This window comes from Helianthus annuus, chromosome 13, assembly GCF_002127325.2.
Source record: "Helianthus annuus cultivar XRQ/B chromosome 13, HanXRQr2.0-SUNRISE, whole genome shotgun sequence".
Taxonomy (NCBI): Eukaryota; Viridiplantae; Streptophyta; class Magnoliopsida; order Asterales; family Asteraceae; genus Helianthus; species Helianthus annuus.
The window spans coordinates 119,291,028-119,361,922 of record NC_035445.2 but is presented as its reverse complement, the minus strand read 5'-3'; the positions used below and the strand labels follow the sequence as shown (position 1 = coordinate 119,361,922).

Sequence of the window (70,895 nt, the reverse complement as noted above, 5' to 3'; positions counted from 1 at the left end):
ATTTACGTTTCGACGTAAATTTTTTTTTTTGAAAATAAATCAAATCAAATATAATATAATCCCTACTTCTCCACATTTCCCAAGTTGAGAGGGGAAGTCAATTTCAAGGTTATTGAGAGAGGAAGTCAATTTCAAGGTTATTGAGAAAACTGTAATTAGTGCTAAAGATCAACATGATAGTCATAGCTATGGCCAATGTGATAATCCAATATGACTTTAGTGTACAAGGATAATACTCAAGGTTAGGATTTTGGGATTTTTCTAATTGTTAGGTTTGTGGTGGGTCATTAGTTGGGCTAGTGTTTGAACCAAAAAGGAATGCCTAAACCGAGTCAAAATAAAAAAAATAAATATTTCCTAAAGGTATCAAACTATCTAGTAACCATGGGATTGCACTTTGTTAAAATCATGAAAAAAAATAATAATAATCTAAATGACAAGAATAATATTGGAAATATGAAATGGGGTTGGTCATGAGCGTGAAAGGGGTGTGGCAAAAACTCGAGCATTTTCTATATGGCATTATGTTGTAACCATGATGATCGAAATGACAAGAATAATATTGGAAATATGAAATGGGGTTGGTCATGAGCGTGAAAGGGGTGTGGCAAAAACTTGAGCATTTTCTATATGGCATTATGTTGTAACCATGATGAAGCCATAACACATGATCTTGTGCGTGGCACTCTTGGTCATAGTTGCGTGTATAACTAGAAACAAGATGTGAACATATCTGAAGGTTTGTTATGTATACCAAATTAATTGCATAGACTACAAAAATGATTTATTAGCTACTTAGAGCTCATTGATATTACTTTTGCACCATTAGGTGAATAGCTAATGAAAACTCAGTGTGCATCAAAAACGTCCTTTGAGAGTCATTCCTTCACCTAATAGTTTCCTATAGAATTGTTAACTTATTTGGCTTGATGCCCTATGTATTGTGCGATGACAATATGTACGAATCACACTTAAATGTGTTACGAATATGATATATGTATAATATTGTTAAGATAAAACTACTTGGATAATACATGAATATGAATATGAATATAAAAGATGCATTATTATATGATATGATATGATGGAACATTGTGCATGTCATGATATGGCATGATTGTTGATATGTGTAACATCCTAACACGCTTTAACTGAAAAGACGCAGCGGAAATACGTACCATAAAATTTCTTTCATTATGAATGTCTTAACATACTTGAAGTTCATTTTTAAGGTGACACATTTACAATGAATACAACAATCAACTCATTTACAAAATAAAAACATAAACTATGTTTACTAAATTAGTTATCCAAGCATTCCCGTACAATCTAACTTGTGACTCGGTCTTCGATCTCCATGCCTCGGTGATCCTTCGTGACTCGTGCAACCTACACTTACCATACAATTTCAAACGTTAGTACACCTTATGAATATAACAATATTCATACACGTTCACTTTCCGTTCAGTAATCCTTTGCATTTAGGCATTTCCGTCTGAGTATCCACTCCCTTGTGAGACTTCAACATTGTACCTGCATTATTCTACATTCTCAAGGTACACTGTCATTCATGTCAATACTCAATCATATTGAAAACATACGAGCATAAGAACTTACCTACTGGCATACAGATATACATACACACTTGCATGCATACATAAAACAAATCATAACTACTCACGTGTATACCCTCACTCACACGTACATATACTTACATAAATACATAAATACATTCATTCATACCTACTAACTCGTACATACCACTTACCTAATTCCCCACGAATTACTGTCGTATCTTAAATACAAACCTTCGTATAATATAGCTTGTATGAACAAACTTATATTCATACTCACTCTTATTCCTGATTATTTATTACTTTAAGCGTATTGGAATAAAGTTAAATCTTTGCATGCATATCCAATACTTAGTTCATTACCCCGCATACTCGCTCCCACATCCCTATCTTACTCTCCCATCATAAACGCTATTTAAGTGTCATTTGGGTATGTTTCGGGTCTTAAGAATGAGTCCCATGCTCACCCGTAACTTACCTAGCCGTTTGATAGGGTTGAGGAACATTATAAATGCTTAACGTGGCTTGGAATGGGTTCACGGGGTTCGAAATCGAAGGAAAAACAAGGAACTTCATAAACTACACATTTGCATCAGCCCTCCACCGTAAGCTACGGTGGCTACCGTAGCTTACGGTGGCCCCCAAAAGTCCTACGGCAGCCTTAAACTGCCTTACGGCAGAAATAAAGCCCCAGCTCCCATCGTAGCTTACGGTGGGCACCGTAAGCTACGGTGAAGCCCAGATCAGCCTTCCATTTTAAAACTAAAATTTGCATAACTTGCTCGTTTTGCATCCGTTTCACTTGAAACTTGTTCCTAAACATCCGTAAAACAATTCCTTACATATTAGACTAAGAATCCTTACCCCGGGTCCTTAATCATTACCAATTTTATTACCATTACCTCACTTACTCTTATTTATTCGACCCGTTTGGTCCCACAAACTACCTTCGACTATCTAGATCAATACTTATCTTAATACCTTCAATCATTTCACACCATACATGACTTCCCTTCATTTATAAACAAGAAAGTTCTTATGTATACTAAGAAGTGAGTTGGATGTCACTTACCTTGAGCGTCCAAGTTCAACCATAGGTCCCATGCTTTCTTTTGACCAGTTTGCCTCCGTACTTGAGCCCGTAGACATGCTATCTATCCTTACATAAACATACATTAATACCCTTGTTAGTAAACAAGGCCACACATAGCATTAATCACGATAATTCTATGTTTAACAATTGACTTTCATTAGTGGATTTCTTGCAACTCATAGCATAGATTAACAACGAGATCCTTTTTACTCGCATAATATAAACACGCCATTACATATCTCGCTATGAATATATCGTGCATCACTTGATTTCCTAAACCGTACATTTATGATAAGAGATCCACATCACAACATTCCTACCATTGTTGACTTTCCATAAAGTCAACCATCAAGTATTTCAATTTCCAACTTAGACACACATTCATTCACAAATTAACATGTTAGAACATAGTCATTATGCCATCTATGCTTCATACTCATTTTGTAGGACATATTTGGCCGTATAATCAAATAGTTACACATATACATACCATTCTGTTCATAACAACATCTTCATAGTTAACGCCAATATCATTTAAGTTTAATCTTTTCTAGGATTCTCATTCGTTCCATAACTATTCTTAAGTTGAAACTAATACGGTCGAACAATCCATATATATTCATCACATCATTCAAGCATATGGTATGAATTTCACATATTATTGTCGTTTAGGCATTTCATCAAACACCTTGTGTGCGTACTACCATCTAAGCTTAATGTACAACTAATTCATGCATATCCTTCTAACCTCATACATAATTCACTAAAATTCCTCCTTCTAATCATCATGAATCATTTCTACATAATCGTTAAACATACTAGTATCACATTTCTTTCAATTTCTCTAACAAGAATCTATCATGCATGCCGAAATACATCAATATTAAGCAAGAGTTGGACATGGGTGATCATTCAAGTTGTCATCATCACCATAACCAAATGGGTTTCACATATAAACATCAAATTAACCCAAACCATGCATAATTCATGTTCCAAATGAGGATTCTAACACATACTCATACTCAATTTCATACAATTTTGCAATTTACAACATAACCCACTTCGGGCATAATCACAAATCTAACTTTTAAGACATACCTTGCGATCCCCTTGTGAAGGTGATCAATAATCCGTGCTCGGTTATGAGTTTAAGCTTCATTTAACCTTTCAATTTGATGATTTCTTGATTAGGGTTCTTGAGCTCTCATGGAGCTTCCTGGCTCCTTCCAGAACACACGTACGTGTGTGTGTTTGTGTGTATGTTTCATGTGTATAACCTCAACTGTCACACCCCTATTTTCCACGTGTCACTGATGGGCCCGGTGGGGGATTCCGTGACGTAGTTGATATCGTCATAGACAAACATACAAAAATATAAATGCACAGCGGAAGCAAAGAAAGATTTATTTCAACTTAAAATATTGTAATATTCAAGTATCACAAAATAGTCGAAATAGATCCACAGGCAGATCCAAACAAAAAGGAAACTTCATTTCAACAGACTTCATGCATCCTAAGCTTGCGAGACTTCTATGGATGCTTAAGGAGTGACCAGCCTATTATGCGTAGTACCTGCACTTAGCCTTTTTTTGAAAATACGTCAGTTTACACTGGTAAATACAATTTAACTGACTCATTTTGAAAATGTTTAAAATTGATTTAAATGCCTGTGGCATAAAACTTTTTATAACTTGGGATAATTATTTGCTTAATAATCTTGTAAAAGAATTACTATGTTCGTTATGCGTTCAGTGGCCCGGGTCGTGCCGGGTTAAAGATTAATAGACACACCACTTAATATAATTCCGCCGCAAGACTTCTCTCGACCGACGATTATACTTTAATGAAAGGCACTACGGGTGTACGCCTCCACCCGTGTGCTAAGGTCGTGGCCATTCTTTGAATGATGCCAAGGATATCCGGGACATGGTCATTAAACCCCCAAAGGCGTTAAACAAACAAAACAACATTTTTAAACGGGTTAATTTGACAACACTTAGCCATCAACTGGTTAAGGTCAATTCCCCGACCAAGCGGTATTTTATATACCGTACCCCAAGCCCGTATAGGGAAAATAAGTTAAACGTATTTACGTGAGCAAAGTATAAACCAAATATAGCGAGTGCACGTAGCTTTTACTGGGCTCCCAGATCTGGAAATTAAGGTTTTAATAACCTATTAGAATTCTAACGGGTCTTAAGCTTAGACCGGTTAGTTATAAAGGAAGATTATTGTTTTAAACGCACAATAATGCGAAGACCGTTTTAGAATGTGGTTTTGACCCAACAAGCTTGCATGCTTGTTTAATATGGGTAACATAATCACATTTTGGATTTTGAGACCAAAAAGATATGGTTTGACCCGTTTCGGCTAAAATGGCCAAACTAGTCACATAAGCCGATCCGAACGCGTATAGTGCGTAACGAGTAACCATAAGAGTCAAATACAAGTTTCTGAAGTCAATATGCTTAAAATATGTTGTGGTATCAGAATGATACCTTCCATTATGCCCCAAATGGTTTTAAACCAAAACTATGCCTCATAAGGGCGTTTTGGTCTTTTTATAAGGTGTAAAAGGGTTAAAATAATAACCTGAGTTACAGGTCTGATTAAATTAGTAAATATACTTAATTTACTAAGTTATAACAATAGGGTAGCAAATCTATGTGAAATTTATTATCTTTAACCTTACTATGCACCGTAGGGGCATTTTGGTAATTTCACATGTGCCTAAAAGGTCAATTCTGGAATTCTGAGTTCAAAACATTTGCCTACTGTTTAAAATATGAGAATTCACTGATTACATCAGTAGGTTCAATCCCTTAAGCTTAATAAGGTTCTAGTGCACACTTATTTTGTAAAAAGCTGATATTTTTAATATTCCAGAAGGCTCAAAATAATTTATTTATCATAACAATTCAGTAGAAATTGGTTTGAGGTTAAAAGGATTTGTAAAACTCATTTTATGGCTTAAAAGGGCAAAACCGGCATAAACCGAATTAATCTTAGAACACTAAGTTATGCTCAGCCTAAAAATAAATAAAAATCTCCAAAAATCTCAAAATATTATTTTATAACAGTGGGTAAAAAGTTTGGTATAAAAATTTGGGTTTTGATAGGCTATATGTAATTTACGCCATTTAATTAGTAAGGAAGCTCTTAATTACGCTATTGAGCATAACTCTTAATCTAGAACTCAAACTGACCTCAAATTTTGGGTGCAAGTTTATAAATCAGTAGGTAAGGTGTCTACCCTTTTACATTTTCAAAAATCACATTTTAAGGTCAAATGGGCATAATGGTCAACATATAAGCGATTAACGGAAACATGCATGTGAATAGGATATCTAATGAACCAAGTTGTATAATCTTAGAGAGTTATACTAACATGCAAATAGGTCCAAAAGAAGCTCTAAGGTAATCCTAAACTTGGCTTAAACAGGTCAGAACTGATAGTCAAAGCAGAAGTCAAACTTTGCGGCTTTCGGTTCCAAACCGAGCCTAAACTGAAAATTGTCGAGTTGAACATGTTGAGACATGTTCTTATATCAATTACCAAGTTATTTTAATGATCAAACAGGTTGCATGTATCCTACATTGCTAATTATGCATTAATTTGCAAATAACCTTTCTGTTGACTTTTTATAATAAGCTTTGACTCGACAATTAGCATAGTTAAAGTGGGAATCTGAAAATACCCTTTTAAGGGTTTGTTACCCACATAGTTACCTACTTAAAGGTACTTTTAATTCGTGATTTGACAGAGCACATTTTAATTAATCACGAAGTCAAACCTTAATTACGACAATTTGACTTTTAGCTAATTAACTAGGCTAAAACGAATTAGGAAGGGTTAAGGACACTTACAAGAGTCCTAATTGAGATTAGGGATGCTAAGGATGCTTGTTGCTGACCAGAGGAGCTCCAGAAGTAAACTTGTGAACTTTGCAAGTAAATGATCAACTTGTTCACATGTTGTAAGATCATCCCACCTGTCTCTAATGCATGAAAACCAGTTTGCACAGCCCCTGGTATCATTTCATAGGTTCATAAATCGGTTAACTGCTTTAAACAGGCAGCTGCAGGTGAAATTTGTCGCTGGCACCCTGACGCGGCCCGCTTGAGGTTATAGGGGACCTCCACGCGGGTCGCCTGACCTGTCAGAACCAGCTAAACAAGTTTTAAACTTTGCATTTTCAGTCCCTGGTCCTTTGTAACGTGCTTTTAAGCTTCTAAATTACCATTTCAGCCTTCAAACTTGATTTTTCAAGGCCTTGGGACTTTTACTAACTTGGTTAAGTCCTTGACTAACCTTGTAATCACTCATAAGGCCATAGAATTCAATGTTGACGCTTTTAACCCCTCGAACACGAATTTGATCATAACTTTCTCATACGATAACGAAACTTTATGAAATTTTAACCACATATTCTAGTGAGTATATTTTATTGTTACAAAGCTTCGGGTCTGCCAAAAGGTCACTCAGAGGTATACTTTGCACATGTTGACACTTTTAGCCCCTGTAGTTTGTAATTCCTCACTTTCTTTCATATTTAGCTTCGTATGATCCATGATTTATTCGTTGGAAGGTATAAACATTATGTAGGGCTATTTTAGAATATATTTATCCATTGTTGACACTTTGGACCCTTATATTCACATAGTTTCCCCGTTTGTCAACTTTAGTCCCTCCAAAGTATTCTTTCTCACGTCAGAGCTTGTGACACGTGTTTATACATTATTGGGCATAAATTTTCAAGGTGTTACATCCTCACCCCCTTAAAAGAAATCTCGTCCTCGAGATTTAAGGAAACAGATGAGGGTATTTCTCTTTCATTGTGGATTCTAGCTCCCACGTGTATTCAGGACCTCTACGGGCATCCCACTTCACCTTGACAATAGGCACAAGCTTTCTTCGAAGCTTCTTCACCTGTCGATCCTCAATCGACACAGGTTTTTCCACAAATTTTATGCTCTCGTCTATATGCACATCTGTGTGTGGTATGACTAGTGACTCATCAGCTAGACATTTCTTCAGATTGCAGACGTGAAATACATTATGAATACCATCGAGCTCTTCAGGTAAGTTTATCTTATAAGCCACTGATCCTACACATTCGATGATCTCGAATGGTCCTATATACCTTGGGCTTAACTTACCTTTCTTACCAAATCGCATTACCCCTTTCCAAGGTGATACTTTGAGCAAAACTTTATCGCCAACCTCAAACTTGAGAGGTCTTCGCCTTTCATCCGCATAGCTCTTCTGCCTGTCTCGAGCAGCTTTTAAGCGGTCACGAATCTGGACAATCTTGTCCGTTGTCTCGAAGACTATGTCGGGACCTGATAATTGAGTATCCCCTACTTCTGCCCAACAAATGGGCATTCTGCACTTCCTACCATATAGTGCCTCAAAAGGTGCAGCCTGGATGCTGGTATGGTAGCTATTATTGTAGGAGAACTCGACCAATGGTAGATGCCTGTCCCAACTACCTCCTAGATAAATTACACATGCACGCAGCATGTCTTCCAACGTTTGAATAGTACGCTCACTCTGCCCATCCGTCTGAGGATGGTAAGCTGTACTGAAATTCAATTGAGTGCCCAGAGACTGTTGGAAACTCTTCCAGAAATGAGATGTGTATCTAGTATCCCGATCTGAGATAATAGATATTGGTACGCCATGTAAGGACACAATCTTATCCACGTATAGTTGGGCTAACATGTCAGAGTTGAAGGCCTCTTTAATGGGTAGGAAATGTGCTGACTTAGTTAGTCTATCAACTATGACCCATATAGTATCATTTCCCTTCGGCATCTTAGGCAATTTGGTGATGAAATCCATCGTCACCATTTCCCATTTCCAAGTGGGAATCTTAGGCTGTTGTAGTAAACCAGACGGCTTCTGATGTTCAGCTTTGACTTTAGCACACGTCAAGCATTTAGCTACGTAAGCAGCTATAGACTTTTTCAAGCCTATCCACCAATAATTTGCCTTTAAATCCTGGTACATCTTATCAGCTCCAGGATGAACGGAGTACTTGGAACTGTGGGCTTCCTTGAGGATAACATCTCGAAGTCCTCCATGTACAGGAACCCATATTCGTCCATTTAATCTCAACATTCCGTCTTTGTTGTAGGACAACTGTTCTTTAGTTACTCCTAATTTTTCCTCAGGATAGTTAGCTTCCAACACAACTTCCTTTTGTGCAGCTAACAACCTTTCATTCAAACTGTTCTTTATTTCAATGCTCTTGGCATTGATTCTTATCAGCTTCACTCTTTCCTTCCTGCTCAAGGCATCTGCGACTACATTGGCCTTGCCTGGATGGTATCTTATTTCACAATCATAATCGTTCAAGGTTTCCATCCATCGTCGCTGCCTCATGTTCAAATCCATCTGATTGAACAGGTGTTGAAGGCTCTTGTGGTCAGAATAGATGACACACTTTGTTCCATATAGGTAATGCCTCCAAAGCTTAAGTGCAAATACAACGGCACCCAATTCTAAGCCATGGGTGGTGTAATTCTTCTCGTGCACCTTTAGTTGACGTGAAGCATAGGCAATGACTTTGCCTTTTTGCATTAATACACACCCCATTCCGGTGTGTGATGCATCACAACACACCACAAATTCTTCAATACCTTCAGGTAGAGTCAGCACTGGAGCGTTACTCAACTTCTGCTTCAAAATATCAAAAGATTCTTGCTGCTTAGGCTCCCAATTAAACTTGATATTTTTACGTGTTAACGAAGTTAAGGGCGCAACAATCCTTGAGAAATTTTCAATAAAACGCCTATAGTATCCAGCCAAACCTAGGAAGCTACGAATTTCTGAAGGCGTCTTTGGCTCTTGCCAGTTCATAATAGCTTCTATCTTTGCGGGATCCACTTGAATTCCACGTTCGCTCACAACATGTCCAAGGAACTGGACTTCGCAAAGCCAAAATTCACACTTTGAAAACTTGGCATAGAGCTTCTCTTGATGGAGCAGCTTAAGAATGCATCGAAGATGCTTCTCATGGTCAGCTTGGTTCTTCGAGTAGATGAGGATGTCATCGATGAAGACGATGACAAATTTATCCAGATAAGGCTTGCATACGCGATTCATGAGATCCATGAATGCGGCAGGAACGTTGGTGAGCCCAAAAGGCATCACTAGGAACTCGTAATGACCATAACGAGTCCTAAACGCGGTCTTATGTACATCGTCCTCCTTGACCTTCAGTTGATGATAGCCTGACCTGAGATCTATTTTAGAAAAGTAACTTGCTCCCTGAAGTTGGTCGAATAGATCGTCGATTCTAGGCAAAGGATATCTGTTCTTGATAGTAACCTTGTTTAGCTCACGGTAATCAATGCATAGACACATTGATCCATCCTTCTTTTTGACGAACAAAATTGGTGCTCCCCATGGAGACGAACTAGGTCTAATGAAACCTTTAGCTAGTAAATCATCTAGCTGTGTCCTTAATTCCTTCATTTCCGTTGGTGCTAATCTAAAAGGTGCTCTGGCCACTGGTGCAGCTCCGGGGATGATGTCAATCCTAAATTCCACTTGCCTATCTGGTGGCAAACCAGGTAGTTCTTCCAGAAAAACCTCGGGATAATCAGAAATGACTGGTATGTCTTTGATCATGGGCTTCTTCTCGTCAATGGTCACTTGTGCCATATAAATGACACAACCCTTACTCAGGCATCTGGATTCCTTGAGCATAGCCACTTGCTCAGGCAATCCATGTTGAGTATCTCCCTGAATAGTGAGTGGCTCACCAGATGGAGCCTTGATTACTACCTGCTTCTTGTTGCATACAATTTGGGCTTGGTTATGGGATAACCAATCCATACCTATTACTACATCAAAGCTTGCTAGCTTAAAGGGTAACAAGGATAAAGGAAAAGAGTGGTTCCTAATGGATAGGACACATCTGTCTAACACAGTCGAAACTGTTTCTATTGATCCATCAGCTAATTCCACTTCATATTTCATACTTAGGGTTTTAACAGGTAGTTTCAATAATTCATAGAACTTATTATCTACAAAGGATCTATCTGCCCCAGAATCAAACAATATCCTTGCGTAGACATCATTAATGAGAAAAGTACCTGTTATGACATTGTCATCCTGAATAGCTTCCTTCGCATCCATGCGGAAGACCCTTGCATTGGTCTTCTTTCCCTCTTCAGTCTTCTTTGCAAGTTTCGGGCAGTTGGCCCTAATATGCCCCTTCTCATTACAATTGAAGCATGTGGCATCCTTAAGTTTCTTACAGTCTATTGCCTTGTGATCTGGGGATTTACAGATTCCACACGCTTTTGGCTGGGACTGCGATCTTGACTCTTGCCTGCATTTCCCAAAGTGGTGTTTCTTAAAAACCTTGCACCGGGGTTTATCACTCGACTGATGATCACCTTTCTTAGATTCCGACCCTTTCTTCTGGTCATTGCTTCCCTTACGCTTCTTGTCTGAGCGTCGCGAACCATCATCTTCGCGTTTCCTCTTCTCGGCATCCGAATTTCTTAGTGATCTCTGTCTCACTGCGTCCAGCGTTAGAGACAGAGATATGTCAGCTACTGATCTGAATGTTGTGGGCCGAGAGGCCTTGACGCTTGCTTTTATTTCTGGGGCCAGACCCCCAATAAAACGGGCTATCCTCTTTGGTTCAGGCGTCACAAGGTAAGGAACTTGCCTTGACAAGGTATTGAAACTTGTGAGATAAGCCTGGCAGTCCAGGTTCTTCATCACCAGAGACAGGAAATCAGACTCTATTCTTTCGACCTCGTGCTGAGGGCAGTAATTCTCCTTGATCAGGGCAACAAATTGTTCCCAAGACATGTTGTACAGAGGTACCTTTCCGGTGGCTTGAATCAACGACTTCCACCATGATAGGGCTTCACCCTTGAAAGATTGTGACACAAACTTCACAATATCTTTTTCAGCACAACCACTTATATCTACCACCGTGTCCATTTCATCTAACCACGTCATGCAATCCACTGCCCCTTTCTCTCTAGTAAAATCTCGAGGCTTACATGAGACGAAGTACTTATATGTGCACCCTTTGACATAAGGCTTGTCTTCCAATACTAACTTTTTGGATGGGACGCTGTTTTCGTTGGAGGAATGTCTGTCATCATCTTTCTTAGACTCATTTTTCTTAGACTTTGGTGGAGTAGGTGGTGGCTTATTGTGACCTCCCGAATGAGTCTTGGATTTGATATGCGGTGTAGACAAGGTCCTGCTGTGGGTCCCACTGTACTCACTGTACTGTCTTTCTAATGCCTTTGTAACCGCATCATGAACAAGCGCTTTCAGCTCTGTGCTAGTTAACTGTATTTTCGCATTATCATGATTCTCTACCGGACGGCTGTTTACTTCGTCCGACCCCGCCATGTAGCTTCAGTTGCTACATATAGACAATAATAGGCAAGGTTTTATTTAGAAGCTAATACAGCATTTTATATTTTATTAACCATGGTTTTATATAGCCATTGCTGGTTAATTTATTAATCAAGTATTTATTCAGGATCTTTATTATAATCCTATATTACAATTAAGAATTAACATATAACTTAGTCACGAAGACAGTGTTAATCTCTAACCTGGATTCTTACAGGATCAAGGTATTAGGGTTTGAATCACAGTTCATTACCCTATTTTAGACAGTGAGTTGCAGACTCCAACTGTCTCTTGGTCCTAGGACATTTATATATATATATATATATATATATATATATATATATTGTCACACCCCAACCGATGGCGGAAACATCGGGATGAGACGAACAAATTGCTCAAAACAACATAACACGAAATGTGACAATATAATTTAGATTCAATTTCATAAATGCTAAAATGACGTACAATGTTCAAATAAACACAACAAGATTCCAACATAGTTTATTCCTAGGTGTGTTTCTAATCCACCCTAACTTGATTCTTGAATTCTTCATCTATCAACCTGCAACATGTATTAAAATAACATCAACAAAAGCATGTTGGCGAGTATACAAGTTTAATACATAGCATAATGTAGAATAAAAGTTAAATACTCATATCCAACACGAATAACATGATCCACTTTTCCTTTCCCAATAGACTAGCGGGAAGTTAACACGTTCAACTTGTTCAATACGTTCAACTTGTTCAGTACGTTCAACTTGTTCAGTACGTTCAACTTATTCAATACGTTCAACTTGTTCAATACGTTCAACTTGTTCAACACGTTCAACTTGTTCAATACGTTCAACTTGTTCAATACGTTCAACTTGTTCAATACGTTCAACTTGCATAGCATATGAGATTAACAAGCAGCGAAATGTTTCGTGTTTAAATGTGGATAGAGTGTAAATATAACAAGTTTCAAGTGTTGTGTAATTTGAATATGGAATACATGTTGCACCCAAAGTGTTTAAAACGAAAATGGGATCGAGTATACTCACCTTGGATTGCGTTGTGTTTTCTTGGTAAAAGGGAGAGAGACTGAGTTGGATCCAAAAGAGTGGCAACAAGCACAAGAGATTTACCCTATTTGTGATTTAGGAATTCGTTACATAATGTTGGTAAAAATGCTTAAAATGCTAATGGGAATTTAGTGGGAAATAATGTTTTAAAATATTGATTTGCTAAATAATAGTATTTATAATTATAATAACAATGATATGTATTACTAGATGTATCATTTCTAATAACAATATTTATAACCATAAATAATTAAAACTAGTGTTTGTATTTACAAAAATTATTATTAAACGGAAAAAGAATAATCATAGTATTTTGTTTCGGAATTATTATTGAAATAGATTTATTATTAGAATTTTATTAATAATAATGTGAGTAATAAATATAGTTTTAATAATAATATTAACAACATTAATAATAATAATATCATTATTAATAATTTTATTGATAATAATCTGAGTAAATAATAACTGATTTTGTATCATTACTAATAATAATAGTAATAGTATAATAATAATATTAATAATAAATATAACAATGACTAAAAATATTAACAACAGTGATTTATAATAATAATAATATGATTTATATTACTAATAATAATAATAACAATATTAGTAATAACAATAACAATGAATTTTTTTTTATAATTCTACTAATAATAGAAATGAACATTCTGATATAAATAACAATCCATTAATAATAATTAAATAATATTATTTGTATGTTAAAGTTTTAGTGACAGAATGAAAGTAATGAGATTGCATGGCCGGAAAAACAAAGAAAAACGTAACCGGAGGAAGAGTTACCGGCGGCGGCTTCGCTGGTGGCTCCGGCAAGGCAGTGACGGATTTCCAGCGATGAACGGGGGTCTCCGACAGTTTAAAACAGGAAGCAAAATAGAGATCGGTGGGCGTTCGGTGCTTCGAAACAGATTGAGTGAATGGCGTTATTCCGGTCGTCTTCTTCGTCTCCGGCGAGGTGTTAAGATATCAAAACGTTTTTGCGAGTGTGTGAGGGTGTCGAGAGTGGTGAGGGTGTGTATGGTTTCGGTAAAGAGGGAGGTGTGAACGAAAGGTGAGGGTGGCTCGGTATTTAAATCGGAATCGAAGGTAGTGATGGTTTGGAAATAGTTCGGACCTAAGGAAACTGATTAAATGTGGTTTAATCAAAGAAGGAAATGATTGATCATATTATAAAGGTTTCCGAAATCCTCCTGTCAATCTTTGACGAATGGTTTAAAAGAAAATAAGGAATGTTGCTGTCAACTCGTTTTGGCGGTTATTGTAATTAAATTTGAACCTTCAGTTAACGTATAAGATTAACAAGTTTCCTTTTATATTCGGATGTGGCATGCCCGGCCGAGTGGTTTGTGTGTTGCTTGTAAACCGAGAGGTCCCGAGTTCGAGTCCCTTTCGCGCCGTTCCCAGGGGGTTTTCCCCTTTTTGTTTAATTTTTTTGATATCTAATGGAGCTAACTGAGTTTTCTAACTCAGTTAGTGATCTCTTTATAAAAACTAACCTAGTTAGCCTTCAATTAGGTTATGATCAACCTTTCAAAGGATTAAACTAACTTATTTTTTTTTTTACTTAATTCACAAAATTTGATAAAAGATAATTTATTTATTTAATAAAATTTGATAAAATAATTTATTTAGTTAATTAAAATATTTATTTAAAATTAATAAATATTATAAATATTTGATTTAACCCGAATTTTCTGGTAAACTACCGAATTAACGTACGAATTCCCGATTTTTGTCCGATCTAGGGTAATCTCTTGATACTACTTGTTTCGAGAGCCAAGATTAAGATATCTTTCCACTGTTTTTTACATGTTTGACATAGTTTGACGTGTTTTATCGTGTAATAACATAACATAGTATCAATCAAGCATATGATCAAAACGATGCACTTTTCATTATGATTCAAGTATCGAAGTACAATTTGGAAGTGAAAAGAATACGATGAGCGTACAACTGACTGAAAATTGGAAAGTACAACTGATAAAGCTATAAGTAGAAAATTCAAAAATACGGAACGTTGCAGTCTCCCCTACTTTAGGAGATTTCGTCCTCGAAATCAGGATGAAAGACCAAAAGAAAAGAACCGATGCAATAGCTGAAGAACAAAGCTGGTCGTGACGATTCTATCCTTTAGGGGTTGGCATCTTGAGTTTGGTTGGCATTGAGGGCTGGAGCTTTTGGGGCTGGTTGTCGTTCTTGGTTCCATAAGGGACAGTGTGCGCGAAGGTGTGTTGTATCTCCACACTTGTAACAGGCTCTAACATTGTTTGTTGGTTCAGGGTTTTGGCGAGCTTGCTGGCAATGAGCAGTACGATGACCAAAACGGTTGCGTATAGTGCATAGGCGACAGTTTGAGTTGGCAGGGTGATGATAGTTGCAAGTCGCACACTTGGGATGGTTTCCAATGTATGGTTTTCTGGTGTTCTCTGGTGTAACAGTGTTTGGGTTAGTAGCAGGTACAATCGCGTTGTAGTTAGAGTCTTGAAACTTGCGTTTCTTACCCTCGTCACTACTTGATTGTTGGACGATTTGGTTGGCTATCTTAGCAGGGTGGTTTGCGTTGGCGGCTGCAGCAGCTTGTTTGTCGCGAATGCGATTGTTGTTCAGGCTAGCAGCGAGTCGATAGACAGCCTCGATGTTGTCGAGCTGGGCTGCTTCGATAGTGTCTCTCATGGCAGGGGGTAACCCACGGATATACTTCTTGATCATCTTATCAACGGTGAGGACCAGGTGGGGTACAACAAAGCTCAGCTGCTTGAAACGAATGGTATACGCGAGATTATCGTCTCCAACTTGCTTGAGGGACCAAAACTCTTCCTCAAGCTTCTGCTGTTCATGAGGAGGGCAGAATTCCTCCATCATGAGCTGCTTCAATTCTTCCCATGACAACGCATATGCCAGTTCGTTTAAACGAATGTTCCTTTCATTCGTCCACCACTCTAGGGCTCTTGCTTGAAAGACACCAGTAGCACTACGTGTCTTGAGCTCATCAGGACATTCACTATTGATGAAGGTGACCTCGATGCTATCGAACCATTCAAACATAGCGGTCACACCCTCTTGACCAGTGAAGGGTTTTGGGTGACAAGAGGCGAAATGTTTGTAGTTAAAGGCAATGGGCTTAGGTTGGGCAACTTTGGAGTCGATGGAAGAGTTGGGGGTGTTGGAAGCTTGGATTTCGGTCACAACTTTGGGGATAAGGCGAGCGAACTGCTTGGCCATAAAAGCCATCATCTTCTTTTGAGAGCTGACTCTTGACTTTCTGGACGAGTGGGAAAATTGGCGAGATGCAGACATCTACGAATTCGAAATGGAATGAGGATGAGACTTTGATCATAATGATTATTGGAGAAAAATTGTTTAATGTATGCAACATGTAGCACATTGTTTCACATTGTTTTTTTTTTTTTTTTCACATAGAATAACATGAATAAGATGACATGAAATTTTCACATAGAATAACATGCATGATAAAAGCATAATAAATTTAATTTGTTCACGAAGGAGTATCATTAATTGTTTTAGATTGCGACAATAGTGTAAATTGTGACTTCCTAGATTGAAATGAAGATAACGCTCAATGTAAAATCGCATAGAAATTGTGATAACATAAAAGAGGTTTAACATAAAACATGGATTGTCACGGAACGTAACATATGACACTTCCAAAGTGAATCGAAGACCTTCTCGAATTAAGGAAACGTGCTTTGGCCTAATAGGTATTGGTACTCTCATCGATGGTCCCCAGGTAGGCAACGGGTCCTTAATGGATTTATACGAATGCCAAGCCTAGACAGGACGTCCCGACTACCGGTACCTAACCCTTCCAGTTACTACACGTTCTTAATCGATTGGGAAATCGAGCCTTTGGCGAGAGCGAAAATCGAGGAGTGGGACTAGTTAACAAGATGCGAGTATCACCTCTAACTTGATAACATCGTACCCTAACGTGGTTGGTACTTATCAAAAGATAAGGGTCCACTAGAATATGAAATGGAAAACTCCCTTCAAGGTTTGGATATCACTCCTAACTTGAGGGTAGATTTCGTGCAAAAATCAAAGTATAGCTGAGTGAAAATCATCACCAAGTGTGGGAATCACCCCTATCTTGTTAAGTCATTTCGATTGTGTTGTAAGAGTGTCTTCAAAGCCTCCAAGTGTGTATTGTGTTAGCCTTAGGAAAGGCATGTATATTAAGAGTCCAAAAGAAAGTAGAGGGAAGCAAAGAAGATAGAAGGGAAGTTGTTTTAAGCAACACATAGTGAAAAAAGCTCTTAAACTATAGACTAGGCAAGGCATTCCTAATTCCCTATAGTTATGGCTCTGATACCAATCTGGTATCAGAGTACTCCTACTATAGACTAGAGAAAACTAAGGCAATCCTACCTAATTCCCTATAGTTATGGCTCTGATACCAATCTGTCACACCCCAACCGATGGCGGAAACATCGGGATGAGACGAACAAATTGCTCAAAACAACATAACACTAAATGTGACAATATAATTTAGATTCAATTTCATAAATGCTAAAATGACGTACAATGTTCAAATAAACATAACAAGATTCCAACATAGTTTATTCCTAGGTGTGTTTCTAATCCACCCTAACTTGATTCTTGAATTCTTCATCTATCAACCTGCAACATGTATTAAAATAACATCAACAAAAGCATGTTGGCGAGTATACAAGTTTAATACATAGCATAAAGTAGAATAAAAGTTAAATACTCATATCCAACATGAATAACATGATCCACTTTGCCTTTCCCAATAGACTAGCGGGAAGTTAACACGTTCAACTTGTTCAATACGTTCAACTTGTTCAGTACGTTCAACTTGTTCAGTACGTTCAACTTATTCAATACGTTCAACTTGTTCAATACGTTCAACTTGTTCAACACGTTCAACTTGTTCAATACGTTCAACTTGTTCAATACGTTCAACTTGTTCAATACGTTCAACTTGCATAGCATATGAGATTAACAAGCAGCGAAATGTTTCGTGTTTAAATGTGGATAGAGTGTAAATATAACAAGTTTCAAGTGTTGTGTAATTTGAATATGGAATACATGTTGCACCCAAAGTGTTTAAAACGAAAATGGGATCGAGTATACTCACCTTGGATTGCGTTGTGTTTTCTTGGTAAAAGGGAGAGAGACTGAGTTGGATCCAAAAGAGTGGCAACAAGCACAAGAGATTTACCCTATTTGTGATTTAGGAATTCGTTACATAATGTTGGTAAAAATGCTTAAAATGCTAATGGGAATTTAGTGGGAAATAATGTTTTAAAATATTGATTTGCTAAATAATAGTATTTATAATTATAATAACAATGATATGTATTACTAGATGTATCATTTCTAATAACAATATTTATAACCATAAATAATTAAAACTAGTGTTTGTATTTACAAAAATTATTATTAAACGGAAAAAGAATAATCATATTATTTTGTTTCGGAATTATTATTGAAATAGATTTATTATTAGAATTTTATTAATAATAATGTGAGTAATAAATATAGTTTTAATAATAATATTAACAACATTAATAACAATAATATCATTATTAATAATTTTATTGATAATAATCTGAGTAAATTATAACTGATTTTGTATCATTACTAATAATAATAGTAATAGTATAATAATAATATTAATAATAAATATAACAATGACTAAAAATATTAACAACAGTGATTTATAATAATAATAATATGATTTATATTACTAATAATAATAATAACAATATTAGTAATAACAATAACAATGAATTTTTTTTTATAATTCTACTAATAATAGAAATGAACATTCTGATATAAATAACAATCCATTAATAATAATTAAATAATATTATTTGTATGTTAAAGTTTTAGTGACAGAATGAAAGTAATGAGATTGCATGGCCGGAAAAACAAAGAAAAACGTAACCGGAGGAAGAGTTACCGGCGGCGGCTTCGCTGGTGGCTCCGGCAAGGCAGTGACGGATTTCCGGCGATGAACGGGGGTCTCCGACAGTTTAAAACAGGAAGCAAAGTAGAGATCGGTGGGCGTTCGGTGCTTCGAAACAGATTGAGTGAATGGCGTTATTCCGGTCGTCTTCTTCGTCTCCGGCGAGGTGTTAAGATATCAAAACGTTTTTGCGAGTGTGTGAGGGTGTCGAGAGTGGTGAGGGTGTGTATGGTTTCGGTAAAGAGGGAGGTGTGAACGAAAGGTGAGGGTGGCTCGGTATTTAAATCGGAATCGAAGGTAGTGATGGTTTGGAAATAGTTCGGACCTAAGGAAACTGATTAAATGTGGTTTAATCAAAGAAGGAAATGATTGATCATATTATAAAGGTTTCCGAAATCCTCCTGTCAATCTTTGACGAATGGTTTAAAAGAAAATAAGGAATGTTGCTGTCAACTCGTTTTGGCGGTTATTGTAATTAAATTTGAACCTTCAGTTAACGTATAAGATTAACAAGTTTCCTTTTATATTCGGATGTGGCATGCCCGGCCGAGTGGTTTGTGTGTTGCTTGTAAACCGAGAGGTCCCGAGTTCGAGTCCCTTTCGCGCCGTTCCCAGGGGGTTTTTCCCCTTTTTGTTTCATTTTTTTGATATCTAATGGAGCTAACTGAGTTTTCTAACTCAGTTAGTGATCTCTTTATAAAAACTAACCTAGTTAGCCTTCAATTAGGTTATGATCAACCTTTCAAAGGATTAAACTAACTTATTTTTTTTTTTACTTAATTCACAAAATTTGATAAAAGATAATTTATTTATTTAATAAAATTTGATAAAATAATTTATTTAGTTAATTAAAATATTTATTTAAAATTAATAAATATTATAAATATTTGATTTAACCCGAATTTTCTGGTAAACTACCGAATTAACGTACGAATTCCCGATTTTTGTCCGATCTAGGGTAATCTCTTGATACTACTTGTTTCGAGAGCCAAGATTAAGATATCTTTCCACTGTTTTTTACATGTTTGACATAGTTTGACGTGTTTTATCGTGTAATAACATAACATAGTATCAATCAAGCATATGATCAAAACGATGCACTTTTCATTATGATTCAAGTCTCGAAGTACAATTTGGAAGTGAAAAGAATACGATGAGCGTACAACTGACTGAAAATTGGAAAGTACAACTGATAAAGCTATAAGTAGAAAATTCAAAAATACGGAGCGTACAACTGACTGAAAATTGGAAAGTACAACTGATAAAGCTATAAGTAGAAAATTCAAAAATACGGAACGTTACATATATATATATATATATATATATATATATATATATATATATATATATATATATTACCCATAGGCACTTCATCCCCAAGGGATGGTTATTTACTTACAGGGAATTTTGAATTAACCCAATTTTCAAAGATGGCCTATGTGACTTTTACTGCGTTAAAGTTTCCCAGCATGTCAACATACTTACAGATGTCAACAGAATTTGGAATCTTTTAGACAGGTTCTACCATCTTGGCCATGTCTGCGACGACACGTGGCTAGGTTTTACCCCTAAGATTCTCTTTATAACGCAGATCAATCCTAAGTTGAGATGCTAATTATGGACCTGAATCTAATTATGGAGATACCATCTTGGCCTTGTCTTAAAATGACACGTGGCTAGGTCTTGTCCCTTTTTAGATTTTGCCATTTTATATTAATGGTAGGTCTTCTTTATTTTAGGAAATGTTATTTTCATTTTACTTTTTATTTTAAGTTTATTCATATACTTATTTATAATAACAATCATGAAAATTTAAATGCAACATTCCACTAATAAAGGTTTAACAGTACAATCACTTGCCCTAAATGGGACTTCTACAAATAACATGCCCACGCAGGGGCGAAATACAACAAACAACAAACAAACAAACCCACGCAGGGGTCAACTGAAAGATATGCCCATGCAGGGGCAGAATACTAAAAGACAAGCTCGCGCAAGAGCTGAGTATAGAACATAAAGTCCACGCAGGGACTGATTACAACTAAGCAAATAAACAACAAAGGTCTTCAATGACCCCTTCTTTTGGACTTCCCCTTTAGCAAGTCTGACAGACCCTTGAAGAAGCCTTGCCGCTCCCTGCGGTCTTCTCGAACTTCTTGTTCGACCTGGTTCAACCGGTCGAGTACTTCCTGCTGACGTTCCGGCGGGATAAGCTGTGGTTGCGGCGGTTGGTACAACGGTTGAGGAGGTAGTGGTTGCTGGTACACATATGGAGGGTACCCGGTAGTCCATGGACCACCATAGGGCCCTTCAGGGTGTCGAGCGTTGTAATCCCACGCCTCCTGGTATGGGTCCACATTAGCATAGTCGAACTGGGTGTGAGCCGGCTGCTCAAAAGGGTTGTACGCCGCTGAGCCGGCGTAAGTAGGTATTGGGTTGTCAAAACCCAACGGAGGTGCCATAGGCACTGAGTTGACCTCCGGAATGGGGTTTGATGGACCCCCCACTTGTGGTTCTTCTTCTTCCTAGAGTGGCGGATAATGACTGCCACTCGATGGTTGGGGAGTGCTGATGCGGACTCCCCCTCGCACGGACATCCGTGCGTTTGACCTTCTCCGCCTCGGTGGCTCCGGAGGCGGTTGTTGTTCTACTGGTGGTGGTGGTGGCGGAGTGACTGCCACGAAACGAGAATCCTGTGAAGGATCCTGTTGCTGTTGCTGCTGCTGCTGATACGGAGAGGAGTGGTGAGAGGGGGTAAAATACCAATCAATGTTTCAGAACCTCTCCTCGTAGCTATCCGGACCACGATAAGGTGATCCGTGAAATGAAGACCCATCTGAGATCTCGATGGGGTGGTTTGGTGTTCCGGATGCTGGTTCCACGGGGTCCGTGTCTTCATCCATATCGTCAGCATGGTTTCCTGAGAAATGATCCTCAGGTCCTAGTGGGTTGAATCCCACGGGTTCTGGAAAGATGTTGGCCGGGTTGAACCGGCTTTGGAAGACTGGGGTTGGGTCGTCAAAGGAATGGTGAGAATTGGACCTTTGTAATGGTATGAAAGAGGGTGGTTGATCATTGGACTCATTCTCTGATTGGGGCCGAAAGGAATGTAAGTATGAAGGTGAAGAGCTGAGGGAGACTGACCGCCTACCGGGTTCAACATAGAGCCTCCACGGCTCTTGTGGGCTCGTACTCATCGTAATGGAAGGTGTCCGCCGGTGTGAGGGTCCGGCTTCGTGGTCGTGGCTCGTGAAAGGAGCCTTTCCTCATCCGCGTCTCATACGTGGCGGCATGATTTAGACCTGTCAACAAAATGATACAACAACACATATATATAAAATAAAATAAAGACAAAATGAAATAAAACAAAACAAAGTTTGTCCTATGTTCTTTGTCTAGACTCGGAACTTCGAGGAATGTGCATTTATTTAACTGAGATTAAACATAGAAGGCTAGTGTTTAATTCACTCAGCGTTGGCTCTGATACCAACCTGTCACACCCCTATTTTCCACGTGTCACCGATGGGCCCGGTGGGGGATTCCGTGACGTAGTTGATATCGTCATAGACAAACATACAAAAATATAAATGCACAGCGGAAGCAAAGAAAGATTTATTTCAACTTAAAATATTGTAATATTCAAGTATCACAAAATAGTCGAAATAGATCCACAGGCAGAACCAAACAAAAAGGAAACTTCATTTCAACAGACTTCATGCATCCTAAGCTTGCGAGACTTCTATGGATGCTTAAGGAGTGACCAGCCTATTACGCGTAGTACCTGCACTTAGCCTTTTTTTGAAAATACGTCAGTTTACACTGGTAAATACAATTTAACTGACTCATTTTGAAAATGTTTAAAATTGATTTAAATGCCCGTGGCATAAAACTTTTTATAACTTGGGATAATTATTTGCTTAATAATCTTGTAAAAGAATTACATGTTCGTTATGCGTTCAGTGGCCCGGGTCGTGCCGGGTTAAAGATTAATAGACACACCACTTAATATAATTCCGCCGCAAGACTTCTCTCGACCGATGATTATACTTTAATGAAATGCACTACGGGTGTACGCCTACACCCGTGTGCTAAGGTCGTGGCCATTCTTTGAATGATGCCAAGGATATCCGGGACATGGTCATTAAACCCCCAAAGGCGTTAAACAAACAAAACAACATTTTTAAACGGGTTAATTTGACAACACTTAGCCATCAACTGGTTAAGGTCAATTCCCCGACCAAGCGGTATTTTATATACCGTACCCCAAGCCCGTATAGGGAAAATAAGTTAAACGTATTTGCGTGAGCAAAGTATAAACCAAATATAGCGAGTGCACGTAGCTTTTACTGGGCTCCCAGATCTGGAAATTAAGTTTTAATAACCTTTTTACTGGGCTCCCAGATCTGGAAATTAAGGTTTTAATAACCTATTAGAATTCTAACGGGTCTTAAGCTTAGACCGGTTAGTTATAAAGGAAGATTACGGTTTTAAACGCACAATAAGGCGAAGACCGTTTTAGAATGTGGTTTTGACCCAACAAGCTTGCATGCTTGTTTAATATGGGTAACATAATCACATTCTGGATTTTGAGACCAAAAAGATATGGTTTGACCCGTTTCGGCTAAAATGGCCAAACTAGTCACATAAGCCGACCCGAACGCGTATAGTGCGTAACGAGTAACCATAAGAGTCAAATACAAGTTTCTGAAGTCAATATACTTAAAATATGTTGTGGTATCAGAATGATACCTTCCATTATGCCCCAAATGGTTTTAAACCAAAACTATGCATCATAAGGGCGTTTTGGTCATTTTATAAGGTGTAAAAGGGTTAAAATAATAACCTGAGTTACAGGTCTAATTAAATTAGTAAATATACTTAATTTACTAAGTTATAACAGTAGGGTAGCAAATCTATGTGAAATTTATTATCTTTAACCTTACTATGCACCGTAGGGGCATTTTGGTAATTTCACATGTGCCTAAAAGGTCAATTCTGGAATTCTGAGTTCAAAACATTTGCCTACTGTTTAAAATATGAGAATTCACTGATTACATTAGTAGGTTCAATCCCTTAAGCTTAATAAGGTTCTAGTGCACACTTATTTTGTAAAAAGCTGATATTTTTAGAGTTAATTACACAAATAGGTCCTGTGGTTTATACATAATTTCGCCTTTGGGTACTAACTTATTTTTTTAACAGGTTTAGGTTCTATGGTTTCAATTTTGTAACACCTTTGGGTATTAACACCAAAATTAGTTAATTAATGACTAAAATACCCTTGCATTTTTTTAAGTTTATCAAAGTAATACATTTGGGTACTAACACCTAATTTTATTTAAGTTTAAATCAATTTTACAAAATCTATTTATTTTTTTTATTTTCATTATTTTATTATATCTCTTACTTAACATAAACTCTATTTATTTTTTTTTATTTTCATATTTTTATTAAATTTCTTATTTAACATAAAATCTACTTGTTACACCAGTATTTTTTTAAATAGATTTTTTAAATAAAATCTACTAGCTATATAGTTTTATGCAAATTAAATTTTCATTTTCAGTTTTGGATTGAAATGATTGATAATAATAAATATCTTTCATGTAAAAAAAATTAATCCATTTTTAACTCGTTTTTTGTTCATTTACATTTTACTATTTTAGAAAGATATTTAATTTACATAAAATCTACTAGTTGCAGTAAAATCTACTAGCTATATAGTTTTATGTAAATTAAAAATCTATTTTACAAAAAAAAAACAAGTTAAAAAAAGGCTTAAATTTTTTTAGTTTTATCTAAAATACCTAGCTATATAGTTTTATCTAAAATACCTAGCTATATAGTTTTATGTAAATTAAATATCTTTCTAAAATAGTAAAATGTAAATGAACAAAAAAACGAGTTAAAAAAAGGCTTAATTTTTTTTACATTAAAGATATTTATTATTATCAATCATTTCAATCCAAAATTGAAAATGAAAATTTAATTTACATAAAACTATATAGCTAGTAGATTTTATTTAAAAAATCTATTTAAAAAAAATACTGGTGTAACAAGTAGATTTTATGTTAAATAAGAAATTTACTAAAAATATGAAAATAAAAAAATAAATAGAGTTTATGTTAATTAAGAGATATAATAAAATAATGAAAATAAAAAAATAAATAGATTTTGTAAAATTGATTTAAACTTAAATAAAATTAGGTGTTAGTACCCAAATGTGTTACATTGATAAACTTAAAAAAATGCAAGGGTATTTTAGTCATTAATTAACTAATTTTGGTGTTAATACCCAAAGGTGTTACAAAATTGAAACCATAGAACCTAAACCTGTTAAAAAAATAAGTTAGTACTCAAAGGCGAAATTATATATAAACCACAGGACCCATTTGTGTAATTAACTCATATTTTTAATATTCCAGAAGGCTCAAAATAATTTATTTATCATAACAATTCAGTAGAAATTGGTTTGAGGTTAAAAGGATTTGTAAAACTCATTTTATGGCTTAAAAGGGCAAAACCGGCATAAACCGAATTAATCTTAGAACACTAAGTTATGCTCAGCCTAAAAATAAATAAAAATCTCCAAAAATCTCAAAATATTATTTTATAACAGTGGGTAAAAAGTTTGGTATAAAAATTTGGGTTTTGATAGGCTATATGTAATTTACGCCATTTAATTGGTAAGGAAGCTCTTAATTACGCTATTGAGCATAACTCTTAATCTAGAACTCAAACTGACCTCAAATTTTGGGTGCAAGTTTATAAATCAGTAGGTAAGGTGTCTACCCTTTTACATTTTCAAAAATCACATTTTAAGGTCAAATGGGCATAATGGTCAACATATAAGCGATTAACGGAAACATGCATGTGAATAGGATATCTAATGAACCAAGTTGTATAATCTCAGAGAGTTATACTAACATGCAAATAGGTCCAAAAGAAGCTCTAAGGTAATCCTAAACTTGGCTTAAACAGGTCAGAACTGATAGTCAAAGCAGAAGTCAAACTTTGCGGCTTTCGGTTCCAAACCGAGCCTAAACTGAAAATTGTCGAGTTGAACATGTTGAGACATGTTCTTATATCAATTACCAAGTTATTTTAATGATCAAACAGGTTGCATGTATCCTACATTGCTAATTATGCATTAATTTGCAAATAACCTTTCTGTTGACTTTTTATAATAAGCTTTGACTCGACAATTAGCATAGTTAAAGTGGGAATCTGAAAATACCCTTTTAAGGGTTTGTTACCCACATAGTTACCTACTTAAAGGTACTTTTAATTCGTGATTTGACAGAGCACATTTTAATTAATCACGAAGTCAAACCTTAATTACGACGGTTTGACACTTACAAGAGTTAAGGACACTTAGGAAGGGTTAAGGACACTTACAAGAGTCCTAATTGAGATTAGGGATGCTAAGGATGCTTGTTGCTGACCAGAGGAGCTCCAGAAGTAAACTTGTGAACTTTGCAAGTGAATGATCAACTTGTTCACAACTTGGAAGCTCTTATATAGCAATTTTAATTGCACAAGATGGTGCCAAACAACTCTACACATGTTGTAAGATCATCCCACCTGTCCCTAATGCATGAAAACCAGTTTGCACAGCCCCTGGTATCATTTCATAGGTTCATAAGTCGGTTAACAGCTTTAAACAGGCAACTGCAGGTGAAATTTGTCGCTGGCACCCTGACGCGGCCCGCTTGAGGTTATAGGGGACCTCCACGCGGGTCGCCTGACCTGTCAGAACCAGCCAAACAAGTTTTAAACTTTGCATTTTCAGTCCCTGGTCCTTTGTAACGTGGTTTTAAGCTTCTAAATTGCCATTTCAGCCTTCAAACTTGATTTTTAAGGGTCTTGGGACTTTCACTAACTTGGTTAAGTCCTTGACTAACCTTGTAATCACTCATAAGGCCATAGAATTCAATGTTGACGCTTTCAACCCCTCGAACACGAATTTGATCATAACTTTCTCATACGATAACGAAACTTTATGAAATTTTAACCACATATTCTAGTGAGTATATTTTATCGTTACAAAGCTTCGGGTCTGCCAAAAGGTCACTCAGAGGTATACTTTGAACATGTTGACACTTTTAGCCCCTGTAGTTTGTAATTCCTCACTTTCTTTCATATTTTGCTTCGTATGATCCATGATTTATTCGTTGGAAGGTATAAACATTATGTAGGGCTATTTTAGAATATATTTATCCATTGTTGACACTTTGGACCCTTATATTCACATAGTTTCGCCGTTTGTCAACTTTAGTCCCTCCAAAGTATTCTTTCTCACGTTCAGAGCTTGTGACACGTGTTTATACATTATTGGGCATAAATTTTCAAGGTGTTACATCAACTTTCATTTCACCTCACTTTAGTCCCTCATGTTTGATAATTAAACATAATTGGCAACATTTTCATATTTCCTTAGGTTTTTACCTTTCCCTTAACTAGGTTAATTAGCCTAGTTACTTATTTCATAATATATCCTAAAGGAACATACAACAAAATAAACCTTCGGATTTTGGGGTGTTACAATATGACAAGCATTGCATTTATACAACTAAAGCAAACAATAAATGTCTATAACTATGAAAGTTAATGAACATGTTATGTGATATCTTGACGTGGCACACAATATTAAACACGATGTCTATGCATGTCAGTGCAACGACATATGGGTTGCCACCCATGTCATGTAAATGGTGTCACATACATTTGTATATATCGATAACAATACAAGGCATAAGTAGCACCCAAACGTGTACACCTTATTGGAGTTAGCGTGTAAGTGACGCCAATCCATAACGAGGTTGGTAGAGCATCCATCTAATCCTTCACATCAGGGGCGGAACCACAGGGGGGTCAGGAGGGTCCGTTGACCCTCCGGCCAGCCGAATCCTTCTGTAACCTGTATATGCAACGAAGAAACTTTTTTGTAGTTTTGACGCTTTGACCCTTCAACATGTATCTTGCGGAGAAGTTAAAGTGAAGATTAAAATGGTGAAATAACACCTTCGGAGATCTCCGGCAACCGGCGCTAGCTGTGTAAATTTTACAGTAAAGAGAACTAAAATGAAGAAGATAAGAAGATATGACTTTTAGGTTAATAGTCAAATCACTAAACCAATATTTTATTAATATTTTGACTGGTAACTTGTGATAGTGACCCATGTCTGTTCCATTCAGAATAAGAACTCTTTTTTATGTTTATTGGTTTAAAAATAAGCATACGAATTTTAGTTTTCTTTTTTTTATTATTTGATTACATATTATATATTATATATTATATACTTTTGTTAAGTTCTCCTTTAGTTTTCTATAGCATTTTACTTTATATAATTTTCATCACAGATTTTTTGTATCGTAGATAACATAATATATAAGTAGATAATATTCTTTTTCTATGATAAAGGCAATGTTTTAAAAACCGGTTTTTTATTCATACCGTGTTAGGCTCTAAAATGGTTCAACTGGTTGAACCGGGTTGTACCGAGCGGTTCAACCGGTTCACTAGTTAACACTATAATTCCATAAAATACAAATAAATTTAAAAAACAATCCAATCTTAATTAAGATTTATATAACTGATTATGGTTTTTTGTAAAAACAATTGTTTTCTTGTAAAATGTTATGTATTTTTAAGAGCATTTTTATTACTTATAAACAATATTACATTAGATGATGTGAGTAACAATTTCAGTAGCGATTAAAACTAGTTTAATTATCAACAATGGAAAGTCGGTATTACCTTAATATCGTATTTTTTTATAATTAAAAATATCAAATTTTAAGATAACGCAAACCGGTTCAATGGTTTGGACCGGTAGAACCGGATTTACCGGCGGTACATAAGACATACCGTATTTGGGTTTTATCGGCCTTTATCGTACCGGGCACGTGTCCGGTATCTGGTTTAACCGGTATAACCGGCCGGTTCATACCGGTATTTAAAACATTGGATAAAGGGATACTTTATAAAGTCAATTAGCTAAAAAAGAAAACTCTTATAAAATTTTTTATTGCCTATATAAAGAGAAAAACTGAAAAACCCTCACACCAAAAATAACGGGTATAAAATGTGTTAAATTACATTAAGAGAAACAATACATAAGTTCAATAATTAATAACTTGAATTATTGATATCCTTAGGGTGGGCGGGGTACCCACCGATTTGCAATCGGGGACCCCCCCTGCCGCTTCGGTATTGTGCCGCCAACAAAAGCGGTGAAGAGAGAGAGGGTGGAAAACGGTGATGAGGTGCCGAAGAGGGGGGAGGAGAGAGGGAGGAGAGAGAGAGGAGAGAGGGAGACTTGGTCCAATCAATGATTTTCTTTCTTTTTTCTTTTTTTTTTTTAAAAAAAAAAACCAATTCACCTAAGAGGGGAGTGACGCCATCAAATGGGGGTGTTAGGGGAGTTTAAGAGGGGAGTTGACGTGGCACACGGGGATTGGTTTGGCGTAAGAGAGGGGACTCACCTATTAGGTGAGCACCCCCTTCACCCTTAGCGAATGTAAAAAAAAAACTATGATGCGGACACGAAAACATCTCAAATGGCTAAAAAACAATAGATTAATTCATAGGGTTGTCGGTTAGATGCTTTTGCGTGAAATTTTATTACGACCCCCCAGTTGAAAAGTTCTGGTTCCGCCGTTCACATAGTTAACGTTTACATTTACGATTTTTTTTAAACTCTTATTTAAATGTTTTGAAAACCAGTCAAACAAACTTTTAGTGGTTTTGAATACTATTTTGATAATTATTAGTGCAACTCATATATGTTAATTATTATTGTAACTCATATATATTACACTAACTTTATAAATATAAAACGCATGTAACTACAAAAGTTATCTTATTACATAAACATACAAAACTTCCAAAATTCCCAATTAGCATTTCAATTTAGCATCAAACTAATCCTAATCTTTTTGCTCATCTTTCTACCCTACAACTATTAAAATCTAAACACACCCACAAGAAACAAAACCATGAAAATCTAAACTCAACAAAAACTAATTGCCAATTATGCAAAAACCAAAAGTTTAGCTCAACCTTTTACAAACAACCAAACTTGAAGTACCTTAAATGAAACCAACCCAATAGTACAAATAGAAAAAAAAATCAATAATAACCGCAGATGGTGTCGACACCGTTTATCTCAAACTTCATTAAAACCTTTCAACTTTTTCCTCCAAAAATTTCACCGATAGTGAAATGATGTCGACATTCCTCCTGATCACAACCAGCAAAAGAACACGCATCCATAAATTCTGAGAATGATCAACAACTTAAGACCCGTGTGTGTCTCATCATCATTTCATCATCTTCTTGTACAAAACATCATTTGTTCAACAACTTTAAGGAGAATCTTTGATATATTATAATCTTGTGATTCATCACCATGTGGGTGCTTGAGGTTTCTATCTTTCTAGATTATGTATTTAATAAGATGGTTTTGTTTTAGTTGAGTTTTGATTGCATTGTTGAATTTTGGTTTAGGAGCTATACATGTTGATGAATTTGGAGAAGATTAAAGGGGATATGTGGATTTCATCAGGTGATTTTATAACCCTTTTAATGATATCTTTTGAATATGTTTTGGGTTTAATTTGAATGTTTTAAATTACATTTTTTTTTATTGACATTGTGGTAGAATATAAGGATTGGTTAGAATCTCTGTTTGGTGATGTAAATTGATGCAAAAAAGTATGAACATATGAATATTGTTCAACAAATGGTGTCATGATTACTACCCAAAGTTTCTAATTAGGTTTATTTTGTAAATAATTTATGTTTGATAACATGTTCCTGGATAATGGCCATCAAATCATCAATGACTAAAGGATGCTGCACAAATTTTCAGCAACAATTTTTCAAAATCTATAGTTTCACCTTTGACCAAGAAAGGGTAGGTACTAAACTTCATACCTGGATTGTGCGCTGCGGTCTTAACCTTCATGTTTTCCCCTCTATTCATCCATGCATATAGGTGTTGTGTAGAATAGAAGAATCCCATGGAGCCGAACATTGTTTCTTATCCTCTTTGTCCTTCGATTTACTTCAAGTTGCTCTCGACTGCTCTTCTTGTTTCCGGGGGATACTCATTTGGAGTTGGATGTGCATGTCAAGCGATGGAAACTATAGTTTCAATACAAACCGACAAATGTACCTAGTCTAATCCCATTCATAGCAGCCAGTGGTAGTGGTTGGGGAAGGCTTGATGAGGGCAAACCTATCACAGGGGATAGATTTGTTGGATCAGTTGTAGTTGTTGTCTGGCCTGAACAAGCGGCCCAACCCGTGAGCAAGGGGGTTTTGACCGGCCCTAAACGTGTAGGTTTTTAAGGTTGTTGATTTCTTGTTAGCCAAGTCGAGTTGGCATTATAAATAAATGTTACTAAGTTAGGGATTTATAAGAGAAAATGTATTAAGTTTTTTTAGTTATATTTCCTTAATACAGTGTGGGAATTATCCAAATTCACATGTGTTTGATATCGAGTTGGTCAGGACTTGAATTATTCTAGTCCTGAAATGACCATAATCAATATCAAAACACACAAAATTGGATGACTTTCAAACTCTTTATTGATAATCAAGAAAATAACTCAAAACTTGAAAACCAATACTCACGCACATCATAGATTCGATGCATCAATATATAGACTAACTCTAACATGCTAGCCAAGACATTACATAATAATTATAACATAATTTGGAAACTTAACCAATTTAACTAACTTTAGTCCCCCCCCCCCCCAGTTCACCAACTTGTGACTTGATAAAACCCATCATTATCCACCGCCTTGTGGATCCATACGTCTCAACCCTAACTGACTTACTAGGGTTGGGAATTAGGCCCAACAAGAGAGGCTGCTCCTACTAAGACCTTCTACTCCAAAAATCTTTTTTTTTTTACGTGTACAACATAGTAATCCAGATGAAATAAATGTGGCTAAGAGAATTAAAACAACCACCACAAAACATTTGTAATCAATTTTTGAATACATTTAAAATATAAGAAAAGCTCAATTAATTAGTAGCAAACTAGCAATCATTTAAGTTCTTCACTAAGTATTTGGATCAACCTTCAAGGGTGCGCAATGGTAAGCACTTGAGTCCCTCTAGGAGGTTCGAATCCACCTTTCTTTAACCCCTTGAAGGCCACCTGCCCTGCCCCGCACAAGTTGATTGTTCAAATTATGTATTAGTTGGTATATGATAGTTATGATCTTGAACATGAAATTTGGATATTTACCACCCACAAGTACATGTTTAACCCTTATTGCATAAATTTAACTGTATCAATCATTCAAGTATCTTATATATGCTTACATCTTGTTTCAACTTTCAAGATTATCCAATAATGCATCTTTACTTACCAACTATTCTTGGATCCCAAAAAGCATCGCTTTTCAGGAACTTTGCTGAATCCATGTCAACAACTAGCTGCACTGACTCACCCGAGTTCGACCCATGCCAAGACGAAAAAGCCGCTCTCATCCTTAAATTTTTGGCCATTGCCACCATCCTTGTCGCCGGAATCCTAGGTGTCACCATCCCATTGGTCAGCAAAAACTATGGCTTCTTCAAAACAGACTCCAGTCTCTTTTTCTCCACCAAAGCCTTTGGTGCTGGTGTGATTCTCGCCACCGGATTCGTGCACATGCTACCAGAAGCCACAGAGGCGTTAACAAACCCGTGTCTCCCAGAATCCCCTTGGTCCCAGTTTCCATTTTCGGGCTTTATCGCTATGATGGCTGCGTTGATCACTTTGCTTGTTGACTTTATCTGTACTCAGTATTATGAGAGTAAACAAAAGAAGCAAATTGAAGATGTTAAAGATGAACATGTGGGTGATTCTGATTCAGAATCTTTGAGAGTTCCACTGGTGGTGAATGACAATCATGAGGTGTTTGGAGAAGAAGATGGTGGCGGGATTCACATAGTCGGGATCCATGCTCATGCTGCTCATCATAGTCATAATCATAATGAAGTAACCGTGCATTCGGAAGGGCGTTCGCATATGCATCCGCATGGATTTAGTGATGATGATGACGAGGGCGGTGCTCGGCATGTCATTGTTGCACAGGTTATGTTTTATCTTTAACGCGTAAAATTTTATAAGTTGGTTAAAACGGGTCGAAACTCACCCAAAGTGTAGTAAAAGTAGCATAAAACCTCTTAAGTCGTTATTATAAGATTTTGTTATATTTATAAAGTTAATAAAAGAGATAAAAAAGTTATTGTGGTTTGGCATAACCCAACCCAAAGTGTAGTAAAAGTAGCATAAAACCTCTTAAGTCGTTATTATAAGATTTTGTTATATTTATAAAGTTAATAAAAGAGATAAAAAAGTTATTGTGGTTTGGCATAACCCAACCCGACCCGTTTTAATATCTAACTTAAACCCATTACCCAACCACCCATTTTGTGCCACATTTTCCCCAACCATCTATTTTCTGTAACTAAATCCATCTCAAGATTAAATCCGTCGCAAATCGTCTCTTGCGACGGTTTTGGCCGCCCCATGCAGATTCATGTAAAGCTATAAGGCTCTTTTTTTCATTATTTTCATGAAAAAAAGAGCGTTATCGTGAAAAGAAAAACAAAGTATAATTATTCAGAATGTCAAAGACCCATTGCATATCATGTACTTTAAGATAATTCTACATTTGACAGGTGTTAGAACTCGGGATCCTATCACATTCAATCCTGATTGGACTATCACTAGGCGTTTCACAAAGCCCATGTGCCATCAGACCCTTGCTGGTTGCCTTATCGTTCCATCAACTTTTTGAAGGGTTCGCACTAGGCGGGTGCATTTCGCAGGCAAAGCTCAGGCCCCTTCATTCAGCTATAATGGCATGCTTTTTCGCTATAACAACGCCTTTAGGTGTCGGTATAGGCGCAGTTATCTGCTCATTTTACAATCCTAACAGCCCCAGAGGTCTTGTTATTGAAGGGGTACTTGACGCTATATCAGGTGGCATTTTGATTTACATGGCTTTGGTTGACTTAATTGCTGCTGATTTTATGACCAAGAAGATGAGATGCAATGTTAGGCTGCAAGCTGTGTCTTATGTTGCATTGTTTCTTGGGGCTGGGTTGATGGCTCTTCTTGCAATTTGGTCATGATATATATATCATGTGTGTTGTGTAATGTTAAGTTATGTTATTGTTTAGTTATTTTCATTAATCTTTATTACAATACTAAAAAAATTGGTTGTAGGGTAACAAACCCGGTATCTTGTATATATCTGTGATTTATTTTGTTTACATTGGGATTTTAAAATTGTTATTGAGCACTAAAATTTATAGAATTTGTATTTTTTTTGAACGGTCAACTAATCATCCAAATGGGCTACTAACGAAATTCACCACATCGGGATACACTCGCCTTCCGAACCGGGGAAAACCCTCACCTAGGGCCGAAACTTGTGAACACTCGCTAGAAGGCACGACAGTGCGATGAAGTAAAACCCGCTCAGTTCAAGGATTGAACTAGCGATCGCCGCCTACTCGCCTAGTCTTCCATCATCACCAGGTGCCGCAGAACTAAATGCTAGGGGCAGGAATTGAACCTGGGTCAGTTGGAACACTAGGTCTCTCCCTTACCACTCCACCACTAGCTCATTCGCTTATAGAATTTGTATTGAGAACCGATTTTCACAATTTCTAAACAAGGAATAGAGACCAATGCATTTAGTAGAGCATGATTTGCCTCAGTGACTTAACAAGGAATAGAGACCAATGCATTTGAGCATGATTTGCCCTCAGTGACGGAGCAAGGATTTTCTTTTCAGTGAGGGTGGGTTTTTCTCGATACTCGAGTCTATAACAACCCGACGTTAAAAATTTTTGATAGGGTCGGTCGGATCAGGTCACATAATAAAAGGCGATACCATAATATAAGTATTGTCATAGGAAAAACACACGATACAAAATAAAAAATATGAAGTTATTTGAAATATAAGAAACCGGATTTTGTTTAAAATGGGAGTGGGCATGAGAACAAAGTGAAGATATGTAGGGTGAGATTTCAACCAATCAGAAATAAACAAATAAACTTTATTTTCTTCTAATGGTTTTTCTTTATTTAAAATGGTCAGTAAAACCATTACACAATTTGGAGGAAAAAGCGAGTAAGTGTCTCATTGTCTACGAAAAAGTAATAATCATTTTTTTTTACTTTTTGTTGATCGCAGATACACTACAAAGAATTCTGGCAATGTCGCCGCTAATACTTCCAACTGTCGTCGCTAATTAACCGTCACTGATGCTTGTCATGTCGCCGCTAATAGTATTTGTCGGCGCTAATTCCTTTAACTTTAGCGACGACTATTGTTTTAGCGACGGCTTCTATGGTCGCTAAGGGTATAAGAAGTGGTTAAACACTTTAAAGTGGCAAACCAAAAAACCGACCAATCAGAGCGCGCCATGTCAATTAGGCAAAAGTGTTTAAACTTAGGTGAAAAATGTTGGCAATGGTTTAAACACTTGGTGAAGTGGTAAACTATTTTTTTTAAAAAAAAAGGAAAAAGGTGTGATTGGTTGAGATAGGAATGGACCCCACCCACAATACCCTCCCTCTCTCTCCTTCTCCCTCTTGCCGAATCGGTGTTCCATCACCGATTTCTTGTACCAAATCGGCAAACTATATGTTGGTGGTGGTGTTACCGAGTGGCAAAGTGGTTTGCCACTTCCCTTTGCCGCTCCACACCGTATGCCCTAAGGCCATATATGACACGTCAGCAAATATCATTAGCGACGACAAATGTCGCCGTTAAAAGTCAAAACACCAATAAATTCTTTTTTTTTTCTCGCTTAATCCCAGTTTTTGCAAATAACCGTAACCTGCTGTTTGTTTTAATTTTCCATACGCAAACAATAATTCAAACAAACCAAGTTTTAAACATAAAACTACAACAAAAGTATTTTGTTTGATTAAGTTAAAGTTTTGAAACCCCTAAGTTCAATACAAAATACATCATTCTCCCTCCTCGTCTGTGTCATTTTTGTTGCCTTTTCTCGATTCCTTCTTATCCATACCTTGGTATAGTCGTTCCATAAATCTTGGGTCTTCAAACAATTCGTCAAAATATTCTTACAAAATAAGATATACATTATTAGTTTAACAATTTAAACACTTGCCAGAGCGCTTAATATTATTAAAGGCATAAACTGCAAGTAGTATGGAATTCGAATGGTTCATTTTGTACAAAAATGGTTCGAAAGGCATAAACTGCAAGTAGTATGGAATTCGAATAATAAAAAGTTGACATTATTGTTGGCTAAAGTGCTAGTAGCATTAAACTCAAATAATACAAAGTAGTTCATGTTATATCCAAGAAAAATCAGTGATATACATGCGCTAATAGATGATGCAAAGGTTGTATCATACGGAACCATATTGTGTGTCCTATATTTATGTACATATCGGTGAAAGAAATAATCCATTATACCAGCTGTAAACATTGGATGTTGTCAAAGTATACACCATATAATCAAAATGATTTATCCATCTAACAAAACTTACATACGCCAAAAAAACCATTATACCAAAGTTACTGGATGTGCTAATAAATATCCTATGCATAGCATGAATTTATATCCCTAATTTTTAGAGAATACAAAGCTTCCTAAGAGCATTCACAACCCGACCCGAAACCCATTCTGACCCAGACCCGTTTCAACCCGAACCCGATCCGACCTGAACCCGTTTCGACCCGAACCAAAACAATCTTTTTTTTTTTTTTGTAATTGACCCTTTTTGACCCAACCCCGTTTTGACCCATGACCTAACCCGACCCGACACGAACCGACCTGTTTGCCATGTCTACCAATAAACCACCTAAATCCCATAACTTAAAAAAGTGTACCAACACACACAAAAAAACCATGTTTATGAAACAGTATATCATTTGACTGTTTTGTTGTTATATGTAACTAATGTCAAACTATTTTGGCATCATCTGACCAAAGGTTTCTAGTCAAATCACTGACTCCTTCATCACTCGTATAACCAGAACCCCCACACATACCGGGACAAATAAGATAGATGAACTGCATAAACTTTTACAGCTCATATCATCAATCAGTAATCAAGAACCTATCTTAGCAAACACATATGATCTTAGCAAATACTGAGGCAGATCTTCAACTTCAAACACAATTATTCAGTCTGCACATGCTCTAATCAATAATTCACAACCTCATCTACATCTATGCTCATCCATAACGTCTTCGATAACACCAGCCATATCGTTTGTCGGTGCAACCTCATCTGCATCTATAGGCGGAGGAATTAAACTTTCACCATGATGTGTCCACTCTGTGTACGTCCGGCAGATGCCATATGCATTCATATGACTTTTCATTTGTATGAAGGGTATTACGAGAATATTCTCACATGAAGCACACGCACATCTAAAATAGCTCTGTAGTCGATATGTTCTTTACACCTCTCGATAAAAGACTTAAGTCCTTCCTGGTACTCATTTGATCTACGGTTTGGATTGACAAGCCAACTTTTATCGACATGCATGATCAAGCAACTGAAACATAACTTACGGTTAAGGAATCCACATTTTGAGATGGTTATTGACAACTAAAGGGTAGGCTGCTAAACCCACTTTTTGAATATTTTATCTCACATATGAATGTGTATTACATGATTATTTGTTTACGAAGAATTCGGCAGCATTTCCCCTAAGCTCCCAAGTATATATATAAATATATACCCGAGGAGCAAAGAGGAAATGACAACCGAATCTTTCGTAAACAAACAATCTTGTAATACACATCCACGACCTAAACAAGATAAAGTATTTAAAAAGCAGTCCCAAAACGGGGACCACCCGAAATTAATTTCTAAATCAATTTCAGGCGGGTAATTCTAAGTCTTTATGTTAATTTCAAATGATAATTTCCACTTAGGGCTATTGTTCCTAAGCTTGTGATCTTGGTTTTAAAATGCGCGCATCACATGGTGCAATTATGAGATTATATTATATTTTTGTGTTTAAAAGGTTCACGTATCGGATCGCTACACGCATTTTAAAACCAAGCTTCTGATAATTTTCATAAACATACAAATTAGATTGAGTGGTTCAATATAATCTTAGAGTTAATTACTTGTCGCCGCTAATACTTTTAGCGGCGATAATGGGGAGTACTAGCGGCGACAAAAGTCGCCGCTATTACGAGAGTTCTTTGCGACAAAAGATCTATTTCAGCACCTAATAGAGCCTGGCCTCAAGGGGTTTCATAACCTAATGAAACCTAGTTTTTTATTTGCAATCTCACGCAATTTCAAACTTAAAAATGATAGTTAAAACTTATGTAAAAAGATGCCGATATTCATAAAAACTGCAAGATAATATGTCAAAATTATAGGGTAAAAGTGTATTGATCATGAAAATATGATTATCAGCTTTAAAGCCTAGTTAGGGATGGCAATCAAACCCGAACCCGCTGGGTAAACCCGAAACCCGACACATTTGGGACGGGTTTAGGGTTGGTTAATCGGGTTTAGGACGGGTTTGGGAATAGTTTTTATTTTTTTCGCGGGTTTGGGACGGGTTTGGGAGTTAGTGATGTACCCGTTTACCCGACCCAATTACCCGATAAAGTGTACCCGTTTACCCGATTGTATACCCGATATAATTTCTTTTATATTATTAAATACGTATATATATGATACATCCATTTTTTACACATATAGGTATTCTATTCCGTTTACATTGTAGTTATTGATATATATCTTTATAATGACAATACAAAATGTAACCGATTAGTAGGTACCCGATAAATACCCCATGGGTTTTGAGATGAGTATACCCAACGAGTAATCTTTTTAAATTAACGGGTTTACCCGAAACCCGCGGGTATACCCGATACCCGATGGGTATTTACCCGTTAGAAACCCGATGGGTTTTGGGACGGGTTTGGGACAAGCTTATCTAACCGGGTTCGGGTTTGGGATTACCTAAACCCGTCCCAAACCCGAGCCATTGCCATCCCTAAGCCTAGTTATATTCAATAATTTTAGAGTGAATTACAAGTTTTGTCCTTTATCTTTTATCTTTGTAGCAAATTGCAGGCGGTATCCTTTACCTTTAAAATTGATGGGATTTGTACTTTATGTTTCCAAATCTTGCGCGTTACGTCCTTTGAGCATAACCTAGTTAATTTTTTCAGTTAAATGAGTTCATGTGGACCCCAAATAAGGGTATTATTGTATTTTCCCATCATAATACATAATAAATAATTTAAAAGAATATATAAGCAAAACCCACCTACCTACCCACCTTTCTCTCTCTCAAATCTATATATCTATATATATAATATATGAACAAAGTGTGGGACACGTGTCGCGTTGTGGTGTAACCATTTTAGGTTTTTGGCGGGAAAATGAGGAAAAAGAGTTATTTTTCTACGGATCCCGTGTGTTTGATCCATACCCGGTGTTTTGACCCAGGGTATATAAACTATCTAAAAAACCTAAATTACTCATTCGCCACATTTCACACTTACAGAACCCTAAAGCTCTCATTCTTTTCCTTCACGCTTCCCGATTTCCCTTTCTTCTTCATCATCTTCAAGGCTATGAAGTTCAATAGATTCAATGTGTTATCAACCCGTTTTGTTATATTTGATTGTTGGTGGAAGACGGTAGAGGTTCTCGGATGTCACAGTTGCCCATCCGGTGGCGGTGCTTCGATAGAGGAAGATGGTGACGGTGGTTGTGGCCTGAAGAGGAACTATGACGGCGACATGGGGTTCATTTAGGGTTTTCTCCAACAGTGGTCTTGTGATGGTTGTGGTTCAAGGCACAGGGCGGCGGCTAGGGTTCCACCACCACATAAATCTGACACTTCTCTCTCATTGTTATTGTTTGCTCTTATTTCAAATCTTTATGATTTATACACGCTAATCGCCTTCAAGTTGTTCACAATTCCATATGCAAGTTTTCCAATCCAGGTATGTTTTAATTAAAAATTTGCTTTATCTGCTTGAATTTTTGAATAAAGCAGTTTCGAATTGTTCATAAAGACACCCTTCATTTACCTCTATGCATAATCTTCCATTTACTCTTTTATCATTTAAGGAGTTGTTAATTTGAACATGTTCACCCACAAGTTAATATCAGAATGTTTTATTTATTTATTTTTTTTGTAAAGTTTTTATTTTGTGTGAAGTCTTATAAGCATCTATCTGCTTTTGTAAATTGGGAATCGGCTCGCGGAGGTTACAATGATCAGGTCAATACCCTCAGGTCAGTGTTTTGTCAAGTTATTGTGGATGTGATTCTTCTTATGTTGGCCTTCACAATGGTTTTATTATTATGGTATTTGAAAAAGATGATCTGTCGTCTCGCCTGTTGACTAGACCCGAATGAGAGCATTGTTACTATTTTCATGTGGTTTTGATCCATCATTATGACATTTCAGAGAAGGGTTGATGCCTTATAAGCAATTTATTCAGGAGCTTGAAGATGATGTTCTGCCATCAGAAGCTGAACGAAGGTATATATCAAGGGTTTTACTTGTACTAATAGTTTGTCATACCTTTTTTCTTATTCTTTACATTTTTGAGTATTGATGTTCTTTTGCGTCACAGGTATCAAGAATACAAGTCACAGTATATATCAACTCAGAATTGGATGGCACTATTGGTAATTGCTTGCAAGATTCTTATTATTTTTATTCTTCAACCTTTTCTTTACTAGGAGAAATGAGGCGGCTCGAAAGCTGGCTAAGGAGTTTTTGCATGACTTGCAAAATGGGTCATTAGACTTGTAAGAGACCTTGCCATGATATCACCTTTACATCGTCTCTTGTCTAATTAGGCCTGTAAATGAACCGAATTTCAACCGAACACTGACACAAACACGAACATATAACCGAACACATTTTTTTGTTTATGTTTGTTTATTAAGAAAATGGTCATGTTCCTGTTTTTAGGGTAGTGAATCGGTTCCTTCTTTTATGTTTGATCGGTTCTCGGGTCGGGTAATGGTTGGGTAGGGTCGGGTTTTTCCTTTTGCTCACCCCTATTTGGTGTGATGTCAACTTCTAAGCTATCCAACTGTGTGTGTCATTATTTATTAGATAAAAGTACTTATATATATTTTATTATATTTATTTATTTATTTATTATTATTATTATTATTATTATTATTATTATTATTATTATTATTATTATTGTTGTTGTTGTTGTTAATAGGGAGCAGAGTATAAATACGGTTATAGGTTCACCTTAGGTATTTGGTGTGAAACTTTATGTTAAGTTGTATATACTATTTGATTATAGGAGACAAAAGCTATCAAGAGCAGAGAAATTCTTTAGATGACCAAGTGAGTTATAATAAGTGTTTTTACTCTGATAGTAATAATTTAATACTTGTCCATATTGGTAATAAATTTAATAATCTTAATTATTAGTCGCTAGCCGACAACGGTAACATCTATATCTATACCTTAATTTTGGGGATTTTATTTCGCCTGATCTCATGTGGTTTGTTTCCTTTCACAAACACTTAATCTGTAGCAGTTGTTTCTCATCAAAGCGAATATTCAAAACTTTAAATCGTTAACAATCGAAGTGGATTCAGGTATGTTTAGTCTTATTTACATAAATTTTTGCTGCTTTAAATCTTACATTACTATTATTCTACCTACCATTGTTACTTTATATGTATTGTGCCTCAGAAGCCCTAATACCAACAATCGTTTAGCATACTGATCATTGATATGTAACTGTGCATGTTCAAATTTTACACACAATACAGGGACTGAGTCAAGTGAATCGCGAGTAAGAGTATCGAGTTGCCTATTTTCAGGTATGATATTAATCGACCAAGACAACTATGGAAGATTGGTTCACCACTTACCACATCAATACTCATTTAGTTTTTCTTCAAGAATCTTGGAAATTTAAGATTTAAATAGAATTTAGCAAAGATAGTACATTTTTTTAAAGAAACTTGAAATGGCAGATTTTGATACGGAATTTAGCAAGACCCGATTGGTTAGTAAGCTTTAATATGATTTATTATTTCATTGATTATTGATTATATTACTATATATATAGTTAAAAATTGAAGAATTTGAAGGAGAAATTAGCAAAGATAGTAACTTTTTTTCAAGAAACTTTGAATGGAAGCTTTTTTGAATGAAAATTAACAGGTTGCAGGTGGTTAATGATCTGGTCATATTCATATCCACTAATTTCATTTTACTTCGGGTTTAATTTTTTTTATGTTTTTTGAAAAAGGTGTTTCATGTTTGTGAAAGTAGGAGCACATTCAGCATACTTATGACTGAGCTAAGTATTGTTTCTTCATGTTCTTGAAACAAAGGTATGGGACTCCACGGGGGGGGGGGGGGGGGAGAGATTAGCAAATGGGTCACGCTTCTTGAACTTTATAAAGCAGGTTTGGAATAGTAATCTGAGATACTTTCATATGATTTTTCACAGACAAAAACCTCCAAAAGGGTGCTACCTTGCATGGTTGCCACCCTTTGGCTAACACCCGGTACGTGTGCCCTGCAACTTTGTTCCATAAACTTGCATAAGATGAATGTTTCTAATCTATATCTATATATATAATAAACATATAAGGTTTGGGACACGTGTCGCGTTGTGGTGCAAGCATTTGTGATTATTGGTGGGAAACAGTGGGAAACATGTTAATTTTACACGGGATCCGATTGTGATATCCATACCCAAAAATTTTGACCCGACTATATATTGCTTCTAAAATACCTCAATCACTCATTCACCAAACCCTAATACGCCGTTCAATCTCTCTGCCGATTCTCTCCTGCCTTCGATGCACAACCTCTAGAAGGCAAACCCTGGAGGTTATCCACAACTCTTCGATGCACAACCTCTAGATCGACAACTCCAGAAATGATGGTTGTGGTTCGACTAAGAAGAAGATGTTTACGGTGGTTGTGGCCTGAATAAAAAGATGACTGCTACAAGGATTGGTTTCGGGTTTCGTCGGTTGTGATAATGTGAGGGTGTGGTTCAAGGAAGCGAGGACAAGGCGGCGGCTAGGGTTTCACCAGCAGCACGTATTCTTATGTTGCTGGTTTGATTATAGAACCTTATCGGTATTATCTAATTACATAAATCACTTTCAATTTATATCATCATTCATTTTGCAGTTTCCGAAATTCGTACAATTTTCTTCAGTTTTGTTCTCGAATTCCTGCACTCTTTTGTTCAATCTTGCATCAAGATTTTGTTTAACGGTGGTCTTGTGATGGCTTATTAGAACAACCAGACGTTTACAACAACCAGACGTTTATTCCCTTCTTCAGAAGCTTCATTCAAGGTAGATGTGAGATCAGGGTTTAGATATCTTTTTATTATTTACAAGCAACTGTATATTTTTCTTAATGATTTATGAGTCTGTACATGAAGTTGTAAGTCGGGGATTCAAGGATCAACACCGACACGTTTTGATGGGAAAAAAGGAGGTCGGGTACATTCGATGTGGAGGTCAAAACGCCGACCGTCCAACACGTTTTGTCTATTATTTTAGTTTTGTAAATCTTAAATGTATTTAGTTTGATTATTAATAAAAATTTTCATTGAATACACCAGTTTAAGACGTAGGCGTTTGGATGCCCGTTTGGGGATTTTTAACCCATTTAACCTGTTTGCTCATTTGACCTGTTTTGATGGGGATTTTATTAATTTTTTACTAAAATTGGTGGTGGTCAACCAAGGGCAACGAGGGTTTGTTTTGATAAAGAATGTAGGCAAAGTTCCTTAACATAATCTTTGGTTACTATTATAGGTGATGGTTGTAACGACACATGAAGGGGTGCTAGAAGAATTTCATGGAGCAAAATTGGTTGGCTCACGAAGGTTAATTGCTTTCACTTATTCAATTGATTAAATTATGATTATACATATATATTATCATACTAACGGTTTCTTGAATCTTCTTTGTGCAGCTTTTCGTTCCCATGGTACCAACAAGTGCCACTTTCTCTTGCCCTAAGCCCTAGGATCATCAACGAAGTTAAACAATTCAAACTGGACATCATCCATGCATCGTCTCCTGGTATCATGGTACGTATGTATGTTGTATGTTATGTGTGTGCGTGTAGATATCTCATAGTTACTGACATTTTTAAATTTTAATATTAGGTTTTTGGAGCGCTTACGATTGCAAAAATGCTGTCGGTCCCCATCGTGATGTCCTATCATACACATGTGCCTGTGTAAGTGAAACATTTGAGCCAACTCATGGATATGTTATATGAATATATGCGCAAACTGCACTGAAGAGAACGAACTTTAGACTTTCTCTGATATTTTTTTTTAATTTTTCAATGAATATGACGTTGGTTGCTAAAATCAGTAATCAAGTGCTCGTCTAAATCTGTTTTCAGCTAATTTAAAGTTGATTTCTAAAATATGGAAAAAGTTCAAAGTTTAATTCTATTTCGTGCAGTTGCCGATTAATATACATATTTACATAATGTACACAAACACACATTTTTAATGCTACAAGTTTTTGTTGAATACAGATACCAAGATACACGCAAGGTTTCGAGGCGTTTTCCCTTCGCCTCACGAGGCGTAAGTATCGAGGCGGAACGAGGCGTAAGGCCGAGGCGGTATTAATAAATAAATATTAAAATTATATATATCATAAAATAATAATTACTAAACATCAAAAAAAGAGTTTTCTCATCAAATTTCATCAAATTCAGTAGTTAAAAACATAAAAAAGATTCAAATTTCATCAAATACTTGACATAAAAAAAGCTATTTAAGAAAAGCACACATAGAGAAGAATAGCTTGAACATGTGATGTCAAGCGGGTTGAAAATCATTCAAAGTCTATATTAAATCAATCTATAATTTTACTTTTTTACAAAATGACCAAAAAATGGTTTATCTGAAACAAAATCACCAAATACTATGGTTGGAACATTGTTCATTTCTGTTTGAATGATTTCAGAAATGGTGAACCTGATCGACCATTGATCGTACATGTTGGGCGTATTGGAGTCGAGAAAAATTTGGATTTACTTAAAAGGTAGCTTCTACTTTATTTATTCCCTTCATTCCATGAAATTACTATTCCAAAGTTTATTCTATTGGTATGATTACTTATGCGTATACATACATATCCGCACCGTCGTATTCTCATTCCTTTTTGGGCTTTTCGAATCTTAGCGTCGGACAACAATTACTAACACGGCACGTAAATAAATAGGTATTGTGTCGGCTAACCCGTTTTATTAAACAGCTGAACTATATGGGTTAATCTGAACTTGACCCGTTAATAAGGTTTGGGACACATGGCATGTTGTGGTGCACTTACCAGAATGGATCTTGTGATTATACCTGCTGGTGTTCCAAGAAAGCCCGGAATGACACGTGATGATCTTTTCAAGATTAATGCGGGAATTGTTAAAACTTTATGTGAAGGAATTGGAATGTGTTGCCCTAATGCAATCGTCAACTTAATTAGCAATCCTGTGAATTCTACGGTTCCAATCGCTGCAGAAGTTTTCAAGAAAGCTGGTACTTATGATTCCAAATGCTTGGTTGGTGTCACTATGCTTGATGTTGTTAGAGCCAACACTTTTGTGGTATTCAATCACAATTTTCCATTTTTAACATCTTTTTTGTTTCACCGTGCTTGAGTTTTAATCATGTTTTATTTTTTAGGCTGAAGTTTTGGGACTTGATCCATGAGAAGTTAGTGTCCCGATGGTTGGAGGAAGTTTGTGATGTGAGTGAAGTGGCTGGGAGAAATATGATGTCCACAACCTCAACTACCACAAACTTGATGGGCTTACAGATTTCTGTATCAGTGAGTATTATATATTAGATAGTTAGATGCCATTCTTTCATTGTTGCTTATTCGACACATTTAAATACATGCTAACTTTTTTGCTTCTGCAATGCAGTGGTTGACGCCGATGCACTTCTAGAAAAAGATTTAGTAACTTTAGATGAGGCATTGCAGATTGCAAATAATGTTGTGTTGATGTCATTAAACGCAGTCTCCATTTTGGCTTCTATAAGTGGTCAGCATACTTCGTATTTAAAGACGCATCATTTCTTTTTGTTCTAACTCTTTTGTTTCTATCACTCAGGAGTCCAACATAAAATTTCTGGATATACCGCATGGGAGTATGAAAGAACTTGGAGTCAAAGACCTAAAAAAGGTATTGATTTCGACTGATAAACAAAAACATGTAAAATTTTACGCCTTTTTGTAACATCCAGGTTAATTACATAAAAAAAATTAATTTTTATTGAACGGGTCAAATGGGTAATAAGTGACCATCAAAATGGGTAATTTTTATTGCATGGGCCAAATGGGTAAGTTCTATTAAACGGCTCAAACGGGTCAAGTGACCTGCAAACTGATTGCTCGAAACAGGTTCTGGTTGGATTAGCCTAGCGTCGATCACCTTTTCCAAAGTTTTAACAATAATTAGCGTGTCAAGTGGATTAAAGGAAATGACCTTATTGTATTTAGGAATATTTATTTGGTCAAAACAGCTTCGGGTCTGGTTAGGCTGGCCCCAATCACCTTTTGGTTTCCAAAGTTTTAAAAAATAACAATTTCCGACGCTTAAAGGTCTGCAAAAAAGGAATGTGCATTATGGTTTGATATTATGCAGGTTTTGTAGTGAGATGGAGGAAGATGTGGATCACCTGCTCGTGTCATGCTACATCGCTTTAGGGGTTAGATAGAATGTAAGTCTTTGGTGCATCATCCCTTATTTTTCAGGTACAAAGGTGAGGGAGCTGTTCAAATTTTATTAAGCAGAAGGCATATTGGAAAATAAAAGAAAGTTGGTGCAATGATTCTTATTGTGTCATCTTGTGAGATTTGAAAAGCACGAAACGAATTGATGTTCTCAGGCAAGCGGGTATCAGTTGATCGGATATTCGCGTAAACTCAGGCGATGTCGTTCATGTGACTGAAACATCGGGCGAACCGACCAGGGTTAGAGTGGGCGAAGTGGCTAAAGTGTGATGTTTTGGGTTGATCTGTAATTGGAGTATGGGGTGAGTTATGTACGGGTATGGGTTTAATGGGTACTAGCGACTTACTGGTACATGCCCTTGTAACATATATAAATTTGGTGTGGAATAAAATCATTGTTTGCCATCCAAAATAAAAGTAGTTTCTTTTCTTTAATTTTTTTTGTTGCTTTGGAAAAGTAGTTCTGATGTATAACAAATGATTAGATTACAAGTAACACTACAAAGATATATTTGTTTTCATATTATTTTAAATATGATGTTTATATATATATTTTTTTCATATTTGTTGTTAATTAGTAATTACATTGTCATATTACCAAGTAAGGATGGGATTGGGATCGTACCGTATCGGTACCGGTACTAAAAATACTGATTCCAAGTGAGTATGGAGTATCCTTTCGTTGCTGGTACGGTATAGGTGTCGGTTTTGTAAAACTTTACCACTTTGATATTGGTTTTTGTGTTTTGACTATTTTTACCTAATTTTCTTATCGTCCGATAAGAACTATATTATTAAGCTTTAATAGAAAAGTATGAATACACATGAAGACAAACTTAAGATATTGATGAAACGGAACAAATAAATTATTGTCAGAAGGGAAAGAAGATACTAACGACTTTCAATATGTTGTTTTTGTACCTTTTATTATCGAAAACTTAATTTTCCTAACCCGAGATGTTCCCGGGTGATAGCCTAGTTAAATCTTATAAAGTTAACTAGGTTAGAACCCCGTGTATTACACGGGTTTAATAAATATAATTTTATATAGTAAATAAAAAAATAATATATTTTTAAAAACCTCTTTTATTACGGGTGTTGAGTAAATAGAATATTATATATTAAATGATAAAAAAGTTATATTTTTAAGAACTTCGTGTATTGTGCGGTTTGAATAAATGTAATTTTATATACAAAATAATAAAAAAGTTATATTTTTAAAAAACCATGTGTATTCACTGGTGAAAGAAATATAATTTTATATACTAAACAATAAAAAAAATTATATTTAAAAAAACTTCGTGTATTGTACGGGTTAAATAAATCTAATTTTATATAGCAAATAATAAAAAAAGTTATATCTTTAAAACCCTCGTGTATTACACAGCTTGAATAAATATAATTTTATATACCAAATAATAATAAAATTATATTTTAAAAAACTAATGGATAAAAATAATAAAAAAATACATTTTGATTTAGAAAGATTTTTTTTAACAATAGATAAACCCGTGTATTACACAGGGTTTTTAAAGATATGTAACAACCCATGTAATACACGTGGTTTTAAAGATATAACTTTTTTTATTATTTGGTATATAAAATTACATATATTCAACCCGTACAATATGGTTCTTATAGATATAACTTTTTATTATTTAATATATAAAATTGCATCTATTCAACCCGTGCAATAAAAAATGTTTTTAAATATATATTATTTTATTATTTAGTATATAAAATTTATTTATTTAACTCGTGTAACACGGGGTTATAACCTAGTTGTTATTTATATTAAATATAAATTTGAAAATCTAACATCTAATTTCTTTTTTTCTTTGGGGTTTATATTTACTCAACATGTGTAATAAATGAGGTTTATAAAAATATATTGTTTTTTTATTTAGTATATATAAAACTACATTTATTAAACCCGTGTAATACACGAGGTTCTAACCTAGTAATTAAATATGATTAACTTCCATTTTAGTGACAAAAAGTTTTAATGATCAAATATAATATAGATCGGGCACAAGTGATCTGATAAATGATAAATTGATGATGCATTGTGTGTTCTTGCCCAATTTTACTCGTCTTAACAAAAAAACGTGAAATGGATAAATCTTATTGGAAAAAAACATATACAAATTAGTATATACAAATCTAAATATTGATTTCTGAACTACTCACCTTGATAATTGATTTCGGAATACCGAATATATGTGGCAATAGGTTATGCGATATTATTTTTGTATAAAAGATTTATATTAATTTAATTAATATTTTATAATTTAAATTAAATAATTATTATCTATAATTAAGGATGGTCTAGAATAATGACAAGTGTACTCAAATTGGTTTCTTTTATTATTATGTATAGATTTTTACCCAGCATCAATCCTCAACCAGTTAATCATCTCCATATTTGCATCTCCACACCATCTCCCATTTCTTTTCTCTTGGTTCCTAATACTAGTTTTATGCCTCCTTATGTTGGAGAATATGAAGAAAGAGGGATGAAGTTAGACGAAGACGGAGAAGGGGGAAATATATACAAACACCCAAAAGATCGTCAATCATCGAGTAAAGAAATTGAAATTCCAGGTTGGAGGATGACGAAGCGGTTGCTGGAATCTAAAAAAATCATCGACCACGAGGTATAATCATGCGGTTCTTGATCTTCAACTTTAAGAATGGTGGTGGATGATAGCGGTTGTTTCCGGGGAGAGGACGATGGTGTCGATAATAGGTGGTGTTTATTCGTTTTTTTTTTCGATTGCACACTCAGATATAAGCTCAGATTCTTGTTCTAGTGGAAGAACATGCGGATTTAGGATTTAAGTTCTTTATGGCAATCCTTTTTCTAAACAGAACATGAGTTCCATATTGCCATTTTGCTTATTAGACTAAGATGACCAAAGTGGCAGCAGATCTGTAGCGACTAGACAAAAGGTTTCCGGCCACACCCAGATCAAGTCCTCGACGGGAGTTTTTACTAGTGAGTGAAGATGGAGTCACGTGACAGTTTCCGAGTGAAAGCGGCGGTGGTTCATGAAAGCTCCGGTAAGAAGTGGTGGCGGAATCGAAATTGGGGAAAACCTTATTTCTTGGATTGTTGTTTGTTCTTTGAATAATTTTTAAAATATATTTAACGTTTATAATAAACTGGTGGTGGTGAGTGGTTGCAGGTGGTGATAGTAGGTTGTGGTGGTGGGTGATGGTGGAACTGGGATAGAGAGGAGGGAAATTAACAGTGGCAAATGAAGTAGGGTTTGAGTTATTTAATTTGAGGGAAAATGGAGAGAACAATAGAAAAGACAGATTTACCCTTATGTGACATGGAAATGATCATGTTTAACATGAAAAACTAACTAAGTTAGGTCTAAAGGATAAAACATGTAAGATTTGGAAACATAAAGTACAAATCTCATCAATTTTAAAGGTAAAGGACACTGCCTGCAATTTGGTATAAAGATAAAGGGCAAAACTTGTAATTCACTCATAATTTTATCATATTTTGCATTAGGCTTAATAACTGTTGCTTTCATAAACTATGTTTAGTTCCTGATGTTCTTTTAAAATCCGTTTCACCATTTTTTTAAAGATTCAGTTCTGGATGTCCAGATAACCCATTTGATCCTCACTTTTCCATCCTGTGTATAACTGGTGGTTTAAAAGATGGCGAAACAAAGGTAAAGTTAATGAAATTGGAAGCTTTTCTTGGAGTACTAAGGCCAACGGCCAATTCTGTTTGCCGAACACTAGACCTGGCAAACGGGTCGGGTCAGGTCATGGGTCAAAACGGGTTCGGGTCAAAACCGCCTAGATCAATTGCAAAGCCTGTGTCCCAGATCAAGACTTTTAACCGCGACTTTTTAGATGTCGCCGCTAATGCTTGAATTTCTTGTAGTGGGTGTGGGTGGTGGCGCCAGGGGGGGGGGGGGGGGCGCTATCGGAGGTGAGGTGAGGTGGCACGGTGGCACCCTCCATACCCCCCGGCCTAAACATTTCCTTTTTTTTGTGCAATCAATAACTATTTTGTTATTTTATCACCAAAGACAAAAAGAAATTAACAATATAATGTTTACGGGTAAGGTTCCCTAAATGGATGTATAGGTTTAAGATAATCGGACCGGGCATCGCCTAGTAACCTACCCGTTACATGCCAATGAAAGGATTTAAAACTTAATCTCATACCGTATGTGCCATACCCTAAGACATGTCTTATTACTAGTCCAGAATAATTCGTTCCCCTAATGAATCAAAACCTTACTAGAAGCAACATTGATGAGGGTTATTGTTTAAGAAAGTATAAAATGTTGCCTTAAAAGTTTAATAATCTTTTTTTAGCATAACAGGTTTTCAGCCAAATGGGCAAGCCCCAATATCTTCTACAGACAAAGGATTTACGAGTGGCGGTGGCATTGATGTAGCAACTTTTACACCTCCAAGGAAGCTAACAACACATGAGATTCCTCGAATTGTTGATGATTTCAGAGTTGCTGCAAGAAATGCTATTGAAGCTGGTAACAGTTGGTTCCTCATAAGTTCTTGATTAATGTCAAGAATCCCTTCACTATCTCATAAATCAATTAATGAAATTACAGGTTTTGATGGAGTTGAGATTCATGGGGCTCATGGCTATCTAATCGACCAATTTATGAAAGATGGAGTAAATGACAGAACAGATGAGTATGGTGGTTCTCTTGAGAACCGTTGCAGATTTGCTTTAGAAGTAGCTGATGTTGTTGTGAAGGAGATCGGAGCGGATAAAGTTGGTATACGATTATCGCCATTTGTAGACTGCATACAGTCGGGTGACTCAAATCCAGAAGAATTAGGTCTTTACATGGCTGAATCTTTGAATAAGTATAAGATTCTTTATTGCCATATGGTGGAGCCAAGGATGAAATATCTAGCCATCTTGGTGAAAAGGTTGATAGCCTTCATAGTCTCATACCTATGATCAAGAAGTGCCTAACTTTGATGAACATGCTAAGATGTTCCCAAGTATGATTAGCAGGAAAATTGATTCAAAATGAGTTGCGATATGAAGTTTCTCGCACTAGCTCAGTTATGATTATTAAAAGTATTACTCTGGTTGATGCTTTTCTTGATGCAGTCTGTCATGTTCATGTTAATTTATGTTTTTTTTTCTTGTTTGGAAATAGATATTTTGTTGGTTTTTAATCTATCTTCTTTTGGGATTTATAGGATAAAGGGATGGAGTTGTTTCCCTTAATCATCTCGCGTGCGAAAACGCTTCAAGTCATCACTTCTGGTGTTAATGACACGCCGAATGCTTCCCTACAGCTGGTGAGTATATATATGTTTTTAGTTTTTTTTGGAAGGTATGCTTCAGCGTTTTGGTTTTGACATCCAACTTAAGTCTTTGACTTATTTGTTATGAACAGATGTATGCTGAACTGCAAATGCTGTCCCCACTTGTGCCGACTAGAGAAATTTATTTCCTTCGTTATTGTGCGCGAAATTCAGCCGATGGAAGTTGGGCAATCGTTGATTTCCCGCTAGACAGCTTTCACGAGACATTCCAGCCATCACTTATAGAACAGGTTTCGGGTCGGGTCGGGTCCTTTTTTTAACAATATTCTAGTTTATATAGCTTATTAGGTTTCTCATTCAACAATATTCTAATGCACTAGAGGTCCATGATTACTTGATTAACATCAAAACCATTTCAACGTGACTGCTGATGTCAAACAAAACACAAATTTTCTTAATGAACCCTAGACTTCATTCAACAACAACACTCCCCCCAAACTTTTGAGAAACCACAAATTTAATCTCTAGTCAACAAAAACCTTTTTACTCATACTGAAATCTACAATCAAACAAAACAAAACACCATACTGAAACTAAAACATCATCGCTCACGGTCACGTATTTCACATTTAACCAAAACGAAACAAAACACCATACTGAAATCAACAGTCAAACAAAAAACCTTAAACTAAAACACCATACTTATATTTGACTTAAAAACAGTCAAACATCATGAAATCAACAACAAATCTACTCAAATTACTAACATAACAACTGAAATTACAAAGCAATTTGGAATATTCGTACCGTTTTCGAAGTGGCGTCAGAGAATCAGGCGAGATGGAGGTGCTCCGGCAGAGTGAAGGCGGTGCGGCGGTGCGGCAGTGCTCCGACAGACTCAAGGTTGTGCTCCGGCGGTGTGTGCAGATTTCATCTTGGAGGGAAAGAGGGAAAATGTCGCTAAAACAGGTTGGGAGCCTTTTTACACATGTTTTATTCAAGGATAAACCCTAGCCCTTCGATTAGTTAAGCAAACAACGGCCCAGATCACGATCAATTGCAAATCCTTTGCCCCGGATCAAAACTTTTAGCGGCGACCTTTTAGATGTCGCCGCTAAAAGTGGTAGTTTCTTGTAGTGATAAACAATGTTTTTAACTAAACTTGGCAAGTGATTTCAACAAATATAAAAATAATGTGCGGAATTAGAAATCAAACTTTCAAGAAACTGATGTAAGATTAAATATATTATGTTTAATCTATAGTCATCTTAATCATTTACATTATAGAGATCAAAATATATTAGAACCTATTATTTAATTAGTTGGTAATTGTTGATGGACCAATTTACCCTTAGTAACTAATTAGGTTTCCTCCTGGGTGCTTATATAAGGAGAGTTATGTGGAGGTTTAGGGGTTACTCAGTTTCACAATTCACACCCCATAAGTCATAACATCAATAAGGTTTTCGGCCTCCTCTCCATAACCGATACCCTTTTCGGTTCTCTAAGTCCCCATCATCAGTCAGCACCCTAAGGAGGAACCAGATCAAGATGACAAGCATGTCGAACTCCATTACTGGATTCTCCTCTGCACCATCTGCTGTGACAGGTATGATTTATATTGTTTTCCTTCATGCACAAACAGAACTGAACCAACATGTGGTATCAGAGCATATGTTGATTAGTCAGTTCTGTTTTGTATCCATAATTCTGGGATTGAAACTTGGAAAACGGAATTTTGAAACTTTATGAAATTAACAGCCGTTTCGAGTCATGAACATCGACTCGAGATCTTAGTTTTCGTGAAAAATAATCATATGTTCATTCGATTTTAACTGGGTTCATGTTTTACAACCGAAATCTGTTTAGAAGTCTTAAAAAATTCAGGTTTCGGGTTCCAGAATTTTATTTTTTATGATTAGGGTTCATCATGTTCTTGAGAAAATTCGAAGTATTCTGTTATGTTTTGGAATGATTTAGGATTAATGGGTGTTTTTTCCATGTTTGATCTAATTTTATCTTTTAATTTTATTCGAAACTGTTATTAGATAAACAGTTATTTTTTTCGAAATATGTTGATAAAATTAGATCACTTTAAAACAGGAAATAATATCCCATAATCCCTTAGATTTCGAATTTTCGGTTATGATGTCACAATTAACAGCTGTTAGCGAGGTTGCTACTCGAGACCACGAGGTTGCTACTCGCAACCATGAGGTTGCTACTCGCAACCATAACGTCATCACTCGCAACCATGAGGTTGCTACTCGCAACCATAACGTCATTACTCGAGACCACGAGGTTGCTACTCGCAACCATGAGGTTGCTACTCGCAACCATGAGGTTGCTACTCGCAACCATAACGTCATTAGTCGAGACCGTAGTTGCGACTCGCAACCAAAACGTCATTAGTCGAGACCGTAGTTGCGACTCGCAACCATAACGTCATTAGTCGAGATCGTGGTTGCGACTCGCAATCTCATTATTTTAAGTTGTTTAAATGTGAACTAAAGAAAAAAAATTTGATTATCTCTTAAGACACGATAACCTATTGCTCTCTTCTGATAAGGCACTACGGAAGAAAAGTAGAGCATGATGATTAGGATAAATCGACCATGATGTCTCTTATGATAATCAAGAACTCTCTAACATAATTGCTATCACTAAAGTTATTCCAGATTAAGTTTTTCCTAAGACTAATCTATAATTGTGAAATAATCACAAGAACTCCTAAGACTAATCTATTTTAGTTCGATCCGCGCTAACGGGTGGTTTGCTATTAAATGATTGGTTTTTGTAATTATTTAGTTAATTAATGAGGATCAAATAATGTTTTACAAAACCAAAATGGCTTTACTTGAATGAGCTTCTGATGCATCATTTCTGGCCAAAGCTGACTTGATGCATCTACTTATCATCCAAGTATTACGAAAGCTATGTTGTGTGTGCATCATAAGCATGAATGTCTTTATTTCTGGCCAAAGCTGATCTAATTCATTCATAGATGGCATACTCAACAAGTGCATAACTAAAGTGTTTGTCTCAATTTCTGGCCAAAGCTGATTTGTTACAACCACTTTGCACATATGCTTAAATGATTACACTTCTGGCCAAAGCTGTTTTGTCTTCGTTTAAGTAGAACTTTAAGTAGTCTATTATTTTGATGTTAGTAATAGACATATCACAACCTCTTCACATAATGATCCTTATATTAATGATCTTCAATTAATTTTTGTGATCATTTTGTCTGCCTTATTCTTAGTACCCATATTTTTACTCACTATAATTTTCTTCTATAAATCTATATCTCATCCACTCTAATTTCTAAGCCTAAAATGTTTTGCTTTATTTAAAGTTTCTATAAGAATTAGCTCTTAAATTAAATCCTTGATTATCTCTTAAGACACGATAACCTTATTGCTCTCTTCTGATAAGGCACTACGGAAGAAAAGTAGAGCATGATGATTAGGATAAATCGACCATGATGTCTCTTATGATAATCAAGAACTCTCTAACATAATTGCTATCACTAAAGTTATTCCAGATTAAGTTTTTCCTAAGACTAATCTATAATTGTGAAATAATCACAAGAACTCCTAAGGTGCATGTCTTCATTTAACTAATTATAAATCATATGGTTAAGTGGGATATGTGAATATATTATAATGTACAATACCATGACCCATAAAGTTAAGGGCTTACGCATGGAAATAAGTACATTTTCCAGCACATTACATACTAAGTTTTCATTTGTACGATTTGATGCATTATAAATCAGCTATAACACTCAAAAGTACCAAAGTATAACGAGTGTGTTGATAAGCAACATATGTACATAGAAATAAATGTTTGAAACTGGAAAATAAGATGTTATTCACCTTACAACCACTAAGAACTTTACAAGAGGATTGTTCTAAAGTCTATAGACAAATTACAAGTGTTAATCCCAACGTTAAGGTTCTTCAAGGGAAAATCTCACTGCATAATTATGTCATTAGACTAGGCATAAGCAACGAGACTATCCATTATTCTAAAGAACAGTTGGATAAATTAATTAGATAGAAACTTACTAATGATATTTAAGTCTGATAATTTTAATATTCCAATTAACACATGATTAGTTGACTCTAGTTCCATACGTTTCCTTACCAGAACTCGACAAATAACTAACATGAGAGTTAGTGACAAAATTAAATGTTAAGACTATAAGAACCATAATGAACAGTCTTCCAACAACGCTTTACGATACCTTATATATTCTGGAGATTAATCAGAATACAGTATCATAATTAAGCAATGTTATGAAGGTTGTGAGGTTTGCATAGTCAACATAAAGTCACACTTATCTTAAACTCTCCTCTTATTTGTTCTAAATATCTGGATAGAAACATTACTAAGATGAAACTAGATGATACCTTATTTTTCACAACCTTTGTCATCATGCTAACGAAAATTTGACAAAAGGAAAATGAGACTTATAAATTTCATCAATTAGAACCAAAATTCATGAGAAATCATGACATGGTTAATGAGGATGATTATCCATCTAATCTCATTTTAAGTGATTTTTAAATCATGACGTTAAAGCCCTAAAATATGACTTGGCTTAGGGAATAAGTATGGGTCCATCATAAGTCATTCATTGACATTCGTGGAACTAATCCAAATGGAATATTCAGACATAATTCATTTATCATTTGAAAGACTATCAACTTGTATCTAAATTTTGTCACATATGGCCCACGGTCTTAGAAGAAATTTATTCATACATATACTTTATAAGATTTCTATTAAATATGTTCCTAAAGTTTCTTATGATATCTGGACATTAAAGAAATCAAATAAAGTCTAACGTATATGTGATAGGTTCCCGCGTCACGTAGCTCATTGAAACCTTCTCTTGTAGCATTCTAGAGATATTAAAGATCAGTGGGAGCATTAAGTGTCTTAATAATAACTTGCAATAGTTGCAAGAGATGTGGGATTGAAAATTTTAAATTTCCACCTCTTGTACAAGACATCGCTCCATCACGACACTGTTCAATCAAACCTTATCTCCTTAAATCTAATGCTACTCTTACAAAAGTTTCATTGTTGCTTAATTGTGGGCGCACTTAGATTTCTTACCTAAACTAACATAATCCTCAACAAGAGAAACTACAACGACAAATGTCATTAACTTGTTTCTCTATTAGATTTTGTTGGTCGTTACATATTGACCCTACGCATGCTGAGTTCCTAAAGATTTCTAAGGTTAGTGGGAGCAGTCAAAGTCCTTATTATGACTTGCAAGGAATACAAGAGGCAGGGGGAAGAGTGTCATTAAATTTCACTCCGAATTTAACTCCGATTACACCTCTTGTATATCATACTGCACCAACCCTTACAAACTTAGAATGAAAATGATAGCAACCTAACCAAGAGCTAATCCATAAAATTGAAACTTCTAATGAACCCAATAATCAACTCAGGAGGTCATCTATGTTTAAAAGCCTACTAACTTTGATGATTACATAACCTCCCTAATTTAAGTTGAAATGGATTTTGGAAATGTTTACTGATCCTATCTCTTTAAATTAAGCCATTAGTGTAAATCAATCATTTGAATGGAATAAAACAGTTTTCTAGTAAAACTGACTTTGTGTGTTCTTATAACGTTTGGGATTTGATTAAGTTACCTAAGAGTGTTCATGACTAAACCAAATCCTAATATAAGCGTTAAGATACTCAAAAGCATGATTGATTGTCGAAGGTTGTACTCAGGAAGAGATAAGTTATTAAAGACTCTTTATTGCATATCAAACAAAAGATTTCTTTGAGGATCATCACTTTTCTAGTAGCTTATAATAGTTTTAAGCTACATTAGATGAACATTAAAACGATTTTCCCTAATAAATGGTTGACACATTTACATGTTCATTAGATAACAACCTAAAGTTTCAAACTGAAGGTTAAAGAACACTTTATTTGTAAGCCAATAATATCCATGTATGGGTTAATGCAAACATCATAATGTGATGAAAAGCTAACGTAATTATTTTCATCAAGAATCAAGTGGATTAATGTACCTACCTCAAGATGAGTGGGAGCAACTAAAATAAACTTGTCTATATAGATGACATTCTTTGACAAGCATATGTTACATAAGTCAAAGCATTGTTAACACAAACTTTGATATAATAAAACTCAGAGATATCTCTTACGTGATTGATATCATAACATACTGAGATAGACCCAATGGGATATTAGTTTCGTTCCATAAGTTTAACATTAAATGGGTCCTTACATATGTAACAATCAATATTGCTCTCCTTTAGAGGATAATAGGATAAATGAGATTATTTATTTACACTTCATTAATTAGAAGCCTTATGTAAGTTTAAGTCTATACTCGTTTAGATATTACTCATATTGCAACACACTAGATATGTCTAGATTAATGTGTAGCATTTAATGGAGTATTATAATATCTTTAAAAGAAACGAGAGACTACAATTTAAAGAAGAAGTGAGAATTAAAACCGGTTTATTACTCTAACTTTGAGATATTCAAAGATTATAAAATGCAGTTTCGGGTATATCTTTATGTCAGCAGACAAAACCTATTTCATGGAGGAGTCATAATGCACTGATATTAACAACCTAAGTTATAACGACATAACATGGTCACTAAATGTTGTTGGAAATTTAATCAGTGGACTCATAAGTTTATTAACTCCATATAATGTTTTGAAGAATTAGTGTGATAAAGTCAGCTACCATAACTCCTTGAACAGTAACAGTTCAAGAGGTGCTGCATTAAGTTTCGATACGCAATTAATTATTCGTTTATGAACGAATTGAGGAAACTAAGTTTTGTATCGAATACATTCATGATATGCTTAAGGATCCTATAACTGAAGGGCTATTACCCATAAGTCTTATTAAGAGAGCTCATAGACGGGTATTAATTAATAGTCGTGCGCAATTGCATATCGTACTATGAATGACTAAGTATTAGTTAATTTTCCTCAAGTTTGATTTTGTATGTCTGTTAGAATATGTTCAACCGGTATAATGGCATATAGACAAATAAAAGTTACAAATCAAACAAAGGGCTTACGCGTATTTTGATCATGATGATTAGGTTTTAAATTAAGGCTATAGTATGATTAATGGGGGTCCTGAGTCTCATAATGATTCAACGGCTGTATTTTTCTGCTATAGTACTTGTTTAAGGCTAAAATGAGTGTTAACTCCTGATCAGGCTTATCTAATACTCATAGTAAATGATTACTCGGCTAAGTGGGAGAATGTAAGATTAAATATATTATGTTTAATCTATAGCCATCTTAATCATTTACATTATAGAGATCAAAATATATTAGAACCTATTATTTAATTAGTTGGTAATTGTTGATGGACCAATTTACCCTTAGTAACTAATTAGGTTTCCTCCTGGGTGCTTATATAAGGAGAGTTATGTGGAGGTTTAGGGGTTACTCAGTTTCACAATTCACACCCCATAAGTCATAACATCAATAAGGTTTTCGGCCTCCTCTCCATAACCGATACCCTTTTCGGTTCTCTAAGTCCCCATCATCAGTCAGCACCCTATGGAGGAACCAGATCAAGATGACAAGCATGTCGAACTCCATTACTGGATTCTCCTCTGCACCATCTGCTGTGACAGGTATGATTTATATTGTTTTCCTTCATGCACAAACAGAACTGAACCAACAACTGAGATACAAAATTTTTCAAGTTTATATCACTTTTAAAAGATTACAAGATAATTGCATAGTTATTGACTATTACAAATAAATACTTAAAGAATTATGTGATGAAGGGCAGTTGAGATTTGTAGGATGTAGGAAATGCTAGGCTTAACTCACTTGTTCCTTCGGTGTATTATTCTCTATTTATAGAGAATATTTGGTGTGAATAAACATTTTTTTATTCATACACTTGTATTGTGGCAATTAGCTTTTTAGCATATTCATTGAATCCTTTAAGTCCACTAGTCACTTAGGAGTTCGTGCAGAACCTTATCGTTTTATCAAGTTGCTTCATCAGAATTCTGATGAACTCCTTATCAAAAATCTGATGTCTTTGATCATCGGATTTCTGATGATCAGATCTTATCAGATTCTGATGATAAATATCAGAAACATCAGATTCTTCTGATCTAATCTTCTTCTTTTGTTGAAGATGTCTTTCTGATCCTCTTGATGATGATGATGTTTTCTTTCATCCATTTGTCATGTATCTTCTTTCATTGTGACCTTGTGTCTTTGTTATTACCAAATCTAATCAGAAGGATCCGATTTCTTCACTTTTTTCAACACTTACAAAAAGTTTCCTAACACTTTTTATTAAACCACTATACAAAGTTTAAATATGAATAAAATAAAAATATTTGTGATTTTATTCAAATGCAATCTATCTATCTATATCTATACTTACTATATTATAATGCATGAGGGATGAGTATTTTAAGATACCCAAAAAATAAGAACTTTCCCCCCTTTATTTATAGAAAGACCCCTAAAATGAAGGTAGTTTGGTATTTTAAACACTATTTATTTTTTAGCCCCTAAATTTATTACACTTAAATCTCTAAGGTTTTAACAAAATTATAGATAATTAGTTACAATTCTCCTCTGCACAACAAACTTATAATTTTTGACGTATTCTTGACATATCTTATAAACTATACTGGTTAAAAAATCCAAAGATCGCATGACGACATACACATTTTTGTTAACGTTTCGGTAGTTGTCTTGTTCAATATCGACGCATGGATTAAAAGGTACAAGTCGATAATGCTTTAATGTACAAATAATTAATACTTGTGATTTAGGGGCTGTTTGTTTTTGCTTAAAACATCTGCAAGGAGCCTATGTCTTCAGGAGGGCAGACACAAGACGTTGAAGACTGTTTGTTTTTTTTTTTTTAAAGAAGATCTGAAAAATGCTTTTATTAGTTTAAAAAAAGTCATTATCTAACATCTTCACAAACAATCAGATCTTCAAAACCTAACACATATCTTCCTCCTCTCTCTCTCTCCCTCTCTAAAACCCAGCACCACCTCCACCTCCACCTCCACCTTCAACCCACCTCCACCGTCACCTTCAACCCACCACCACATCCACAATTACACCGCCATCACCACCTCCACCTCCACCTCTTTCTCTCCGGCTTCTCTCTCTTTCGTCGTCACGCCACCACCAGACGGTGGTGGTGGTGGTGGTGGTCGGCCGATTACACAGATCGAAGGAAGGGGGTTTGAGATGTTGGAGGTGTCTCGCCGCCGCCACTGTTATACGCCGTAAACCATAGAGTCAGGGGGTGTGTATCGGCGGTGAAGGGGAGTGGGTGTGGCCGTCGGCTCGCCGGTGGGAAACCAGGTCATCGGTCAGAGCATCGAGAGGGAGAGGGGTAGAGAAATGAGAGGGTGTTTTGGCTTTGTGGTTAAATATATTTGAGGAAGATGATGTTCATATTTGATATGGGCTTTGTGTGTGTATCTACAATAGGTTTCAAGAGAGAGGGAGAGCAGTATGTGTGTGGATATGAGTGGATATTGAAGTTGTTATCTTTTTTCTGGACATATTTGTTTTTTTTTTTCGACGGATTTGAGTGGTGGTGCTGGTGGTTTGGGCAGTGTAGTGGTGGTGGAGGTGGAGGTGGTGGTTGTATTATGGTTTTTTTATGTTATACAGACGATATCCAGTTTATAAAACAAACAGTATTATATTTTCAGCTTGCAGACCTTCAGACCACATCTTCCGTTGCAGACATAAAATCAGCTGAAATCAGACTGCAGACAGTTTTTGTCTGCAAAAACAAACAACACCTTAATGTGCATAATCTGCAAAGATGAGCTCCATCTATGCAAACAAAAAGAACTAAAAGTACCATAACATAAAATGAAGATATTATGTGTCATATTTTATGTTATTAAAACTGCCTAATATCTATACTTCGATATATCTTATAAAAACTTAAAACTAACCACAAAAAAACTTCCTAAATAAAGGGGTGGCAAATCTAAAATTAACCCTAATGCACTTCTATAGTTACTACTATAAATACATAGCAGGACACCCCTATATCTATTGCTAAACAAAGTTAAAAATGGATTCAATTCTAAATTCAATTGTTGCGAAAAACCAAGCATACAAGATTAAAAATTCTAAGGTCAGTCTCGCAGCAGTGAATAATTGTTTTCTTTTATTTACTTTTATATGAATGTTAACTTATTTGATTTTTCAGATTCAGTTGCATGATGAACATGCCAATTTAAACAACCCATTTGTCGAACAAGCTTTTAAGGTATTGATTTTGCTGGTTTTTAAGTATTATTTTTGCGTATATCTTTCATATTAACATGTTCGTTATGTTATTATATGTTGTTTTATTGCAGGATGATGGTGATAAAAGTATTGATAGTATTTCTTATGGTGCATTATTTAATCCATACAAGTCTAATCTTCAACGTGAATTTAGTGAAGAGGTAATTTTAACGTCTATTTAATTTTTTTTAACTTTTGTATTCAATTTTTGTCCTTTTTAAGGATCAGAAGTTTGAGACTCAAAGGAAGAGATCCAAGATACTCTCTGAATGGAAATGGAGTAAGGTTATTAATTTAGATGATTCTGAGGACAAGGACAAAGAAGAGGACTAGAAGATACTGCCGATTCAAGCACAAACCAAAAAACCCGATTAAAAGTACCTGGAGTGTCAATTCAGAAGCAGAACATATTTCATGTAGTCTAATATGAAATCTATCAAGTGTTTATATATTTTTTTTCATTTTCAGTTGTTATGTTTGACCTAGACGTATGAATAAGTTTATTTTATATTTGAACATTATTTTTGGTGTTAATATAATGCAGTTATTGACCATATAAATAAAGTTCAAAATAAAGTTAGTATCCTAAATTTACGAGTCAACTGAACTTTTATAAGTTAATATCCTAAAGTTTCAATAAAAAATATTGCAGTTAGATATAGTCAAGCTGATATTGCAGTTATTAACTGGATATTAATCTAATAATTTGTATTTCTTAATTAAAAAGTAATAAACTTTAAAGCTAAACTAAAAAACTGAACTCACTATGATATAAAGTTAATAAAGATATAAACTTTTGACACTCTGTTTTTTATAAATCCGTTTTTAAAATTTTATAAAAATATAATTTTATATATATATATATATATAAAAGAAATTTACCAATTAAAGTTAAAGGTGTATAATGTACTTACGAGTCAACTATTATTTTTTATTTTTATAAAAAAAATTTAACTTAAAGTTTATTGGATGAGTACCATGTGGATATTTAAAAAAAATTATGAACTTTAAAGAAAAAAATTATAAACTTTATCATTTAACCAACAAAATAAACTTACTTTACAACTATAACAACTTATCTTTTATTTTTTGTCATTTAGTTATTATTTTTTATTAAAAACGAAACTTTACATGTGTAAAGCAGTTTTTTTTACTTTATTTATAAACAAAACATTTTGTTTTTATAAAAAAAAATTTTATAAAATTTTTTATAACAGTTGATATAAATAAAATACTCCACAAATCTACAATCTTTACTAGATAAATACTAAATTGTGTTGCAAATTTTTAGAAATTATAAGCTCAACAATATTGTTATAAATTCTTAACATCCTATTTTTTTTATAAAAACAGTAATTGAATTTTATAAAAATATAATTGTTTTATATCTGTAAAAAAACAAAATTTAACAATTTAAGTTAAAGCTCTAAAACGTACTTATTAGTCAAATACTATTTTTTATTTTTATAAAAACAAAAATTTTAAACTTAAATTTTATTAGATGAGTACTATGTGGATATTTAGAAAAAGTTATGAACTTTAAAGAATAAAGTTGTACTTTATAATTTAACCAATAAAATAAACATACTTTACAGTTATAACAACTTATCTTTTATTTTTTGTCTTTTGATTATTAATTTTTATAAAAAAACAAAACTTTTACATATGTGTAACACCTATGACATATATCCACCATGAGTAGGGTTCCTACAGAAAGTGTGTTTTTCCTAGAAAGTCTAGGAAGCGATCTTGTCTATCTGATTGGTGTGTTTAAGGGTTGCGATTAAATCAATGGCAATCTTGTAATAATTAACTATATTTAATAGATTGTTTTAAATGAGTAGGGGCAATTTCATCCTTATGTGTGTTTTAAACCAATCAAAAATAACCTTCAGAGATATCACATCTCCTTAATACACGCCAATTTCCCTCTCTCTCTCTCTTTCTTTCTCTAAACCCAAATTCGGAAACCCCTAAAATCATACCAAAAATACCTAAAATCATGGATGAAGATAAGAGATTTTCCTTGTTCCATATACGTAAGATCAAGCTTTCATTGTACTGCGTGTTTTACAAAGCGAATACGGGTGATTCTTGTTTGTAATTGACGGTATTTTGCTGGTTGCAGGGAAGAGATTCAAAAAGCAGGAAACTTTGGAAAGGATAGATAGCAGCGGAACAGTTACCGGAAGCCGATCGAAAGCTGGGGCGAAATCTGCTGATGTAAAACACATTTGTATGAATCTGCTTGCTGTTAAAACACAGCTGCATGAATCTGAATTACTGTTAAAACACAGTTGTATGAATCTGAATGATAAAACACATTTGTATGAATCTGCTTGCTGTTAAAACACAGCTGCATGAATCTGAATGATAAAACACATTTGTATGAATCTGCTTGCTGTTAAAACACGGTTGTATGAATCTGAATGCTAAAACACAACTTTATGAATCTGTTTGCTGTTAAAACACATTGGTATGAATCTGCTTGCTGTTAAAACACAACTGTATGAATCTGCTTGCTGTTAAAACACAACTGTATGAATCCGAATAATAAAACACAGCTGTATGAATCTGATTGTTGTTAAAACACATCACCAAGAACAAACTGTTAAAACACAATACCAAGAACATGCTGATAGATTCCAGCAATAAAACGAATGAATGATTGATATTACGTGAGATCAGAAATCGAAAACAAAAAATTCAGAAATTTATGTATAGTTAGTTATTGAAGATAATTTCCTAAAATAAAAATAGATTGTGAAAGTACATAAATGCCCTTTTAGATAAAATCCTTCAATGCCACATGTCGCGTTCTTATTGCTTCCTAGACTTTCTAGGAAAAACACACTTTCCACCCAACTCCTACTCTATCCACCATAATAGTGTTATCATAAATATTATACGAATAAAAAATCTACCAGAAACGAGTGCCGCAATGCAAAGTGTCGCCCCCGCTGCATCACGTGGGCACCCTACTAGTTATGTTATAATGCATGAGGGAAGAACATTTTAAGATACCCACAAGTTAAGAACTTTTATATTTTAATATATAAGGTACACCCTAGAATGAGGGTGGATTAGTCTTTCAAACACTAGTTACACTTTAATCTCTCATCTTAATTACACTTTATTTCCCTCATTATATGGATAATTAATTAGTAGTTACATTTTATCCCTCATATAAAAATACAAACTACCACACGTTTTTTAAACGATTATAACTTTTATGTACGTTACTATATTTTTACAACAAATACACCATAAAAACAAGCATTTATTCTTTTTAATTTGACTTTAGTATTTGATATAATTGTTTTATATAAAAAAATGATATGTTATGTGATTAACAATCTCTAAGAGTGAGCAAAAACTGAATTATTAACCAAAACCAAACCAAAACAGATAAAATCGAAACAAAAGAAACCAAACCGAAATCAACAAAAAACTGAATTAACTGAAACCGATTAACAGAAAACCGAATTAACCCAAAATCGGTTAACGATTTTTTTGTACCCTCGTTTAACCAGAATTAACCGAACCTTTCATATTTTCATACACTTTTAGCTTTTATAAATCCAGTTCATGTATTTCATATTTTATACCTCCATTTCATGTATTTATTACTCAACTTCAGGTATTTATACATCCATTCCATGTAATTTTAAGCAAAACTTTTAGCCTAAGTGTTGTTTTGGCTATTAACTGAAATTAAAAGAACCGAACAAAAAACTGTCAATCTAACCAAATAAACGAACTAATTAATCAAAATCAATTGGTTAAAAAAATAGACCAATCAATGCATGCGGTCGAGGATTGCAACAACCCGCATTTTCGTGCGTTGTTACTATCGATACACTCGTTACGCCTAGCACCAGAGATTCGGATCATAATGTAACTATATCAGATATGTCGCTAAATCGAAATATAATCGAATAATTACGCATATTCTATCGCTATTACAAGCCTATTTTTCATAAATTATAACACTCACGATGATGTTGAGTGAGGGCTTAATCTACCCTCCTCGATAACCGTGAGGTGTCAAAAACGTAAACAAACAACGCTAACAAAGACTATCGGGTGAGTACCATGTCTCCAGCCATCATGACGATGACGGCAACACGAGCAAGTAGTGCCCCGATAATCATTGTGGCACATCACATCGAAGAACACACTCGAAGGCACGCGTAACTCGATCGTCGCACCGAATATTGGTTATATAGATACGTATATACGGCCCTTTTGTGTGTAATTATGATAAATAATTAAATAATACTATAAATATACGAAAATATGGCCCAAACAGTCGAAATCGCGCCAAAAACGAGGACTAAAGGCCTCCGTACGGACGGGCCAGCCAAACGGCTGGGCCAGTTCGACTGGCCAGCCGATCTGCTGGGCCGCCCGATCGAACGGGCCAGCCGATCGGCTGGGCCGCCCGATCGGACAGAACAGCCAATCGGCTGGGCCGGACGATCGAACAGGCCAGCCGATCCGGCCCGCCTTTCCTCCTTTCCTCTCCTACCTTGCCTATAAATACCCCTCTTCAACCCCAAACACTTGTTGTTGCTGCTGCTACTCGACCAAGACGTTCCAGCCCCTTAATCTCCCGATTTCTCACGATTCTTGTAAGTTTTTAACTCAAATCTTGTACTACTTCGATCTATATGCAATCCTTCATCTTTCTATCTTTCAAAATCCGACTTTTAACCGTGAAATCAACGGATTTGGAGTGTTCTAGGGTGATGTCACCGTGGAGTTCTTCAAGGGTGATGTCATCCCATGAAGAACAACTCAGATCCGAATGGTTTCCATACGATTATACATAAATCTCGTCTAAATCAATGTTTCTAAGCAAGAAGCCATCGATTTGACATATTCAGAGTGACGTCATCACGAAATTCTTATGAACTTCAAGTGTTGGCCTCATTCCACCTAGAACAACTCAGAACCAAGGGATTTCCCAAGAATAATCAAGGTTTTCACATCAGATCTATACATAAAAACGGTAAAAACAGAGCTTAGACCGACCTTCTACTCATTCCTAGTGTCGTGTTGGTAAAGGATCTGATTCCTACCGGAAAGACGACCAATTTCGGGTTAAACACGGAAAAACAACCAAGAACGGCCAGTTCTGATACAACGGGGTGATTCCCGGCCGTTAGAACAGGTCGGAATTGATGGGATTTCAGTTGTTCAACACGTCGTAACAACGTCTCGACCAAAAACACCGAAGAACACTCGAAAATCATCGAAAACAGCTGGACAGGCTAGCCGATCGAGCGGCCTAGTCGATTGAGCGGCCCAGCCGATCGGCTGGACCAGCCGATCGAACGGCCCACTCGATCGAGCAGCCCGGCCGATCGAGCGGTCCATCCGAATGGGCCATCCCAATCCAACTTTTCGTCCAATTTCACGTAATTCGATTCCGTTTAACGCGTAACCCAATACTTATGCAATTAGTCTGAAATCAGGACATTCTCAGGCACCATCCCGTCAATCCAACCGAATACGCACTGTGAGTATACTTGACCCTTTTTTTATCGAATTTTGGGTGTAACATACGTTCCTTATAAATCGAATTTATTAAACAAATGATTCAATTGGACAATTTATCACTTGCGAATAACTGTTTACATAGATATACGTGATGCTAGTTGCATGTATGCTAGGGCTTATACTCGTGACGTCCCACCACAACTAGTATAGTACTATTTCGCCCGACGGGGTCTAGTTATGCCATCGAAGAGTCGAGCATCGAGGACTTAGCTGGTAGTATCAGTTTTGTGTGTATATATGTCGTGTATTACGTTTATGCATGTGGAAATTCACAGTACTTTTAATCTATTATACTATTACTTATCAAACCTGTATACTCGCCAATACTTTTGTATTGACAATATTTTAACGTATGTTGCAGGTTTAGTCGAAGTCTACATCAAATCAAGCTAGGAAGACTAGAAACGCACCTAAATTCTAGGTTGTCGGATTTGAATTGTTCGAGAGGACAAGAAATCTGTGATAACTTACGTGATTATATTGTTTGTTAATATGGGATGACAAATGTAATAAATATTATCGCAATATAGTTATTATGGATTCTCTTGAGCAATCTGATTCGCCTAGTGCCGCGCCGTGATGATTCCGCCATCGGTTGGGGTGTGACAGATTGGTATCAGAGCCATAACTATAGGGAATTAGGCAAGACTCGACCTAGTCCGAGTCGACGTCTTAGAAAACGACCTAGTCTATAGTCTAAGCACCCACAGGCTGCCTCGTACGAACCCAGTAGGGTTTGTATTGCGCCTACCTGATACTCCTGATCGAAATTGCAAAAACTATGACTTTGTGTGAACCCCGCATACTACAACTTCACACGAAGAAGCCTTTCCTAAGGCTGGAATACTACTTAGCCTTTCCTAAGGCGGACATAATACACATGTTTTCGAAAATACTCGCATCTCACAACCGAGCGATCCAGTCGAGACCAGGTGTGAAAACCAGTAACTCTCGATAAGATTGCTCACTCAGCGCATTTTTCTAGCACGAGAATATTTCGTTAAGTTAGGAGTGACATCCATATCTCGACGAAAGTCTCCATTTTGAAATTCTAGTGGAGCTCTCGGATTCATTCGGTGAGCATCACCACAATTGGGAACGAAACTGTTAAGTCAGGGGTGAAACCCGTACCTTAATGAACTGTTCCACTCTCTAAAATATTTTTCAAAAAGCTCTCACCAGGGACTCGACCATCACAATGACTCAAGCCACGCGATGACTTGGAGGATGAATGCCATGAGCTGCATCCCAGTGGAAGCATAAACCTCCGGAGTCAACGCGTGTGCACGAACTTGTTGGGTGTGATTGAGTTACCTTGGGTAGTCGACGCCTAAACACCCGAGGCACTCCGAGTACTTTACTAAGCCTATGACTCATCGGATATTACGATTTGATAAACTCAGTTACGTCTTATGTGTTTAATTGCGATCATCCATATTCGCTCCCTATTTTACAAGACGCACAACTCGCACAACCATCGCAATCCAAAACGAAGACCGAATGTTCGCAACAAAACTAATGTCTGAACTGCCCGATTTCTCTCGCATTTTCTCTCCCTCAACGCATCCTCGCGCATTCTAAGCTATAATATGTGTGTGTAAGTATGAACTACTACTATCTATATCTAAGTACAATCAAAACATTGCGTGAAAATTTAGGAAGTTTCGTGTCTCCTATGTGGCTCCTATGTGAAGTCTATTTATATTGCACGATACAAGTTTCGACCGCGCTCAATCGCATCGTAAACTCGAAATCATTATGATCGAATCTCATTCCAAATCTCTCTCTGTCTAGATGCCTTCCAACAACTCTATCTCGAGACGAATAGCTAGGAGAAGAGCCAAACGAAGCGCCGATAAGAGGATTGCCTCGCTTGTGACCAAGGAAGTGGTCAAGCTCATTCCTCAAATTGTCGCTCAAGTGCACTCTCTCAACAATGCTCGAGCCGCGAAGGACTCCAAGACGAAAGAGCCGCAATCTACTTTCCTCTACAAACACTTCAGAGCCTGTGACCCGATGGAATTCACAGGTGAAGGAGGTGTGACCCAACTGCTCTAGTGGCTCGATTCTATCGAAGTCACCCTTCGACAAAGTGGGTGTCCTGATAGTTTTCGTACTACTTGTGCCACCGGAGTATTTCAATCACGAGCACTCGACTGGTGGACCGCCGAACGCAACAAACATGGGATCTCCGCAGCTTACGCCCTCTCATGGGACGAGCTGAAAGAACTCATGAAGGAAGAATATTGTCCCCCTCACGAAGTCCAGAAACTAGAAAACGAATTTTGGGAAATCAAGCAAACCAAAGGTGACAATGCGGGCTATACAGCAAAGTTCAAACAACTTAGTATAATCTGCCCAAGTCAAGTTGACACTCCAAGGAAAGCCATCGCGAAGTACATCCGCGGCTTACCTGAGAGTGTGGGTGATTTTGTCGAAGCTGCAAGACCTACTACCCTCGAAGAAGCCTACCGTTTAGCCGCAGAAATCAACAGCAAACGAGTCTTGGACGGGTCCTTCTCCAAGAAGCCTGTCAAACAAGCTCATCAAGCAATCATCATCAACTCATCCGACGATTCCTCTGGAGAATCGGTCGATGGTTCATCTGACAACTCCTCTAAAGGTTCTTCTAAGGATTGCTCCGACAATGTCTCCGTCAAATCATCAGGCGAATCCGAAGACGACACTGCACAACTCAGGAAGCTCAACCTAGCCGCAAACAAAAGAACGTGAGCCCAGACTCTTCAACAACTGGACTGCCACAACCCGAACCTCTCCGATCAGTCCCAGTTCAGCCAAAATGTGCTTACAATGGACCTCATCCCCTATG

General features: G+C 35.9%; 3 protein-coding genes and 1 long non-coding RNA gene across 55 annotated transcripts; all 4 read left to right on the top strand.

The window, feature by feature from the left end:
* The first annotated feature begins 30,254 nt into the window (after positions 1-30,254).
* On the top strand, positions 30,255-34,413 carry LOC110899179 (zinc transporter 4, chloroplastic). Of its 2 annotated transcripts, none has more exons than XM_022146049.2 (4): positions 30,255-30,537; positions 30,621-30,678; positions 32,525-33,210; positions 33,801-34,413. In XM_022146049.2, the coding sequence occupies exons 1-4, from the start codon at positions 30,523-30,525 to the stop codon at positions 34,254-34,256; spliced, it is 1,215 nt and encodes a 404-aa protein (XP_022001741.1). In that variant the 5' UTR covers positions 30,255-30,522; the 3' UTR covers positions 34,257-34,413. The 2 variants fall into 2 exon arrangements, with proteins under 2 accessions (XP_022001741.1, XP_022001742.1); XM_022146050.2 differs by having other exon boundaries at positions 30,269-30,524.
* A 5,226-nt stretch (positions 34,414-39,639) lies between these two features.
* Positions 39,640-44,156, top strand: LOC110899177. 37 transcript variants are annotated; one of them, XR_004875751.1, is made up of 10 exons: positions 39,640-40,103; positions 40,322-40,398; positions 40,574-40,648; positions 40,743-40,797; positions 41,436-41,479; positions 41,673-41,736; positions 41,914-42,483; positions 42,603-43,467; positions 43,936-44,006; positions 44,096-44,112. XR_004875751.1 is itself a non-coding variant. In XM_035981432.1 (7 exons), exons 1-6 carry the CDS (start codon positions 40,274-40,276, stop codon positions 43,956-43,958), a joined length of 390 nt encoding a protein of 129 aa, XP_035837325.1. In that variant the 5' UTR covers positions 39,640-40,273; the 3' UTR covers positions 43,959-44,006; positions 44,096-44,156. The 37 variants fall into 37 exon arrangements, 1 of the variants encoding a protein (XP_035837325.1); XR_004875745.1 differs by lacking the exon at positions 41,436-41,479 and having other exon boundaries at positions 40,743-40,920; positions 41,676-41,736; positions 41,914-41,964; positions 42,399-42,483; XR_004875739.1 differs by having other exon boundaries at positions 40,743-40,920; positions 41,676-41,736.
* A 134-nt stretch (positions 44,157-44,290) lies between these two features.
* On the top strand, positions 44,291-47,316 carry LOC110899176. 15 transcript variants are annotated; one of them, XR_004875767.1, is made up of 8 exons: positions 44,291-44,365; positions 44,675-44,726; positions 45,112-45,189; positions 45,403-45,748; positions 45,828-45,972; positions 46,070-46,189; positions 46,259-46,330; positions 46,793-47,316. It is a non-coding gene; the product is annotated as an uncharacterized LOC110899176 (long non-coding RNA). The 15 variants fall into 15 exon arrangements; XR_004875770.1 differs by having other exon boundaries at positions 45,370-45,748; XR_004875766.1 differs by having other exon boundaries at positions 45,330-45,748.
* A 2,573-nt stretch (positions 47,317-49,889) lies between these two features.
* On the top strand, positions 49,890-62,833 carry LOC110901603 (flavin oxidoreductase hxnT). Its single transcript, XM_022148413.2, has 7 exons — positions 49,890-49,944; positions 51,240-51,407; positions 51,489-51,808; positions 52,096-52,197; positions 52,296-52,454; positions 62,572-62,661; positions 62,723-62,833. Exons 1-7 carry the CDS (start codon positions 49,890-49,892, stop codon positions 62,831-62,833), a joined length of 1,005 nt encoding a protein of 334 aa, XP_022004105.2.
* The last annotated feature ends 8,062 nt before the right edge of the window (positions 62,834-70,895 follow it).

Coding starts and splice junctions, on each gene's coding strand:
- LOC110899177 (XM_035981432.1), top strand. CDS start 40,274: ATGTTTTATTTATTTATTTTTTTTGTAAAGTTTTTATTTTGTGTGAAG. Junction 40,798..41,675: donor AGAATTGGATGGCACTATTG/GTAATTGCTTGC, acceptor AATCTGTAGCAG/TTGTTTCTCATCAAAGCGAA. Junction 41,737..41,913: donor AACAATCGAAGTGGATTCAG/GTATGTTTAGTC, acceptor CACACAATACAG/GGACTGAGTCAAGTGAATCG.
- LOC110901603 (XM_022148413.2), top strand. CDS start 49,890: ATGGAGTCACGTGACAGTTTCCGAGTGAAAGCGGCGGTGGTTCATGAA. Junction 51,408..51,488: donor AAGAAATGCTATTGAAGCTG/GTAACAGTTGGT, acceptor ATGAAATTACAG/GTTTTGATGGAGTTGAGATT. Junction 62,662..62,722: donor AACGTGAATTTAGTGAAGAG/GTAATTTTAACG, acceptor GTCCTTTTTAAG/GATCAGAAGTTTGAGACTCA.
- LOC110899179 (XM_022146049.2), top strand. Junction 30,679..32,524: donor GGATATGTGGATTTCATCAG/GTGATTTTATAA, acceptor GATCCCAAAAAG/CATCGCTTTTCAGGAACTTT. Junction 33,211..33,800: donor GGCATGTCATTGTTGCACAG/GTTATGTTTTAT, acceptor TACATTTGACAG/GTGTTAGAACTCGGGATCCT.